The sequence below is a fragment of the Scomber scombrus genome, chromosome 1, assembly GCF_963691925.1.
Source record: "Scomber scombrus chromosome 1, fScoSco1.1, whole genome shotgun sequence".
Classification (NCBI taxonomy): domain Eukaryota; kingdom Metazoa; phylum Chordata; class Actinopteri; order Scombriformes; family Scombridae; genus Scomber; species Scomber scombrus.
Window position 1 is genome coordinate 36423087 of NC_084970.1, and position 65462 is coordinate 36488548.

Consider the following 65462-nt stretch of genomic DNA (forward strand, 5'->3'; position numbering starts at 1 on the left):
TCATTTCCAGCTCTATATTTCTATTCTGGGACTCCTCCTTCTCTCTAAATGGAGTCCAGTTATTGTTGTTGTCAGTCAGAAATCCCTCAGGCTCTCCTCTGGATCTCCCAGCACCAGCAGGATTGCTCCTTCCCAATCCCCCGACAGTTTTAGGCTTTGTAGCCGGCCTAGGAGAGAACTAAGCTGGTTCCTTTAACTGTGTGAATACCACAGGAGGAAGCAGAGACAACTCAGGGATCTTCAGCACCTTAACGAATCCCAACAGGAGGAAGACTTTTGAGACATGTTGCAGAGAACAGGTACACAGGTTGGCAGTTCGGGTATATTAACTTGCTCTGTATGTTTTAATCCACCAGACTACTTTCAACTTCAGTGCCATCTTTGCATAAATATATGTGGAGGTAAAACCTTCAATTCTGTCTTAACCTTTTTGTCGTCATCCCTCTGTTTTGACTGTTCCTTCCTTCCTTCCTTCCTTCCTTCTGTCCTTCTTTCTTTCCTTCCTTCCTTTCCATCCTTCCTTTCCTCCCTTCCTTTCCTCCATCCCTACTTCTGTTCCTTTCCTTCCCCCTACCTTCCACCCTCCTTTCCTTCCTTCCTTCCCTCCTTCCTCTGTCCATCCTTCCTTCCTTCCATCCTTCCTTCCTTCTTCCTCCCTTCTTTCCTTCCTTCCTTCCTTCCTACCTTCCTCCCTTCTTTCCTTTCCTTTCCTCCCTCCCTCCTTCTGTTTCTTTCCTCCCCCCTACCTACCTATCTTCCTTCCTTCCACCCCCCTTTCCTTCCTTCCCTCCTTCCTCTCTCCCTCCTTTCTACTCGTAGCCTTACAGAGGTACCAGGACACCCCACATGTCTTTGGCTGTGGGAACGTAGGGCCTAAATTTTAATAATCTCTTGAAATTGTGGGAACATAGACACGTTCCCACCGGAAGAAGTGCACAGCAGCAAATATACAAAGTTGTTGTAACAACACACATTGCAAATTTTACATTTTGACCCTGACGTGACTTGAACATGCAACCTTCTGATCTGAAGTCAGAGGTTGTCACATCCTACAATAGTCACGTAATTAACCGACTAAAGGTCTCAGCTGTCCAAGTGTGATCAGACCACCTGAGACTCATGGTGATGCCAGGTGCAAACAGGGCCACAGACATAGCTGTTGCTTGTAAGTGTGACAACACATTTAGTATAAATGTTGACCCTGACGTGATTTGAACACGCAACCTTCTGATCTGGAGTCAGACGCGCTACCGTTGCGCCACAGAGTCTGATGTAGATTGCAATAATGGGGTCAGCCCTATCTTCCCACAGCTCAATGTTCCCACAGGGTTAGGGTTATATTTTACAAAAAGACAGCCCAATCAGGACGGCGTTGTGCCCGCCCCAGTGCTTAATTTGTAAAGTATTGCTCATGAGGGACTTTCAGTCGTAGCCTTACAGAGGTACCAGGACACCACACATGACTGTGGCTGTGGGAACATACCACGCTCCCACCAGAAGAAGTGCACAGCAGCAAACACAAAGATATACACGTTGCAAATGTTACATATTGACCCTGACGTGATTTGAACACGCAACCTTCTGATCTGGAGTCAGACGCGCTACCATTGCGCCACAGAGTCTGATGTAGACTGTAATAATCATGTGATTAGATGACAAGTCGAAAACCAGAGGCTAGGATAAAACATTTCTGTAAAGAATAGTTGTTGTTTTTTGCAGAGGATGTCTTGGTGGAAGAGTTTGAAGGTAGATTGTTATAGTTTTTAAGAGCACTGAATGTATCAGTAAGACAGCAGGTTGTTACAAGAATAGCTGCACAACAGCATATGTACAAATTTGTTGTATCAACACACATTGCAAATTTCACAATTTGACCCTGATGTGATTTGAACACACAACCTTCTGACCTGGAGTCAGACGCGCTACCGTTGCGCCACAGAGTCTGATGTCAATCACAATAATGGGGTCATCCATATGTTTCCACAGAGTTAGAGTTAGGGTTATATTTTACAAAAAGGCGGCCCAATCAGGACGGCGTTGTGCCCGCCCCAGTGCTTAATTTGTAAATTATTGCTCATGAGGGACTTTCACTTGTAGCCTCACAGAGGTACCAGGACACCACACATGTCTGTGGCTGTGGGAACATAGAGCTGTGGGAACATACCAGGCTCCCACCAGAAGAAGTGCACAGCAGCAAACATACAAAGATATATACGTTGCAAATGTTACATATTGACCCTGACGTGATTTGAACACGCAACCTTCTGATCTGGAGTCAGACGCGCTACCGTTGCGCCACAGAGTCTGATGTAGACTGCAATAATCATGTAATTATGTGACAAGTTGAAAACCAGAAGGCAGAGGATGTCTTGGTTGAAGGTATATTGTTAAAGCCTGTAAGAGCACTGTGCTATGAATGTATCTTGAAACAGAAAGGTTTGAGGTTTCCATCCACAACCGTCACTGATACATGTGCTGCCCTTTGCAAGACCATCAGACAACCATCAGGCCCCTTAATGTATTTAACATGAGCCTCAGGACAAACTGTTCTATAGGGTCAAGCAGTGGTCATATGTCTTAAAACTCATCTATCATCAATCTCAGTCAGACATGGACCAAGGGAAGAAAGTAGCAGTAAACCTCTCCTTGTTGCTTCTTTACCTTTACCTTTAACACTCAAACTACAAACAGTTCTCAGGTGCATGTAGGACAGATGAAGGGCTCCTCCTTGCAGATGTTGTACACTGAGATCGTCACAAAACATGTAAATCAAAGGTAATGATGTGCAACAAACAGATTTTAAACCCTCAGTACAAAGAGACAAACAATGCTGCAGGATAAATACCTTCATATGGCCAAACTGGACTTCCAGCATTATTAGAGATGAACCTGTGAAGCTCATTCCCAGCTCTATATTTCTATTCTGGGACTCCTCCTTCTCTGTAAATGGAGTCCAGTTATTGTTGTTGTCAGTCAGAAATCCCTCAGGCTCTCCTCTGGATCTCCCAGCACCAGCAGGATTGCTCCTTCCCAATCCCCCCGACAGTTTTAGGCTTTGTAGCCGGCCTAGGAGAGAACTAAGCTGGTTCCTTTAACTGTGTGAATACCACAGGAGGAAGCAGAAACACCTCAGGGATCTTCAGCACCTTAACGAATCCCAACAGGAGGAAGACTTTTGAGACATGTTGCAGAGAACAGGTACACAGGTTGGCAGTTCGGGTATATTAACTTGCTCTGTATGTTTTAATCCACCACACTACTTTCAACTTCAGTGCTATCTTTACATAAATATATGTGGAGGTAAAACCTTCAATTCGGTCTTAACCTTCATGTCGTCCTCCCGGGTCAAATTGACCCTGTCTCTTTTGACTGTTCCTTCCTTCCTTCCTTCCTTCCTTCCTTCCTTCTGTCCTTCTCTCCTTCCTTCCTTCCTTTCCTCCCTCCCTCCTTCTGTTTCTTTCCTCCCCCCTACCTTCCTCCCTTCCTCCTTTCCTTCCTTCTTCCTCCCTTCCATCCTTCCTTCTTCCTCCCTTCCTTCCTTCCTCCTTTCCTTCCTGCCTTCAACAGGAGGGTTAAATATGCATTTTATTTGATCTGATACATGCAAGATATGATTAATATATTGAGCTGTGTGATGATGCAAAAACACCAGAAGCTTACAGCTTACATTAAAGCAAGAAGAAAGTATCCTCACCAGCTGATGATCTTAACCTGTCCTCACAAGAAAAACACCAGAAGCTTACAGGTCTAAATATCCAGGCTGACAAATATGATGTATAGTCACGTTTCCACCTTCTAATGTGTTAACGTGGTCACATGACGGCAGCATAGAGTAATTTAATAAGATGGTTTAACCTTGTTAAGAGGAGGCGGGTTGGGTGGATGGCTCGATAGATAGTGGAACAATAACTCAACATCAGCTTTTGCTTCATAAAACTGTGATTTTTCACAGTTTTCTGATGTTTTACAGAACGAACAATAATAGCTGCAGCTCTGGTGAATATGCAGCTTTTCATTTAATTTCAGCAGCATCTCTGAAACAACAAAACATTTTAATTTAATCAAGTTGTATGAAAAAGTGTCACGTTTCACTAACAGATTTCTGCTCAATCAGGAGCCAGTATCATCGTCTCCCAGCAGCTGTTCAATGAAAAGCCGAGCACATTCCCAATGAGCTTTATTGTTTATTCCTTCCCTCCTTCCTTCCTTCCTTCCTTCCTTCCTTCCTTCCTTCCTTCCTCCCTCCTTTTCTCTGTCTTTCCTCCCCCTCCCTTCCTTCTTTCCTCTGACCTTATTTCCTTCCTTCCTCCCTTCCTCTTCTCCTTTCTCCCTCCCTTTCCTCCCTCCCTCCTACCTTCCTTCCTTATTTCCTGTCCTTCATTCCTTCCCTCCTTTCCTTCCTCCCTTCCTTTTTTCCTTTCCTCCCTTCCTTCCTTCCTCCCTCCTTTCCCTCTTTCCTTCCTTACATCCTTTCCTTCCTTCCTCCCTCCCTCCTTTCCCTCCTTCTTCCTCCTTTCCTTCCTCCCTTCCTTCCTTCTTCCCCCTCCCTTCCTTCCTTCCTCCCTCCCTCCCTCCCTCCTTTCCTTCCTTCTTCCTCCTTTCCTTCACAAACAGATGACAATAATAGTGCAGCTCTGGTGAACATGCAGCTTTTCATTTAATTTCAGCAGCGACTCTGAAACAACAAAACATTTTAATTTAATCAAGTTGTATGAAAAAGTGTCACGTTTCACTAACAGATTTCTGCTCAATCAGGAGCCAGTATCATCGTCTCCCAGCAGCTGTTCAATGAAAAGCCGAGCACATTCCCAATGAGCTTTATTGTTTATTCCTTCCCTCCTTCCTTCCTTCCTTCCTTCCTTCTTTCCTTCCTTCCTCCCTCCTTTTCTCTTTCTTTCCTCCCCCTCCCTTCCTTCTTTCCTCTGACCTTCTTTCCTTCCTTCCTCCCTTCCTCTTCTCCTTTCTCCCTCCCTTTCCTCCCTCCCTCCTACCTTCCTTCCTTATTTCCTGTCCTTCCTTCCTTCCCTCCTTTCCTTCCTCCCTTCCTTTTTTCCTTTCCTCCCTTCCTTCCTTCCTCCCTCCTTTCCCTCTTTCCTTCCTTCCATCCTTTCCTTCCTTCGTCCTTCTTTCCTTCCTTCCTCCCTCCCTCCTTTCTCTCCTTCCTCCTTTCCTTCCTCCATTCCTTCCTTCTTCCTCCCTCCCTTCCTTCCTTCCTCCCTCCCTCCCTCCCTCCTTTCCTTCCTTCTTCCTCCTTTCCTTCACAAACAGATGACAATAATAGTGCAGCTCTGGTGAATATGCAGCTTTTCATTTAATTTCAGCAGCGACTCTGAAACAACAAAACATTTTAATTTAATCAAGTTGTATGAAAAAGTGTCACGTTTCACTAACAGATTTCTGCTCAATCAGGTGCCGGTATCATCGTCTCCCAGCAGCTGTTCAATGAAAAGCCGAGCACATTCCCAATGAGCTTTATTGTTTATTCCTTCCCTCCTTCCTTCCCTCCTTCCTTCCTTCCTTCCTTCCTCCCTCCTGTTCTCTTTCTTTCTTCCCCCTCCCTTCCTTCTTTCCTCTGACCTTCTTTCCTTCCTTCCTCCCTTCCTCTTCTCCTTTCTCCCTCCCTTTCCTCCCTCCCTCCTACCTTCCTTCCTTATTTCCTGTCCTTCCTTCCTTCCTCCCTTCCTTTTTTCCTTTCCTCCCTTCCTTCCTTCCTCCCTCCTTTCCCTCTTTCCTTCCTTCCATCCTTTCCTTCCTTCGTCCTTCTTTCCTTCATTCTTCCGTCTTTCCTTCCTTCCTCCCTCCCTCCTTTCCCTCCTTCTTCCTCCTTTCCTTCCTTCTTCCTCCCTCCCTTCCTTCCTTCCTCCCTCCCTCCCTCCCTCCCTCTTTTCCTTCCTTCTTCCTCCTTTCCTTCACAAACAGATGACAATAATAGCTGCAGCTCTGGTGAATATGCAGCTTTTCATTTAATTTCAGCAGCGACTCTGAAACAACAAAACATTTTAATTTAATCAAGTTGTATGAAAAAGTGTCACGTTTCACTAACAGATTTCTGCTCAATCAGGAGCCAGTATCATCGTCTCCCAGCAGCTGTTCAATGAAAAGCCGAGCACATTCCCAATGAGCTTTATTGTTTATTCCTTCCCTCCTTCCTTCCTTCCTTCCTTCCTTCCTTCCTTCCTCCCTCCTTTTCTCTGTCTTTCCTCCCCCTCCCTTCCTTCTTTCCTCTGACCTTCTTTCCTTCCTTCCTCCCTTCCTCTTCTCCTTTCTCCCTCCCTTTCCTCCCTCCCTCCTACCTTCCTTCCTTATTTCCTGTCCTTCCTTCCTTCCTTCCCTCCTTTCCTTCCTCCCTTCTTTTTTTCCTTTCCTCCCTTCCTTCCTTCCTCCCTCCTTTCCCTCTTTCCTTCCTTCCATCCTTTCCTTCCTTCTTCCTCCCTTCCTTCCTTCCTCCCTCCCTCCCTCCCTCCTTTCCTTCCTTCTTCCTCCTTTCCTTCACAAACAGATGACAATAATAGCTGCAGCTCTGGTGAACATGCAGCTTTTCATTTAATTTCAGCAGCATCTCCGAAACAACAATACATTTTAATTTAATCAAGTTGTATGAAAAAGTGTCACGTTTCACTAACAGATTTCTGCTCAATCAGGTGCCGGTATCATCGTCTCCCAGCAGCTGTTCAATGAAAAGCCGAGCACGTTCCCAATGAGCTTTATTGTTTACACCTCGCTGCCTCCAGCTTTTGGCACCGGCTCACACATCTTGGGGAGCGAGGGAGGAGTTGGCGTGGAATATTGAACTCCCTCCTGAGCCCAGAATGAAGCAGTGATTATGGTGGAAGTTGGAAGCTACGCAGAGCATGAAGAGCAAACGGTTCCCCTCGGTTACCGTTTCCTCAGCCGGCACAGACGCTGCGGTCGCACCAATCAAACCTCAGCCAGGTAGACGCCTCTACCTCGCTGCTGCCTTAATGTGTTTATTTACACTTCACATCACGGCTCATTACAGGTCAGAGTTCTGTTGATTTGTTAGTTTGCACGTTCGGTCACGTGTGACGGATCGCAGCAGATGAAACACTCAATGCAAACAGAGCGGTGTGAAAGTGAGTGTGTGTGTGTGTGTGTGTGTGTGTGTTTCCTCAGGCAAATGGCTGAAGGGGATGTTGATGCAACCTGTGTGTGTGTATTAATGTGTGAATATGTGTGTGTGTGTGTGTATTAATGTGTGAATATGTGTGTATATATGTGTGTGTGTGTATGTATGTGTGTGTGTGTGAATATGTGTGTGTGTATATATATGTGTTTGTATTAATGTGTATATATGTGTGTGTATTAATGAGTGAATATGTGTGCGTGTGTGTGTATCTGTGTGTGTGTGAATATATGTGTGTATATTATTGTGTATATATATGTGTGTATATTAATGTGTGTGTGTGTGTGTATTAATGTGTGTATATATGTGTGTGTATTAATGTGTGTATATGTGTGTGTGTGAATATGTGTGTGTGTGTGTGTGTGTGTATATATATGTGTGTGTGTGTATTAATGTGTGTATATTAGTGTGTGTGTATGTGTGTGTGTCTGTGTGTGTATTAATGTGTGTGTGTGTGTGCTTTGGGATCACTGGCGAGGAGGTTCTGCCTGTTTGATTATTGAGTGACAGGAAGCTCAGGAGAGACGCTGCCTTGCTAGTTCAGCTGGCGCCTCAGGGCTTCAAGGTTGACAGGATTAGCATCTTAAAAAAAAAAAAAAAGAAAAGACTCCAGCGCTCCTCAGATCTGTGAGAGGAGAGAGTCAGCGGAGTGGCAGCTAAAAAACTAGATCTTCCTCCTTCTTTTTCAGCTCCTCCTCATCTCTCTTTGAAATCTGCCGTGGTGTCGATGGGAAGTGGAAGTTTACCTGTCTCATTACGACACATCAGAGGCTTCAAGGCTCAGACTAACAGGAAGTGTCTTGTTACACATTTGATCTACACATATTTTTAGTTTGTCAGATTGCTCAAAAACATTCCTGCATTAACCACCCCCCCCCCCCCCCCCCCCCACACCCCACCCCATATAACCCTTTAAACCCCTCGGCTTCTATTGATTGGTTCTCAATCCCTTTTTAATTACAGGCTCTCAGCAGCAGCTTTTACACGTCTTAGTCTTATTTATAAGCTTCAGAATAAGACGGACTCATTAGAAATGCATTGATTTGCATGTGAGTTGTACTATACGTGTTTGATTCTGCTTGTATGTCAACATGTTTTCTGCACGGGGTGGAAATATGAACTCTGTGTGGATGCATGCAGACGCACATACACACACACAAACACACACACATGCAAAGGCGCAAAGGTTGCATCAACATCCCCTGCAGCCATCAGCCTGGGGAAATACAGCAGGATGCAAACACACTCTAACCTGCACACACACACACACACACACACGTAGACCGCTCTGTTTGTATTGAGTGTGTTTACATCCGTTGCATTAGAGATGAGTGTCAGTGATAAAGGAATATAAGAAGCATGTTGATAGTTCAGGATATTCTGAGCCTTAGAGTGAAGAATCCATTCATTTGTTCTGATTCTTTGTCTTTTATTGGGGAATGTCTTTTAAATTTGGTACTACAGTTCCCATAATGCTTTGGGGGATAAAGACAAGTCCTGTCTGCAATGTGACAACAATCACTGGATCAATGAGACACTGAAGAAAAATCTAGACCTGATTATTAGCAACAACAACAAAATAACTTTTATGACAGCTTGTAGGGTTTGAGGCTCTGGTTTTATTGGCTTCAGTTGAATCAAGCAACAGGCTGTCTTTCCTCCCTCCCTCCTTCTCTCTTTCTTTCCTTCCTCTCTTTCCTCCTTTCCTCCCTTCCTCCTTCTCTCTTTTCTTTCCTTCCTCTCTTTCCTCCCTTCCTCCCTCCCTCCTTCTCTCTTTCTTTCTTCCCCCTACTTTCTTTCCTCTGTCCTTCTTTCCTCTGTCCTCCCTTCCCTCTTTCCTTTCCTCCCTCCTTTCCTTCCTTCCTTCTTTCCTCCATCCTCCCTTCCTTATTTCCCTTCCTTCCTTCCCTCCTCCTTTCCTTCCTTCTTCCTCCCTTTCATCATTCCTTCCTTCCGTCCATCCTTCCTTATTTCCTTCCTTCCGTCCATCCTTCCTTCCTTACTTCTTTCCTTCCTCCCTTCCTTCCTTGACTTGAGGACAACAGGAGGGTAAAGTAGGGCATCTGTGGCTCAGGAGGTAAAGCGGGTCGTCCAGTAATCGCTAGATCGGAGGTTTGATTCCCAACTCCTCCCGTCCACATGTCGATGTGTCATTAGGCAAATAAACTAAACCCCAAACTGCTCCTGATGCCTCGATGTATGTGAAAGGTTAGTTTGGTAGCTCCTGTCATCAGTGTGTGAATGGATGAATGGGTGAATGTGACATGTAGTGTAAAAGAGCTTTTAGTGGTACAGTCCATTTCCCGTTTTAATATATTTGTGTTAGTTTTAATCATTGTAATATATGTTAGTCACTGTTTTAACCTTGTTACTATGCTGTGTTGTGTAATATGCTGTTTGCTGTTATTATTTCATCTTTGTGTTTTTTAGTATTTTCAGATCAAAGTGTTTCTCTGTTTTTATTATATTATAGATAATGACTCGAATATGTTAGTACATCTGCACTCAGATGCTGCACGGTGTATATTTTCCATTTAAATTGATTTATTGGTAAATGTGAAAACAAATAGACTGTAATTCTGTATTTTATTAGAAACCATGACTCTTTGTTGAATGATAACATCTAAAATACATATTGCATATTAGCGCTGTCGTTTCTTTCTCGTTCCTTCACCACTGATCTGTTCGGTCTCTGATTGAACATGAAACAACTTACTAAGGAAAGAAGGAAGGAAAGAAGGAAGGAAGGAGGGAGGGAGGGAGGTAGGGGGAGGACAGAAAGTAGGAGGGAGGGAGGAAAGTAAGGAAGGAAGGAGGGAAGGAAAGAAGGAGGGAGGGAGGAAGGAAGGAAGGGGTGGAGGAAAGGAAGGAAGGAAAGTAGGAGGGAAGGGAGGACGGAAGGAGGGAGGGTGGAAGGTAGGGGGAGGAAAGAAAGCGAGAAGGAGGGAGGAAGGAAAGGACGGATGGAGGGAAGGATAGAAGTAGGGATGGAGGAAGGAAAGAAGGAAGGAAGAGAGGAAGGAATGGAGACGGAAGGAGGGAGGAAGGAAGGAGGGAGAAAGGAAGGAAGGATACTAATACCATAGTGCTGCCTTATTGAACACCCTGCTGTATGAACTCATTTCTAAATCAAAACCATATTTGCAAAAAGGAAAATATGAATAAAACAATTCATTAATTTCAGGTTGAACCTCAGCTAATGTAAACTTTAGTGTTTTAATATTATTATTTAAAATCAATCAAAATGCTCGAGGAGATTCGGCAACATACAGTAGTGAGAAGAAAAACAGGAGCTAATTAAAGAACCGCCTGTGGTCAGATGTATTGATTATGAGCGATCTCGCTGAGGCGGCTGAAACATTCAGCAGCTGTTAATGATTCAACACCGAGAATCTCAAACGACCCATTAACTGATGACAAGCGAACGCACCACGAGGAGAAGTAAACGTCTCTTAGAGCCAGTAAGCGTTGATCATAAGACAGGTCTGTGTGAGTTAAATATGACTAGAAACATACAGGAAAGAGACTTTAGTTTATATAAAGACATTATTAAAGATCATTAACCTTCCTGTCGTCCTCCCTGTCTGTTTTGACTGTTCCTTCTTTCCTCCCTTCCTCTTTTCCTTTCTCCTCCGTCCCTCCTACCTTCCTTCCTTCCTTCTTTCCTCTCCTCCCTTCCTTCCTCCCTCCTTTCATTCCTTCCTTCCTTCCTTCCTTCCTCCCTCCCTTCCTCCCTTCTCTCTTTCTTTCCTCTGTCCTTCTTTCCTTCCTTCCTTCCAGCAATTAGATGAAATAAATCCATAATTCTGATTATAAAAACAGTCAAATTTGACACAAGGACGACAGGAGGTTTAATTGTTCGAAATATTACTTTTAATCTGGGGAATCATGTCAATCAGGAACCATTTAAATTTTTTAAAATGAAGTCATTATTAGTATAAGTCCACTTACATACACTGTAGGTGATAAAATATGTAATATTTATCATTCTTTTGTGGTTACACCACCACTTAACCCTCCTGTTGTCCTTGAGTCAAGGAAGGAAGGGAGCAAGAGGGAAGGAAAGGAGGGAGGGAGGGAGAAAGGAAGGAAGGAAGGAAGGAAAGAAGGAGGGAAGGAAGGAAAGGAAAGAAGGAAGGGAGGAAGGAAAGACAGAGGAAAGAAGGAAGGGAGGAAGGAAGGAGGGAAGGAAGGAAGGAAAGGAAAGAAGGTAGGGTGGAGGAAAGAGAGAGAAGGAGGAAGGGAAGAAGGAAAGGAAGGAAGGAGGGAAGGAAAGAAGGAAGGGAGGAAAGAGAGAGGAAGGAAAGAAAGAGCGAAGGAGGGAGGAAGGACAGGCAGAAGGAAGGGAGGAAAGAAGGAACAGTCAAAACAGACGGGGTCAATTTGACCCGGGAGGACGACAGGAAGGAGAAATACACTGTAGGTGGATAAAATCATCTTGCCAACCCTTATTTGTTACTAACCTCAAATATTCCTTTAAGAAACATTAATTATTATTCATGTTTATTGGAATTTAAATGAAGTACATTGAGCTGCACATCATGTATCAGTGGTGAAATATAAATACAGTATATTATTATTTATTGAACACATTCCTCTCTCATTTGCATTTTAACGCAGCGTCTCTCAACATTTCATCAGAAGCGTTCAATGTCATTAATGCAGCTGCTGCTCGACCCGAGCATGTCCTCTTCCCTCCCTCCTTCCATCTTTCCTTCCTCCCTTCTTTCCTTCCCTCCTTCCTTCCTTCCTTCTTTCCATCCTTCCTTCCTTCCCTTCCTTCCTCCCTTCCTTCTTTCCTTCCTTCTTTCCTTCTTTCCTTCCTTCCTCTTTTCCTTTCTCCCTTCTTCCTTCCGTCCTTCTTCCTTCCTTCCTTCCTTCCTCCCTTCCTTCTTTCCTTCCTTCTTTCCTTCCTTCCTCTTTTCCTTTCTCCCTTCTTCCTTCTGTCCTTCTTTCCTCCGTCCTTCCTTCCTTTCTTTCTTATTATTTATTGAACACATTCCTCTCTCATTTGCATTTTAACGCAGCGTCTCTCAACATTTCATCAGCAGCGTTCGATGTCATTAATGCAGCTGCTGCTTGACCCGAGCATGTCCTCTCCTCCCGGGCTGAACTCACCTCACACACATGTATCTCCTTCCCATTATCGTAATTAATGAGACCGCGAATGCTTATCGTGTCTGTCGTGGAGGGCCATCCCCGTCTGTTTTGACTGTTCCTTCTTTCCCCCCTTCCTTCTTTCCTCTGTCCTTCTTTCCTTCCTTCCTCCCTTCCTCTTTTCTTTCTCCCTCCCTCCCTCCTACCTTCCTTCCTTACTTCTTTCCATTCCTCCCTTCCTTCCTCCCGTCTGTCCTTCCTCCCTCATTCTCTCTTTCTTTCCTCCCCCTACCTTCCTTCTTTTCTCTGTCCTTCTTTCCTTCCTTCCTTCCTCCCTTCCTTCCTTCCTCCCTTCCTCTTTTCCTTTCTCCCTCCCTCCTTCCTTTTTTCTTCCCTCCCTCCTTCCATCTTTCCTTGCTCCCTCCTTCTCTCTTTCTTCCCTTCCTTCTTTCCTTCCCTCCTTCCTTCCTTCCTTCTTTCCATCCTTCCTTCCTTCCTTCCTTCCCTTCCTTCCTCCCTTCCTTCTTTCCTTCCTTCTTTCCTTCCTTCTTTCCTTCTTTCCTTCCTTCCTCTTTTCCTTTCTCCCTTCTTCCTTCCGTCCTTCTTTCCTCCGTCCTTCCTTCCTTTCTTTCTTATTATTTATTGAACACATTCCTCTCTCATTTGCATTTTAACGCAGCGTCTCTCAACATTTCATCAGCAGCTTTCGATGTCATTAATGCAGCTGCTGCTTGACCCGAGCATGTCCTCTCCTCCCGGGGCTGAACTCACCTCACACACATGTATCTCCTTCCCATTATCGTAATTAATGAGACCGCGAATGCTTATCGTGTCTGTCGTGGAGGGCCATCCCCGTCTGTTTTGACTGTTCCTTCTTTCCCCCCTTCCTTCTTTCCTCTGTCCTTCTTTCCTTCCTTCCTCCCTTCCTCTTTTCCTTTCTCCCTCCCTCCCTCCTACCTTCCTTCCTTACTTCTTTCCATTCCTCCCTTCCTTCCTCCCGTCTGTCCTTCCTCCCTCATTCTCTCTTTCTTTCCTCCCCCTACCTTCCTTCTTTTCTCTGTCCTTCTTTCCTTCCTTCTTTCCTCCCTTCCTCTTTTCCTTTCTCCCTCCCTCCCTCCTTCCTTTTTTCTTCCCTCCCTCCTTCCATCTTTCCTTCCTCCCTCCTTCTCTCTTTCTTCCCTTCCTTCTTTCCTTCCCTCCTTCCTTCCTTCCTTCTTTCCTTCCTTCCTTCCTTCCTTCTTTCCATCCTTCCTTCCTTCCCTTCCTTCCTTCTTTCCTTCCTTCTTTCCTTCCTTCCTCTTTTCCTTTCTCCCTTCCTCCTTCCGTCCTTCTTTCCTCCGTCCTTCCTTCCTTTCTTTCTTATTATTTATTGAACACATTCCTCTCACATTTGCATTTTAAACGCAGCGTCTCTCAACATTTCATCAGCAGCGTTCGATGTCATTAATGCAGCTGCTGCTTGACCCGAGCATGTCCTCTTCCCTCCCTCCTTCCATCTTTCCTTCCTCCCTTCTTTCCTTCCCTCCTTCCTTCCTTCCTTCTTTCCATCCTTCCTTCCTTCCTTCCTTCCTTCCTTCCTTCCTTCCTTCCCTTCCTTCCTCCCTTCCTTCTTTCCTTCCTTCTTTCCTTCTTTCCTTCCTTCCTCTTTTCCTTTCTCCCTTCTTCCTTCCGTCCTTCTTTCCTCCGTCCTTCCTTCCTTTCTTTCTTATTATTTATTGAACACATTCCTCTCACATTTGCATTTTAACGCAGCGTCTCTCAACATTTCATCAGCAGCTTTCGATGTCATTAATGCAGCTGCTGCTTGACCCGAGCATGTCCTCTCCTCCCGGGGCTGAACTCACCTCACACACATGTATCTCCTTCCCATTATCGTAATTAATGAGACCGCGAATGCTTATCGTGTCTGTCGTGGAGGGCCATTAGCGGGCTCGGCCCCTCCGGCTTCCTCTCAGAGAGCGGGGAGGAAGGGAAGCGATAAAAGCAGACTGTACATCAGAGGAGAGGAGGAATATTAGAACAATTAAACGGTCAGGATGACATCATGATGCTGCTGTTGCTCGGTTACGTAACTCAGACCAAAGATCAGAATAAAGCTTTTAAATCCAAAAACAGGTTCAAGGGTCAATGTGAGAGCAAGACTGAGGTCACAAAGAGCTGAGTGAAGGGAAACCAATCAACCGATTTAAAGGCAAAAATGTTAAAATGTAAATTAATTCAGCTCAGAAATATTATTATTAATTATTATTATATTATACGTCAGATCTCAAATATTTCAAGTTTTGAATGTGAACAACAGTATCATTATTTCTCCTTCTCTTCCTTCTCCTCCTCTACCTCCTCCTCTACCTCCTCCTCCTCTTCTACATCCTCCTCCTCCTCCTCACCTCCTCTTCTACATCCTCCTCCTCCTCCTCTACCTCCTCCTCTACCTCCTCCTCCTCTTCTACATCCTCCTCCTCCTCCTCACCTCCTCCTCTACCTCCTCCTCCCCCTTTACCTCCTCCTCCTCTACCTCTACCTCTTCCACATCCTCCTCCTCTTCCACATCCTCCTCCACCTCCTCTTCTATATCCTCCTCCTCGTCCTCTACATCCTCCTCTTCCTCCTCCACCTCCTCCTCTACCTCCTCCTCCTCCTCCTCCATGTCCACCTCTTCCTCCTTCTCCTCCTCTACCTCCTCTTCCTCGTCCTCCTCCACCTCCTCTTCTATATCCTCCTCCTCGTCCTCTACATCCTCCTTTTCCTCCTCCACCACCTCCTCTACCTCCACCTCCACCACTACGACGCACTGACAGCTTATAAAGTGAAGTTATGAAACATACTGATTATATTATATATATATATGTCACTTAAACATAAAAAACATAAGCTTTTCTATTCAGCTTCGTTTATTCATACCATCCTCTCCTCTTCCTCCATCTCTCCTTCCTTCCTTCCTCCTTTCCTCCTTCCTTCCTTCGTTTATTCATCCCATCCTCTCTTCTTCCTCCATCCCTCCTTCCTTCCTCCATCTCTCCTTCCTTCCTTCCTTCCTCCTTTCCTCCTTCCTTCCTTCGTTTATTCATCCCATCCTCTCCTCTTCCTCCATCTCTCCTTCCTTCCTTCCTCCTTTCCTCCTTCCTTCCTTCGTGTATTCATCCCATCCTCTCCTCTTCCTCCATCCCTCCTTCGTTTATTCATCCCATCCTCTCCTCTTCCTCCCTCCTTCCTTCCTTCCTTCGTTTATTCCTCCCATCCTCTCCTCTTCCTCCATCTCTCCATCCTTCCTTCGTTTATTCATCCCATCCTCTCCTCTTCCTCCATCTCTCCTTCCTTCCTTCGTTTATTCCTCCCATCCTCTCCTCTTCCTCCCTCCCTCCTTCCTTCCTTCATTTATTCCTCCCATCCTCTCCTCTTCCTCCATCTCTCCACTGCAGACTAACAAATACAACACAGGCGAGTTTTTACCAGACACACAAACACAGCGCTGACAGCTGAGCCTGCAGACAAACATCACTGAGTCATTTGCATCTTAACCCTATTTATTTCTGTATTTGTTCTGCTTACGTTGGACAAAATGTCTTTCCCTTCCCGCAAACACTTTTTTTTGTTTCTTTTTCAATTTGAAGCGAGCGCTGTCCCCCCCCCCCCCCCCCCCCCCGAAAGCTTTGATTGGAGATAATAAAAAGCTGTGTGATTCAACTGATATTTATCTCTGCGAGGGTAATTTCCCTTTCAGTGTCAAAGAAGTGACATTTTTAAGCCTCTCTCTTTTTTCTTTTTTTTCCATTGCAGCTGGGTTTTTACTGTCTGGAGTGGTTATAGCCAGACAGGAAGCGGGTGTGTGAAATTATCCCATCATGCCCCGTTAGACTGACAGTCCATTAAACAAAAACAACAATCTGTGAGAGCTGCAGCACATTTAAACACAGCGCTGAGCAGATTATTGCAGACAGCTGAACAAAAAAAAAATTATTTGAAATCAATTATTTATTTTTTTCCAACAGGAGAATAAAAACAGATAAAGAAGAAAAAACAAACATAACAGTGTTGGAAAAAGGAGCAGGACGAAGTTTCTCACCAATCCTCCGTTAACTCAAATAAATAAATAAGATAAACCCATTAACACAGGCCCTTCTCATCCATATACCTCTTTAAAAATCGGGTTTTTGAACAGATTGAGATACACATACTCTTCATTTACAATGTTTTTTTAGAATAAACTCGCCTCTGAAATTATAACCCAACCCTCTTTCAACCGTAAGTGAATTATTTCTTGTTTTAACCCTCCTGTTGTCCTCGAGTCAAGGTAGGAAGGAAGGGAGGGAGGAAGGGAGGAAAAAGGAAGGAAAGGAGGGAGGAAGGAAGGAAGGGAAGAAGAAGGAAGGTAGGGAGGAAATAAGGAAGGAAAGGAGGAAGGAAGGGAGGAAGAAGGAAGGAAATAAGGAAGGAAAGGAGGGAAGGAAGGAAAGAAGGAAGGAGGGAGGGAGGGAAAAAGGAAAAGAGGTAGGGAGGAATAAAATGTAAAACACATTTATGGTAGAACTTCAATGCTGCAGCACAGGAAACAGCACAAAAACGATGCAAACTGTTTTTTTTTAATGACAAATATCTTAATATGACAAAGTTTTTGACCATGAGAATCAGGCTGAGTAACAGACATTTCAGATATAAATGAACTTGAGTGGAGGGCTGAAGCATCAACCAGCTGCAGTGTTTAGCATGAAGTGAACAGGCCTGAAAGATGGATCCAGTAATGCACTTTGGTTTGTACTCAAATGAAGGTAAAGTGCTATTATAAAACATGCCTGCTTTATATTTTATGTGCTGTAGGTGCCATTAATTCTGCAGCAGTAAATAGATAAAATATATTTGAAATGTCTTCTCTAAAAGCAGCCATGGGGATAAAACAACAGACCCTAATGACACAAACCACAAAACTGAGTGGTAACATTTTTCTATCAAAGAAATATCTGTAAGAAAATTTACTTTAGATACTGATGATGAAAGGAGTCTCTTAAGTCTGGCTGACATCACCAATATGGATCTGACTTACGATTAAATAGACTTTGGTTTGATGATGTAATATCTCATGAAATAAATCAGGTTGTGTAAATGTCTGCTTATGTCCTCCAAAACAAGAAGTACAACTCTGACAAAACACAGAGCTTTAACTAAAGACGATGATACAATTCTCCATTAAATCATATCAAGATTTCTCCTTGAGTGAGACTTTATTAGACACATTAACAATCAGATCAGATCGAGCTCAGGGAAAGAGACATGTTTTATTTCTCTGTGTGTTTCTTTTCATAATGTTGTCAGACACTTATAAACACAATCTGAGCCTCTCAGTGGAAAAACCAGCCCTGAAAGTGGACGTATACTGATGAGGCTGCAGCTTGTTTCATGGCTCTCGCTCAAAACTAGTTTCAAAAATTGCAGTCCTCATTATTCACTTAGATGTAAAATGATGGATCTAGGGTCCAGGTTGAAAGTAGTTTTCCCTTTAATGCATTAAAACCACCACAAAGAGCTTTAAAACTTCTAAGTGTCAAGTTTCCTCCTGTTGGATCCTCATCACAATATGTGTGTACAGGACCAAAAAACTTGGACACACTTTCTCATTGAAGTGAAATCATGTGTCTTTGTCTCTCAGCTTAAGACACAGGCTCCTACTGAAGACACAAATCTTTAAAAACACCTCACAGATATGAAGTTTCACTTTTAAAACAAAACTCTCAAACATTTCCTTACACAGCTGCTTGTTTTTAATAGACAAACAGGAGAAAATAGAGCATTTGTTGGGGACTATTTTCAGCGGTGGATGAATTCACGATTCAGTGTTTTTAATAGATTTTGGAAATCTACAGTACTTATTTACGATGGCTGGGAAGTGCAAAACAACATTTTAGAATTTTTCATTAATATCATTAAACACTTTTACGAGTCCTGAAACAAATTCACAAATGACACAAACTGCAAAGAGAAAGTAGCGGCGACAGTCTGTCCCAGTACACCAGTATGTTTACTCAGCTGTTTAATAAACCATAGACATATATACGTATATCTATGAAATGAACTAGCTGCTACTGTCATATTGTGTACAAACATAGACTGTATATAAGAAATGGACGTAACATCCATGACGTCACCCATTGGTTTGTGGACTGCTGCTCGGAGGCCAATAGTATCGGATCTGAGCAGCGCCATCTTGAAAATTCCAGGTGCATGCTGGGAAAAATAAAAACAGGGATTCTACTTATATGGGCATCAGGAGGAGCATGAGGCGCCCTCCTGAACCTGTGAACCAATCAACCTGTCAATCACCACGTAGCCACGCCCTAATGCATACCCTGCTTTATCGTCACATATAAAATCAGGGAGGCCAAAATGTCCCAAATGAACATCATACTGCATTGAAGAAGGCTTTAAACTAGCGATTGAGACCATAAACACATTTTGAAAACGTTTACTGAGGTTAGAAATCAAGTGAGAAGTTGGTGAATTCTCCATTGACTTGTATAGAGACGGAAGTCCTTTTGAAACCAAAACGGTCGCCCCCTGGTGGCCTTTTGATAGAATGCAGTTTTAAGTTACTTCCGCGTTGGCCTCATTTCAGAGGACCTGAACTCCCCACCTGTGTACAACACTGAACTGAGTTTTCTTCTTCTCTTGAGACTTTCACAACTCGTTTCTTACCGACTGTACAGCACCATCTGGTGGCAGAATTTATACAACGCTTAACTCACGAATGAACCTACTGCAATGCAAATTAATCCATTGACATGATATATAGGCTTTATTAGTACTTATTAGACTTTGGATTAACACACAATACTTGTTAGTAAATCAATAATGAATGAGATTTAGTGACAATAAGAATAATAAAGGATAGTGCCAGTCTCATTCTTCAACACCTTTTGAAATCTAGATCAAATCTGAGACACATTTTAGGCAGGAAGTAGTTCTAACAAGTCCACTTTCTTTCTTTCATCCTATTCTCTCCTGTATTTACTCTTTCATGAGCCAGCTGAGGAGATGAGAGAGATCCAGACCCAGCAGGGGGTCCTTGGCAGGTATTTTATCCCAGGTTAGAAATGTTTGGTTTCAGAGGTTTTAAACAAGCTGCAGTTTCTCTTTGACTGTTTGTCTTTGTTTCACAGCAGCAGGAGACGACTGAGAGAGAGAGAAAACACTGCAGTGAACTAACAGAGCTGACAGGGAAGGTTTGAGCTGCAGTTTCTCCTGTTAAATATATATATTTAATATCTATATGACTTCTTCTCTTGACACACTAAATGCTTAAAATAACGACAAATAGACTCATGAAAAAGTACCTAGTGTTATTGCTTTATTGTTGCTGCTAAATTAACATAATAAACCTACTGATGGCTTATATATGACAACAGTATAGTGATGCTTAGTGTAAAAAACACATGTATAATTTAAATTTGTATAATGTGGCAATGTTAATCATAGTTACAACGTCCTACATGTGTCCATAGTTCCTTACTCAACTTTTTGACTGTTTTGATTGAAACCATCCATGTTCTCATAGTGCTGCATGTTTCCATACTTCTCAGTGTGAACGCACTTATGACGTATAAATACAGAAGAAGAGATTTGAGACACAGCAGCAGTAGTTAAAGTGCATTATTTTTCTATATTGGAACACTTTGCTGTGTGTTATCATGTTTAGACCATGGCAGGTTTAAGTTTTTGTGTTTTCAGTTTAAGCGGTGAGTTCAGCAGAGAGTTAAAGTGTGTTTTTGACTCTATAGTTTACTTATATAAATATATCCTTAAAAACTTTTAACATCAGTAAGTATTAACATCTTAGACGTATATTGTCTACTGTTAATATGAAATATAGACATCACGCTAGCACAAGCAAATTGAAGAGCGAGTACTTTACTCTGTCTACTTTTGTCGTAGGAAACATGAAATCCTGCTGATTACTGTTAAGACTGACAACAAATGAGGACTCAATAGAAAGACTCAACTCAGGAACAGTTCCAATCCAACAAGTTTTAATGCTAAATCAGGTTTTGTATACGGAAAACACAAGGGCAGAGGTATCCAAATCACAAAAGACAGAAGGCAGGGTCAAAAAACTAAAATGGGTCATGTACTCGAGAAGCTTCCACTGGAAAAACGCTGGGTCGCTCGCAGAAAACTGAAGAGACGAAGTGGCAGAGACAAAGGGGAGCACACACACTAAACACACATGGGAAGGTGGGATAATTAGACACAGGTGACACTAATCAGGGAGGTGCAGGTAATTACAAAATACAAGAAGACGTATCCAAGAATGCACAAAGAGGAAAGCATAACCAAACTCAGGGAGTAGATGTTACAGATTACTGCACTTGTTATGGACAGTTAACATGAAAGTAAGATTAAAACATGTAGTGTGTAGGTCATGTTGAATGATTCATGATGTTTTTTCTCATATCTTTGTTTCTGAGTAAAAGTAGCAAACACCAGCATACAAATACTCCCTGCATCACCTCACACACAGACACAGTATCGGGGTCCATTTTTACGCAGACGACACTCAGATTTATCTGAGCTGTAATCCTTCTGACATCAGCCTGATAAACTGAGGACACAACTGAGTATTTATTTACACATTTATTTAAATGAAACCATTTGAGAAGTTTAGAGGGAAAAAAATCACTATTTGGTGGAGCTGTTTTTATTGATAATTGTGAGATAAAATAAAGGTGAGTAACACAAAAACACTCTTTCACATCTGGACAGATGTTATTTGATTACAACCTGAATAGAGCTGCACGCTGCTCATTGGATCCTGACAGTAACAACAGCAGAGTCAACTGAGACTAATCAATGAATCATGTAGAAGGAAAAATAACTGAGTGTTTGAGTCTGAGACAGATCTGCTTCACAGTGCAGAGTGTGTGTGATGTTTGATTTCAGCAGCTGATCTTCAGTCAGCAGAGTTTCTGTCCACAGAGAGACTCTCCCTCCTACAGAGACACAGAGAGACTCTCCCTCCTAAAGAGGACACAGAGAGACTCTCCCTCCTACAGAGGACACAGAGAGACTCTCCCTCCTGCAGAGGACACAGAGAGACTCTCCCTCCTACAGAGGACACAGAGAGACTCTCCCTCCTACAGAGACACAGAGAGACTCTCCCTCCTACAGAGGACACAGAGAGACTCTCCCTCCTACAGAGGACACAGAGAGACTCTCCCTCCTACAGAGACACAGAGAGACTCTCCCTCCTACAGAGGACACAGAGACACTGAACCAGACCAGACTGCAAACCCAGCATACAGAGGTTCAGTGAATGTGGTTTTGAAGGTGTGGAGGTGGATCAGTGTGTCAGAGGAGACTCTGTAGAAGGACAGAGTGCCAGCAGGACAGTCCACATACACTGCTACTCTGTCAGGGACAGAGGAGGAGGAGGAGGAGTATGTTTTTCTCTTATTGTGACAGACAGAGTAACGGCCATCATCAGAGCAGTCCAGACTCCAGGACTGATCATTCCCTCCAAACCAACAGTCATCACTGTCTCCTTTCCTTCCAAATCCTCTGTATGTCACTGATATATAAACTCTTCCTCTCCACTCAACTTCCCAGTAACAGCGACCAGTCAGAACATTTCTACACAGCAGCTGAGGACAGGAGTCAAATTTGTCTGGATGATCAGGATATGACTGATCCTTCTTCACATGTGTCACCTTCCTGTTGTTGTCAGACAGTTTGAGGAGTCTGTTCATTGTGTTTGGATCCAGTTCCAGTTCACAGGCATCTGATGGAGAGAACGAGACACAATACAGCTGCAGTTTATCATCTTTTGATTTATTAACTACTTTACTGACAATCACTGAAATGAAACCATTTAAACTTAAACCATCTCCATGACAACTGAGACACTCCATCACTGAGGAAGACCATGAGATATGACTGAAAGCTTTGGCGATACAGAGTAAGTGGACCTTTAGATGAGACTTTTTTTCAATTTTTTCTAAGTCAACCTTCATTCCAGCTGTGTCTGATGTTTGTCTGAATGTAAATTCAACAGTAAAGTTTGAACATGAACAGTCAACTTGACAGTGATATTTAGTAAAAGTAATACTATGAAGTTTGATGTAAAGTGAAAGTCTTTGCACATTGAGTCTGTTATTTTCATCTCAAACTGTCTTTTGTTACCAACAGATTTCTATTTTAACTCCTGAACTGTGATGAACAAAAGGAAAACATTTTTTCATGGATACATTGGTTCAAGATAAATGTTAGTTTAGGCCACGCCCATTTCTGCTAAATCCGAATTGCCATCATTTTGAACTTTTTTCACTTCTTTTACATATTTCCTCCAGTTTTTCTCAAAGTTCTCATGAATCAAACTGAAAACACACTCACACTTCCTCACACCAGGTTTCAGTCTCTGCAGTCCACCATGGTCCATCCTGGAGGAAGAGACAAATACACAATCAGCTTCATACACTTTCACTCATATCCACCATTAAACATGAACCAGAGTCCCTCAGTTAGTCAGAGTGTCTGTCCATCTGTCCATACCTGAGAGTGTCCACCTGTCTGTCCATACCTGAGAGTGTCCACCTGTCTGTCCATACCTGAGAGTGTCCAGTCTCCAGTGTGGATCCTCCAGTCCAGCGGACAGGATCATCTCTCCTGAGTCTCCTGGATGATTGTAGCTCAGGTCCAGCTTTCTCAGATGGGAGGGGTTGGAGCTCAGAGCTGAGGCTAGAGAAGCACAGCCTTCCTCTGTGATCAGACATCCTGACAGACTGAACACACACAAAAGTCGATATATCGAGCTTAAAAAGGTGCTCAGCTCAATAAACAGTGCTTTGTCCTTAAGGCCTTCATTTTTACTCTCAGAGCCCCCTGCTGTATGTTGATGTCATGCAAACACATTTTAGGTTAGTAGTAGGAGACAAAGTACATGTTCCTGCTGGAAGCTGCAGCTCAGAGTTTAATCAGATGCCATTCTGTTTTTACTTTGACAGAAGAAATGCCTTTAAAGTTAAATATTGTTTAAAAGCATTTCTAAAGACAGTAATGTTATTCTTTTCATTATACAAGATTTTCATGAATTAATGCACCTTGAGTCTTCATTGAAGATTACATGACAGACATACACTACTCAAAAAAACTTTAGGGAACACTTAAATCACACATCAGATCTTGATGAATGAATGATTCCAGTGTAAAATCTTCACTGATGTAAATTGTATAATTAGTTGAGCAAAATGAAATCTGTGGAAACCAAAAATCATCAACCTATTGAGAGCTGGATTCAAAATCATATCGAAAATAAATCACAGCTGATCCAATAACAGCAGCTCATCATGTGACTCAGTAGTGTGTTTGCCCCCCCCCTATCTTTATACACTCCCAACAACATCTGGGCATGCTCTCCTGGGGGGGTTTCCTCCCAGACCTGGATAAGTCAGGGGAACGTAAGGTCCACTCAATGGCTTCATCATCCAGGAACTGCGTACACACTCTGGACAGATGGACAGATTGAAAAAGTTTAACTGACTTTTCAATTCAATTGAATTCAAAACACTTTATTTGTCCTCGAGGGGCAATTTAAAAGGCATGAGGAGCAGCATCATTAAAAAAGGACAAACAGAACTTCAAACAACATAAAATCATACACAAAGTGCTACAGTCAGAGTGTTTCCAGCGACCGTCACAGTTCTAGAATAGAACTTGGTGTAATACTGTGATAATTAAGGCTGCGTTCACACTGCAGGCAAATCTGATTCAAATCTAATTCCTTCTCAAATCCGATTTTTAGGCCTGACTGTCCACATTGTTTTAGCAAGTGTCCAAATCGGATTTGGCTCTGTTCAGACTGGGCCACATTAATGACCAATCTGGTAGGTTGCTGTGGCAACACTGTCGGAGCGGAGGCGTCATCTAGCGTGTATTGTGTGATGTCATATGATTGCAACAGCAACAACAAACCCTCGAGCTTCGCTTGAACGGAGCCATCTCCCCAAAGATTCATTAATTAATTTTTGTTGCCTCCATTGATATCAGCTAGCAACAACAACTGGAATGAGCACGGGTCTGGTGTCGCATAGAGTGACATAGCGTAGAGACGTAGAGAAACGTCAAGGACAGTCAAATCCGATGTGAGTGTTTGGAACTGTTCAGACTCAGACACATCTGTCCAACTGAGATTTGAAACTACCTCTCAAAGGTGGTTTCCATCTGGTTTGCAAAAAATTGGATTTCATGTGATTTATGACTGTTCAGACTTCATAAGAGCCATCTGGTTCCAATTTAGATTGGCTAAAAATAGGATTTTGACTTGCAGTGTGAACGCAGCCTAAGTGTTCCCTTATTTTTTTGAGCAATGTATATCCTGATTCATGTTGGTGTGAGAGGAGTTTTACTTGCTATATACTTCATATTACAACACTTCAGCTCAGACAGTACACAAAAACCTTTTGGTAACAAAAACGTTTCAAGTAAACTAAAAACTGGGGGAGGACAAAATATTACTTAAAATACACAGTAATAATAATGACCTGAGAGTTTCCAGTCCACAGTGGGGACGCTCCAGTCCAACAGACAGCTGCTTCACTCCTGAATCCTGCAGGTCGTTGTTACTCAGGTCCAGATCTCTCAGACTGGAGGACTGGGAGCTGAGAACTGAGGACAGAGCTGCACAGCTTCTCTCTGAGAGGTTACAGCCACTCAGTCTGAAGAAGAATCAACAGAACAAAAGAAAACAGTTCCATCATTACTTTTCTTCACTGAGCAAAGATTAAACAACATTAAACTTTATAGTTCTTTGTGCACCTACAGAGCTTTGCTGGAGGCTTTGACCACTGGCAGCAGCCTCAGAAGAGCCTCCTCTGAAGCAGAGTATTTCTTCAGGTCAAACACGTCCAGATCTTTTTCTGATGACAGTAAGATGAAGACCAGAGCTGACCACTGAGCAGGAGACAGTTTATCTGTGGAGAGACTTCCTGATCTAAGGTACCATTGGATCTTCTCCACTAGAGAATGATCATTCAGTTCATTCAGACAGTGGAACAGATTGATGATTCTCTCTGCAGACAGATTCTCACTGATCTTCTTCTTGATGTACTTAACTGTTTTCTGATTGGTCTGTGAGCTATTTCTTGTCTGTGTTAGCAGACCTCGTAGGAGAGTCTGATTGGTCTGCAGTGAAAGACCCAGGAGGAAGCGGAGGAACAAGTCCAGGTGTCCATTTGGACTCTTTAAGGCCTCGTCCACAGCACTCTGGTAGAAACGTGTTGATTTGTCTTTAAAGACTTTAGACCACCTGGATGTTGTTTGTTCTTCTTCCAGCAGATTGACTCCAGACATGATGAATGTCAGATGGACATGAAGAGCAGCCAGAAACTCCTGAAGGCTCAGATGGACAAAGCAGAACACCTTGTCCTGGTACAGCCCTCTCTCCTCTTTAAAGACCTGTGTGACCACTCCTGAGTACACTGAGGCTGCTCTGATATCGATGCCACACTCTGTCAGGTCTGATTCATAGAAGATCAGGTTGCCTTTCTGCAGCTGCTCAAAAGCCAGTTTTCCCAGAGACTCAATCATCTTCCTGCTCTCTGGACTCCAGTGTGGATCTGTCTCAGCTCCTCCATAATACTTGATGTTCTTCAGTTTGGACTGAACCACCAGGAAGTGGATGTACATCTCAGTCAGGGTCTTGGGCAGCTCTCCTCTCTCTCTGCTTTTCAACACATTCTCCAGAACTGTAGCAGTGATCCAGCAGAAGACTGGGATGTGGCACATGATGTGGAGGCTTCGTGATGTCTTGATGTGGGAGATGATGGTGCTGGTCTGCTCCTCATCTCTGAATCTCTTCCTGAAGTACTCCTCCTTCTGTGGGTCAGTGAACCCTCTGACCTCTGTCACCATGCCGACACACTCAGGAGGGATCTGATTGGCTGCTGCAGGTCGTGTGGTTATCCAGAGGCGAGCAGAGGGAAGCAGTTTCCCCCTGATGAGGTTTGTCAGCAGCACATCCACTGAGGTGGACTCTGTAACATCAGTCAGGATCTCATTATTGTGGAAGTCCAGAGGAAGTCGACACTCATCCAGACCGTCAAAGATGAACACAACCTGGAACTCTTCAAACCTGCAGATTCCTGCTTCTTTGGTTTCAGTAAAGAAGTGATGAACAAGTTCCACCAAGCTGTACTTCTTCTCTTTCACCACATTCAGCTCTCTGAATGTGAATGGAAATGTGAAGTGTATGTCCTGGTTGGCTTTGTCTTCAGCCCAGTCCAGAGTGAACTTCTGTGTTAAGACTGTTTTCCCAATGCCAGCCACTCCCTTTGTCATCACTGTTCTGATTGGTTCATCTCTTCCAGGTGAGGCTTTAAAGATGTCTTCTTGTCTGATTGTTGTTTCTGGTCTGTCTGGTTTCCTGGATGCTGATTCAATCTGTCTCACTTCATGTTCATCACTGACCTCTGTAGTCCCTCCCTCTATGATGTAGAGCGGTGTGTAGATCTGATTCAGAAGGGTTGGGTTTCCCGCTTTCATGATCCCCTCAAACAGACACTGGAACTTCTTCTCCAGGTTAGACTTGAGTTTACGTTGACACTCTGTAGCACAAGTTCCTGAATGAACAAACAACAAATGAAATCAGTGAGTGGATCCTACAGAAAGTCTAGAAATCTGACCATGTAAGTGTATCTGTGTAGTTTTTCCTCCTCCATCAGTTTTATTCAGCTCATCAGTGGAAACTGAGTGGAAACAGCCTCTGATCTGATGCAGATGTGTGCAGCATATTTACAGCAGAGTTTGAAATATAAACCTTTCCCATGTTGCCTCCATTTCCTCTCCATCATGTTAAATCTGTTAAAATCCCCATACTGCTCTGCAGACGCTCAGCCAGCTCCTCCTGCTTCATTCTCCTCAGGAAGTGCACAGTGATCTTCAGAGATGCCTCTCTGCAGCTTCTCCTCTGCTCTTCCTCCTCACCATCCAACACCTCCTCATCCTCACTCTGACTCTCTAAGCATTCTGGGTCATCTGGACTCAGACCTCTCTGGACTCTCTTCAGCTCGTTCTTCACAAAAGTGACGATGTTCTCCTCCAGCAGCTGGAACAGAAAGATAAAGTGAACATTTCATTTGAACTGGTAGAACACAACATGTGATTCATGTGTCAGTCTGAAGGCCTGCTGGTCTAAACAGAGCAGCATGGACACTGTTAGGACCTGAATGCTACTTTAGTAAATCATCTGTGGTTGATGGAGTTAATAGTAAAAGGTGTGTTTGTACATGTACACACCATAAATATGGAGTCCAGGTGTGTTTGATGCTGCTGTGCAGACTGATCACTGGGAACCTCTGAGCTCTGCTGCTGAACTCTGTGGAGAAAACATCACGTTTAAGTACAATCTGCACACAGCTTGTTAAAATGTTCTGTCATGATGACAAAATGAACTCCAGTAAATGCTGCTCTGATTACTGGATGTAAAATTCTTACGTTCCATCAGCAGGTTGTCCATCTTTAAACCTAATAGAAAGCTCCATAGACCAGTCACTCTTCATGGACACACAGCTGGGTTCAGGAGAGTCTGCTCTCTGCTGCTGCATCCTGATACAAATAAAGTGACAAAAAGCATGTAGTTAACACCAAAGATATTAAGGTTTGAATCCCAGAATTGAACAGAAATCTTTCAGAACAGAGTGACTGATTAGTCAACTTCATGAGTCAACAGAAGAAGAAGGAAGTGAGGATGTTCAACAGGAGTTCTATGGCTCAGTAACAATCTGTGTTAACCTCAATAACTAAAGATGGAAATATAAACATCCCAGTTCTCGTTCAGATGGATGAACACAACATCAAGTGGCTGTAACTCTGTTAAAGTACGCAAGAAATCCTGTTAATTATGAGAATATTTTCCTGTCCATTTCCACATTTGATCCACACAGATCCTGATAATAACTTTAAAACATTTTTGATTAGAATGGAATCATTTATGTTTTATTTGTTTGTTTAGAAGAGATGAGGAGGAAGAACCAGCCAGCACCTGAAATGTTGGTCGCCCTTTCCGAGGTCTTCCTGCCTCTTGGCCACCGTTCTACGTGACTTTGTTGACTCCTTGGTCTCCAAGGTTTCTACCCTGAGCAGGTCTTTCAACCTCCAGAGCAGTCCTGCCCATCTGTTCTACCTTCTTTCTCCTCTTAGTTTTCTCTCTCCTGACCAGCCTGGAGGGACATTTGGGAGCTGTCCATTGAGGGGTCGACTGTCAGGATTCCTGTTTAAGCTCTGTTTGTGTTGTCTTGTCTGTTTCTTTCCCTGCCTTCAGTTTTAAGATTCTGATGCTGTTCCTGTTCCTCTTCTTACCTGTTCCTGCTGGTTTAAAACGTATTTTAACTGCTTTCCCTTTATGGTCTGTGAGCCTGTCTGTTGGTTTTGTGCATTAAAGCTGTTTCAATTTTACTTGTCTGTGGTGTTTGTGCCTGGTTCACCTGCTCTGCCCCACATAACACATGAGGTTTATTCCCAATCAGCCAATCAACAAGTTTGAAATTATTACCTTTCATCAGCAGGTTGTCCATCTTTAAACATAATAGGATGACACATAGACGCGTCACTCTTCATGGACACACAGCTGGGTTCAGGAGAGTCTGCTCTCTGCTGCTGCATCCTGATACAAACAATTAACAAATCAAAGAGTTTAAAAGATGAATTTTGAGCAGACTGTCAGCAGCTGAAGTGTTAGAAGCAGAATGAAAATCAGTAAGAAGACAGTGGATGAGAAACGTTCTCCTGTTCATCAAAATGTCATCTGATGAAAGATGCTGTCTCATCTTAGTTGATTAGTTGACTAATCAGTGGTTGAGCTCTTTGTTAACTCACAAAGTTAGTAGTTCATTCTGAGTTATTGTGACTTATTATTCAGTAGTAGAGTGTCAGATGTGACAGTGAGTGTGAATAATGATGGTGGAGTGATGTGAGTGGAGAACAGTGATGGACAGTTAGAGATCCTCATCTCACCTCTGAGCTTTGGTCTGGCTGTCATGTTCCCCACACAGAGAGCTTTTAGAGGGAGGGACTCCCTCCTCTCTGTCCTCACACTGATCCATAGCAGAGAAACACCTTCACACAAACACAACAACATGCTCATTCATTACAACAAGGTGATTAAAAAGCTGAATATCATTAATGAAAAGATGTTTTTCAACACTGTTTCTGTGACTTTCTTTTAACAGATTGTATAGTGTTATATGTTTTGGAGATTTTTCAGTGGAGAGAGTAGACAGGAGTCCAGGATGTCTTGCATTGAAAACATGTATTAGCTTAATCAAGGAGAAGTGAAAGAATAATCATAATACTTTCTGTTCTGATGCTCCCTTCAATTTTGAAGTTTCTGTCCTCCAGGGAAAGTCTTAAACCACACACATAATGCCACAGGTTTAGCCAGCCAAATATGGGCAGATCAAACACATTTACAGCATATAGGAATTAGCCTACTGGTTTACAGATAAGAACAGTGCCTCGGCGCAACTCAGGTCCTTTGTCCTCCATCCCACAGGCTTCACCATATCCAACCTCTGACCACAGTTACCTCTACTACCTCTCTGGAGACAGGAAAACACACATCTGAACTCCGCTGCTATATCAACACTATCAGAATGCCTCCATTTTTCCCCAGGAGGAGCAGCCTCACAGCCTACTACTATGTCAAGAGGAAACAGTCATGATTTAATGTGGCCTCGCAATGACCACACAGCTTAGTTTGACCCAGTACATGATGGGAAATTCCCTCACTAGATGGTTTTTATTACCTGTAAATCATTAACCATCCCACCTATGAAACAAGCTCTTTTTTGTTATAACTGTGAATTTGTTAATATAATAGCTGTCATAATGTTTATTAGGTATAAGATGACTGAATGAGACAACCTTTTATATGGACACGACCAATTAAACGGATCAAACGCACAAATACTGAACAGTTTTACAAAAATCAAAGTTAATCACTTTAGCCTGTTTATCTAAAATATAGTACAATGAATGTCATTGTACCCAAACCCTTTAATACCCAATTCCGGTTGTTTACTAAAGCCGCTGTATAAGTCTCAGTCTACTTTGGGGGGTGTCATGCTGGGAAAACACTTTTCTATTAAAGACTAGTTTATTTGAATGCACAAGTAGTTATTTATTTATAAACACATGTTTATACTCCAAAACTCTCTTTACTTTTATTTAAAACACACATATTACACTTGAAACAGTGTGTTGGGTTAATGGTTAATGGTCCAGTAATGATTTAACTGAACTGGACCAATATATTAACTCAGACTGGGTTCAGTTAGGCTGAGTTTCAATCAAACCTTTTAAAAGAACACAGTAACTTTACATATTTAATATAGTTTGTAGCTGTGTCGTTCTTAGTGTGGAGCCTTTTACAGACCTATAATAATATCCAGATCCAACCTCACTCTGTATTTTACTAGTGAATAAATGGAAAAATACTGCGTTAAAGGTGCGTCTTTTTACGGTATTTGAAAGTGACCCAAAAGATTAATCTTTATATAATATTGAGTTTATACTGTTTATTAAATGTTCATACTCATAACTAATTTTATAGTATAAGCAGTCAGTGAAAGTTTACATAGTTCTAGCATATTGGAACAATGTGCAGTACAGTAGTAATAATGATATAAATTATTATTTCTTAAGCTGTAACATAACATCACTATAACTACCATTTCTATTGTTATCAGATCAGTTTAACACCTGCTGACACAAACATGATGAAAACTGTCGGCTACGTTACATTTAGATGCTGAAAATTAATGAATGAAGCCGATAAGTGAAGGTTAAATATATCAGCATCTTCAGCCAGCTAGCGACATTTAAACAACCATAAAAAGAGGAAACATGTAACTCACAGCAGCAGGTTTCTAGGTCTGTTGGTTCATAGACAACCTGGAAATCTGATAACAGAAAAACAGCTCTGAACTTTGGAACAACTGAAGTCAAACATTAATAGAAAGTATGACTCTGTATCAGCTATAATGCAGGGCTCTCAGGTTTCATGAAAAGTTTGAGTGAGATTGTATCTGTTTGGACCGGAGCGACTTGAAATTCTGTGCGTTTTGGCCTCAGCAGCCCCTCGGGCCCAACCAGTTCTCCCAATTATTATTGCTACTTAAAAAACTGTTCAATTTTACACACTGTTCATAACTGACCAGCACAAATAAAATGAAAATAATGAGTTAATCAATAAAAGATCAATTTAGCTAAATAAAATAAATTGTTTTATGATATTAATCCCAAATGGATCAATACGAAAAAGACATTTGGCCCCAAATGAGGCTCTTAACCTTCACACACTGTTCATATTGAGACTCTTCACAGTATCCTGGTATAATAAGTCTCTAACAGATTTGCTGCACAACAAACCATTCATGAATACCTCATCATCAGTCACATATAACAGATTAATCCTTAATGAAGCTTTCAGAGAGCAGAGTTTATTATCCAGTTTTTTACACTTTGTATTTATGGGGAAAAAAACTGTATTAAATGTGAAGAATGTAACACTATTCTTTTTTAAATAGTTTAAATTTACCCGTCCCTAACTCGGGACAGCTGTGAATCAGCAGAGAAATCTGGCTGTTCATTTCTGTATATTATAGCCTATATGGATGTCTGCAGAGGAGTGCCTCGTGGCAAACGTGCGGCTCGATCGGGAAAGAGGTGCTGTGACTTTTGGTGTTGAAATTCCAATTTTTCCCAAAGTTATTCCCAAAAAACGGGAATAATTCTCCATTGGAAATGAATAGGAATTTTTTTTAAACCCACAAAATTTCACCTTTTTTCAGAGTCACCTAGCTCTCTCGTACCTACACATAGAAATGTGATTCAAACTTTAAGACGGGGGAAAACTTGTGCTCTCTCCAAAACACCCAACTGTTTTTACATAACATGTAAACTTTTCAAACTATGAGCAGTCAAACGAGGAGTGGAAATCACTTTTTCTTCAAAGTTAGAGTGGAAGCGTCAGTTAGCTTGAGTGCGGGAACAAGTAAAAAATAACATTAATTTTTATTTTTAACATGAGCTCACGGCCCAACCGTGAAAAGGAGACAAATATTTTTTTGTCAAAATGTTGACATAGGTGTAAGGATTCATAAAATGTGATGGTGACAGGCGGGGTCTGCACACAATTTAAACGGGGGGACCGAGACCGGCGGCAATACCGGTCTTGCTCCCCATTGACTGTAATGTAATCGTCCTTTTTTATTCAAAAGAATCTTACTTTGTCTTCGCACTGAGCTTACGCGCTCATTTTAAGGAGTATCTGAATAAAATAAACACTGTCAGAATCTGCCGGCTTCTGTGTCTCTCACAGTGTTTTCGGTTTTTGGACAGGAGTTACGGTTTTCTCACAATTTGCAATTGTTCGGGACCTTGTCAGAAGCCAAATTCTGGGGCATTTTGAGAATTTTTTCCTAGCAGATTCTCACATCGCCGTAGCAACCGTAGGGCCCTAGCTGCCCTTAGCAACCTGTTGCTGGGCAGAAACTGAGCTACTTTTTTGTGATTGGCTAATTCCTGTGTGTCTGTTTTGCCAGTTGACTGAGCTAATTCATTTGAATGGAGTGATTAATTCATGTTTACTGTGGACAAAATAAATAGTTTTATTGTATTGTATTGTTTTGTATTGTAGTTGTATGATTTGTGGTTTATAAAAAGATTCAACATTTATCAATAGAAGATGAACAAATGGTACATAAGTATAATGAGTAATATCATTTCATACAACTAAGTAATTTAAAATCAAAAAGTATAATTTACTTAATAATTTCATAACAGTGATGTTCCTGTCTGTGGAAAAAAATAAGTAGACTTTACTTAATAAGTTTAAATAAATATTATTTATGCTTAAATATGAATAACATTTACTTGATATTTTTAGGGATGTTAAATTGAGAATAAAGTACATTCATAATGTACTGGTTTCAACCTGGTGCTCCATATGATCAATGATCATTATTTACACAGTGCAGTTAGATGCTGTAGTAAGAAAAGTATTCACTAAGTTTCCTGGCAAGACCTGATGCACTTAATGTGCCATACATCTTCAAGGTAAAATTGAACTTTGTAAATGTTGTACATACACTCACAATACACAAGTGTGTCGTATTTGAGAAAAAAATTAAATCATGTACTCATCCCGGCAGCAGCCCTGTGGCACTCAAAATTTCCCTGGAGTTTTCTAGTTACATTTATTCTCTATAATAAAACAGCATCAGATTGTCTGAAGTTATTCTGCATCAGGACAACAAACATGCAGCCATAGTCATAAAGAAGAAGAAGGAGTCCTGCAGCAGAATCAGAGAGTCAGTCTGGGTTTACATGAAGAGACAGAAGCAGCTGAGACAACCAAAACCACAGAAGAAGAACTATGGTAACTTCTCAGAGATGGAGGAACAACAACCAACCTGCAGAGTACATGAAACACTGTGAGAAGGTGAACTGGCACACAGACACAGTATCAGGGTCAAATTTGTACGTAGACGACACTCAGATGTATGTGATCCTGCTGACATCAAGCTGATAAACTGAGGAAATCCACAACTGAACATTTATTTACACATTTATCGAAATGAAACCATGCGAGAAGTTTAGAGGGAAAAATCACTATTTGGTGAAGCTGTTAACAACTCATAGACATCTGAAATGTGAGCCGACTACACACTGCTTTTTGTAAGACGTCAAAAGACATAAAGGTTGGAAACCACTGGTTTCATCTTTAACAATGTGTTGTATTTTAAAAGCTTGTTATATAATCCATTGTGTCAGTAAAGTGAGGCTGCTTTCAACAATAATGCCATGAGTAGTTTTTATTGATGATTGTGTGATAAAATACATGTAAGAACCATGAAAACACTCCAAAAGCTGATCTTCAGTCAGCAGGGGAGGAGTTGGATGTTATTGTACATCTCAAATTTATGCACTTATCAGATATCATGATGATGATTATACAGATATACTTATGATTAACATAGACTATTGTAATTGAAGCATGGAAAACATCTCTTATTAACACTTCCATGTACTTTGCAGTTGTGTGTAATTAAAAACATGAAATAAAAAATACACATCAAGACTACTTTGAACATGTCGAAAAATATTGTGTACAAATCAGAACTATTACTCGTACCATTCAAAACAACATCAAAATTATAAGTAGAAAATATGAGTCAGAACTTAAACTCAAAAATAAATGTAAGAAATATAACCATTGATTACTTAGCATGTTAAGGAGTAATTAGAATATAAAAATACATCAGAAATATTCAAGATACACGTCTATAAGTAATATTGGAGCCTTTACATCCATTCATTAAAATACACTTTGAGTGCTGCTGTAGGAGTTTATACTCAGTTGTGTGTCATCCTTACACATAGCAAGTCGTCCTCAAACAATCAATCAAAAACTAGGACTTATGATGCGTGGTAATATGGATCATCAGCCAATCATCTACTAGGGCTGGAAGTCAATCCACTAATTGCCTTCTATATACACACATTAACAGAACATACTTTAAAACAGAAATTACATTTAAACACAATTTACGCTGACATTCATAACATCAATGAATCATGAAGAAGGAAAAATCATATTTGGGTGTTTGAGCCTGAGACAGATCTGCTTCACAGTGCAGAGTGTGTGTGATGTTTGATTTCAGCAGCTGATCTTCAGTCAGCAGAGTTTCTGTCCACAGGAGAGACTCTCCCTCCTACAGAGACACAGAGAGACTCTCCCTCCTACAGAGGACACAGAGAGACTCTCCCTCCTACAGAGGACACAGAGAGACTCTCCCTCCTACAGAGGACACAGAGAGACTCTCCCTCCTACAGAGACACAGAGAGACTCTCCCTCCTACAGAGGACACAGAGAGACTCTCCCTCCTACAGAGGACACAGAGAGACTCTCCCTCCTACAGAGGACACAGAAAGACTCTCCCTCCTACAGAGGACACAGAGACACTGAACCAGACCAGACTGCAAACCCAGCACACAGAGGTTCAGTGATTGTGGTTTTGAAGGTGTGGAGGTGGATCAGTGTGTCAGAGGAGACTCTGTAGAAGGACAGAGTGCCAGCAGGACAGTCCACATACACTGCTACTCTGTCAGGGACAGAGGAGGAGATGGAGGAGTGGTATGTTTTTCTCTTATTGTGACAGACAGAGTAACGGCCATCATCAGAGCAGTCCAGACTCCAGGACTGATCATTCCCTCCAAACCAACAGTCGACACCGTCTCCTTTCCTGCTGATTCCTCTGTAACTCACTGATATATAAAATCTTCCTCTCCACTCGACCTCCCAATAACAGCGACCAGTCAGATCATTTCTACACAGCAGCTGAGGCCAGTAGTCAAATCTGTCTGGATGATCAGGATATGACTGATACTCCTCCACATGTGTCACCTTCCTGTTGTTGTCAGACAGTTTGAGGTTTCTGTTCATTGTGTTTGGATCCAGCTCCAGTTCACAGGCATCTGATGGAGAGAAAAAGACACAATACAGCTGCAGTTTATCATCTGTTGATTTATTAACTACTTTACTGACAATCACTGAAATGAAACCATTTAAATTTGAACCCTCTCCATGACAACAGAGACACTCCATCACTGAGGAAGACCATAAGATGTGACTGAAAGCTTTGGCGATACAGAGTGGACCTTTAGATGAGACTTTTTTCAATTTTTTCTAAGTTAACCTTCATTCCAGCTGTGTCTGATGTTTGTCTGAATGTAAATTCAACAGTAAAGTTTGAACATGAACAGTCAACTTGACAGTGATATTTAGTAAAAGTAATACTATGAAGTTTGGTGTAAAGTGAAGGTCTTTGCACATTGAGTCTGCACATTGAGTCTATTTTCATCTCAAACTGTCTTCTGTTACAAACAGATTTCTATTTTAACAGAAGGAAATTTTTTTTTGATGGATTCATTGGTTCAAGATAAATGTTAGTTTAGGCCACGCCCATTTCTGCTAAATCCGAATTGCCATCATTTTGAACTTTTTTCACTTCTTTTACATATTTAATCTAGTTTTTCTCAAAGTTCTCATGAATCAAACTGAAAACACACTCACACTTCCTCACACCAGGTTTCAGTCTCTGCAGTCCACCATGGTCCATCCTGGAGGAAGAGACAAAGACACAATCAGCTTAGTACACCTTCACTCATATTCACCATTAAACATGAACCAGAGTCCCTCAGTTAGTCAGAGTGTCTGTCCACCTGTCCATACCTGAGAGTGTCCATCTGTCTGTCCATACCTGAGAGTGTCCATCTGTCCATACATGAGTGTCCACCTGTCTGTCCATACCTGAGAGTGTCCACCTGTCTGTCCATACCTGAGAGTGACCACCTGTCTGTCCATACCTGAGAGTGTCCACCTGTCTGTCCATACCTGAGAGTGTCCACCTGTCTGTCCATACCTGAGAGTGACCACCTGTTTGTCCATACCTGAGAGTGTCCACCTGTCTGTCCATACCTGAGAGTGTCCATCTGTCCATACCTGAGTGTCCACCTGTCTGTCCATACCTGACAGTGTCCACCTGTTTGTCCATACCTGAGAGTGTCCATCTGTCTGTCCATACCTGAGAGTGTCCATCTGTCCATACATGAGTGTCCACCTGTCTGTCCATACCTGAGAGTGTCCACCTGTCTGTCCATACCTGAGAGTGACCACCTGTCTGTCCATACCTGAGAGTGTCCACCTGTCTGTCCATACCTGAGAGTGTCCACCTGTCTGTCCGTACCTGAGAGTGTCCCCCTGTCTGTCCATACCTGAGAGTGTCCATCTGTCTGTCCATACCTGAGAGTGTCAAGTCTCCAGTGTGGATCCTCCAGTCCAGCATACAGTAACTCCCCTCCTGAGTTTCCTGGATGATTGTAGCTCAGGTCCAGCTCTCTCAGATGGGAGGGGTTGGAGCTCAGAGCTGAGGCCAGAGAAGCACAGCCTTCCTCTGTGATCAGACATCCTGACAGACTGAACACACACAACAGTTCATCTAATGAACTTAAAAACATTCTCAACTCAATAAACAGTATTTTGTGCTTCAGGCCTTTCATATTTACACTAAGCGCCCCCTGCTGTATGTTGGTGTCATGCAGATACATGTTAGGTTAGTCATAGCAGGAAGCACATGTTCCTGCTGGAGGTTGCAACTGCTGAAGCTCAGATTTTAATCTGAGGCCATTCTGATTTTACTTTGGCAGAAGAAATGCCTTTAAAGTAATATATTATTGGACAGCATTTCTAAAGAGTAATTCTGTGTTGTATATTTTTGTTATTCTTTGTTATTCTTTCCATTATACTAGATTTTCATGGTTTTATGCACATTGAGTCTTGGCCTTTGTCACCTAGTAAGATGTCGACTTTATCTACTTGTTTTAATTTCTTATTTTCATTGCTTTTATTGCGTGGCTATTATTATTTTTAATAGTCTTTTAATTTATTTTTTGTATTTTATATGTAATTTTGTATTTTATATGTAATGTAATATGTAATTTTAATTAATGTAATATGTAATTAATGTAATATGTATGTATATGTAATTTTGGGCCTCATGTGAGCCTTTATGTTTCTTTTTTGTCCCTTCTGTACAGCACTTTGGTCAACTTTGGTTGTTTTAAAAGTGTGAAACAAATAAAGTTGGATTGGATTGGATTGGATTGAAGATTAAATGACAGAAACATACACTGCTCAAAAAAAACTTGACATCAGTGGAAACCAAAAATCATCAACCTATTGAGATCTGGATTCAAAATCACACCAAAAATAAAGTAAACATTAAAATCACAGCTGATCCAATCACAGCAGCTCATCATGTGACTTATTAGTGTTTGTCGTCGTTTGTCGTCGTCCCGTTTTCTCTTGTTAATTTTGTGTGCTTACACTATCGGCTACCACGCCCTCTCAAAAGAGGAGACTCCAGCAACAACAGTGGGAGAAAAAGCTGAGGGAGGGATTCAGACCAGCAGGCCACGAGGTAAAGAAAATATGTTCATGAAATCCTCAATGTAATTTCTGTATTATACTACATATTTGTACATGCACCCTCCACATATACCCTACTCCAGTCTAAGTCCTGGGCTTCACCAGCTATCATTAAGGGAAGCCAATGCCAGTGTTGATGAAAATTCAACACTGAGGTGTTCAATTGTCTTAGTTCATATGTTTGAAGTTTTAATATTGTGGTTTTCACTGTTTTGAAAATGTTTCCTCTAAGTTTGAATGCTTCACACAGGCTTCTGCTGATGATTAGTAGTGAAATGAAGGACCATGTTAGGACCATGGAAATGTTAAACTCAAGAAGAAAAAACACTAGTTACAAGAAACTGTATAAGCAATAATATGCTAGCTTGCAAAAACAGTATGCAGATTTTATTATTTCATTAATCTTCAGAATGTATTGATTTGTGATTACACCATTCAGATAAATGCTGACTGGTGATACCTAAAATCAGGATGGGCGGCCCCCCTTTTTTTTGTTTAGAGCAACAGCCCCTCAAAATGTCTGTGCACGTCCCTGCTTGGTGGCGTCAGATGCACCGATACATAATGTCCCATAGGTGCTCAGTTTTATTTTGATTTAGGGGAACGTGAGGGCCAGTCAATGGCTTCAAGGCTTCCACACACTCTGGACACATGGATCGATTGACATCCCTGAAGTTTAACTGACTTGGTGTTATACTGTGATGATGATTAAGTGTTCCCTTCTTCTTTTTTAGCAGTGTATATCCTGACTCATATTTGTGTGGAAGGAGTTGCGCAGACAGTACACAAAATGTTTTTGGTATCAAATTATTTCAAGTAAACTAAAAACTGGGGGAGGCCAAAATGTTACTTCATATACACAGTAATAAAAATGACCTGAGAGTTTCCAGTCCGCAGTGTGGACTCTCCAGTCCAACCGATATCACCTTCACTCCTGAATCCTGCAGGTTGTTGTTACTCAGGTCCAGATCTCTCAGACAGGAGGACTGGGAGCTGAGAACTGAGGACAGAGCTGCACAGCTTCTCTCTGAGAGGTTACAGTCACTCAACCTGAAGAAGAATCAGCAGAACAAAAGAAAACAGTTCCATCATTACTTTTCTTCACTGAGCAAAGACAAAACTCCATTGATCTGGATAGTTCTGTGTGCGCCTACAGAGCTTTGTTGGAGGCTTTGACCACTGGCAGCAGCCTCAGAAGAGCCTCCTCTGAAGCAGAGTATTTCTTCAGGTCAAACACGTCCAGATCTTTTTCTGATGACAGTAAGATGAAGACCAGAGCTGACCACTGAGCAGGAGACAGTTTATCTGTGGAGAGATTTCCTGATCTCAGGTACTGTTGGATCTCCTCCACTAGAGAACGATCATTGAGTTCATTCAGACAATGGAACAGATTGATGCTTCTCTCTGCAGACACATTCTCACTTATCTTCTTCTTGATGTACTCGACTGTTTCCTGATTGGTCTGTGAGCTACTTCCTGTCTGTGTCAGCAGGCCTCGTAGGAGAGTCTGATTGGTCTGCAGTGAAAGACCCAGGAGGAAGCGGAGGAACAAGTCCAGGTGTCCATTTGGACTCTTTAAGGCCTCGTCCACAGCACTCTGGTAGAAACATGTTGATTGGAACACTTCAAGCCACTTGGATTTGTTTGTTTGTTTTCCTGTCAGCAGATTGACTCCAGAGTTGATGAATTTCAGATGGACATGAAGAGCAGCCAGAAACTCCTGAACACTCAGATGGACGAAGCAGAACACCTTGTCCTGGTACAGCCCTCTCTCTTCTTTAAAGATCTGTGTGAACACTCCTGAGCACACTGAGGCTGCTCTGATATCGATGCCACACTCTGTCAGGTCTGATTCATAGAAGATCAGGTTGCCTTTCTGCAGCTGCTCAAAAGCCAGTTTTCCCAAAGACTTAATCATCTTCCTGCTCTCTGGACTCCAGTGTGGATCTGTCTCGGCTCTTCCATCATACTTGATGTTCTTCACTTTGGACTGAACCACCAGGAAGTGGATGTACATCTCAGTCAGGGTCTTGGGCAGCTCTCCTTTCTCTCTGCTTTTCAACACATTCTCCAGAACTGTAGCAGTGATCCAGCAGAAGACTGGGATGTGGCACATGATGTGGAGGCTTCGTGATGTCTTGATGTGGGAGATGATGTTTCTGGCCTGCTCCTCATCTCTGAATCTCTTCCTGAAGTACTCCTCCTTCTGTGGATCAGTGAACCCTCTGACCTCTGTCACCATGCCGACACACTCAGGAGGGATCTGATTGGCTGCTGCAGGTCGTGTGGTTATCCAGAGGCGAGCAGAGGGAAGCAGTTTCCCCCTGATGAGGTTTGTCAGCAGCACATCCACTGAGGTGGACTCTGTAACATCAGTCAGGATCTCAGTGTTGTGGAAGTCCAGAGGAAGTCGACACTCATCCAGACCGTCAAGGATGAACACAACCTGGAACTCTTCAAACCTGCAGATTCCTGCTTCTTTGGTTTCAGTAAAGAAGTGATGAACAAGTTCCACCAAGCTGTACTTTTTCTCTTTCAGCACATTCAGCTCTCTGAAACTGAATGGAAATGTGAAGTGTATGTCCTGGTTGGCTTTGTCTTCAGCCCAGTCCAGAGTGAACTTCTGTGTTAAGACTGTTTTCCCAATGCCAGCCACTCCCTTTGTCATCATTGTTCTGATTGGTTCATCTCTTCCAGGTGAGGCTTTAAAGATGTCTTCTTGTCTGATTGTTGTTTCTGGTCTGACTAGTTTCCTGGATGCTGTTTCAATCTGTCTGATCTCATGTTCATCATTGACCTCTGCAGTCCCTCCCTCTATGATGTAGAGCGGTGTGTAGATCTGATTCAGAAGGGTTGGGTTTCCTGCTTTAGCGATCCCCTCAAACAGACACTGGAACTTCTTCTCCAGGTTAGACTTGAGCTTACGTCGACACTTTGTAGCACGAGTTCCTGAATGAACAAACAACAAATGAAATCAGTGAGTGGATCCTACAGAAAGTCTAGAAATCTGAACATGTAAGTGTGTCTGTGTAGTTTTTCCTCCCCCATCAGTTTTATTCAGCTCATCAGTGGAGGACAAACAGCCTCTGATCTGATGCAGATGTGTGCAGCATATTAACAGCAGAGTTTGAAATATAAACCTCTCCCATGTTGTCTCCATTTCATTTCCATCATGTTAAATCTGTTAAAATCCTCTTACTGCTCTGCAGACGATCAGCCAGCTCCTCCTTCTTCATTCTCCTCAGGAAGTGCACTGTGATCTTCAGAAATGCGTCTCTGCTGCTCCTCCTCTGCTCTTCCTCCTCACCGTCCAACCCCTCCTCATCCTCACTCTGACTCTCTAAGCATTCTGGGTCATCTGGACTCAGACCCCTCTGGACTCTCTTCAGCTCGTTCTTCACAAAAGTGACGATGTTCTCCTCCAGCAGCTGGAACAGAAAGATAAAGTGAACATTTCATTTAAACTGGTAGAACACAACATGTGATTCATGTGTCAGTCTGAAGGCCTGCTGGTCTAAACAGAGCAGCATGGATACTGTTAGGACCTGAATGCTACTTTAGTAAATCATCTGTGGTTGATGGAGTTAATAGTAAAAGGTGTGTTTGTACATGTACACACCATAAATATGGAGTCCAGCTGTGTTTGATGCTGCTGTGCAGACTGATCACTGGGAACCTCTGAGCTCTGCTGCTGAACTCTGTGGAGAAAACATCACATTTAAGGACATTTAATGACTCAAATCTACAAACAGCTTATTCAAGATGTTCTGTCATAGTGACAAAATGAACTCCCGTAAATGCTGTTCTGTTTACTGGTAATCAAACTCTTACTTTCCATCAGCAGGTTGTCCATCTTTAAACCTAATAGGATTATCCATAGACCAGTCACTCTTCATGGACACACAGCTGGGTTCAGGAGAGTCTGCTCTCTGCTGCTGCATCCTGATACAAATAAAGTGACAAAAACATGCAGTTAACATCAAATAAATGAAGGTTTGAATCCCAGAATTAAACAGAAATCTTTCAGAACAGAGTGACTGATGAGTTAACATTCCTCCAGTGATGAAAAGAGGATGGCAGTGACTTGGTCATGAGTGAGCAGAAGAAGAAGGAAGTGATGATGTTCAACAGGAGTTCTATGGCTCAGTAACAATCTGTGCCAACATCAATAACTAAAGATAGAAATATAAACATCCCAGTTCTCCTTCAGATGGATGAACACAGCATCAAGTGGCTGTAACTCTGTAAAAGTAAGAGTTCCTGTAAATTATGAGAATGTTCTCCTGTCCTTTTCCACATGTGATCCACACAGATCCTGATAATACCTTAAAATCATTTTCTGAGTTGAATGGGATAATTTATTTTTATTTGCCTCTCGGCCACCATTCTACGTGGCTTTGTAGACACCTTGGTCTCCAAGGCACCTTGGTCTCCAAGGTTTCTAACCTGAGCAGGTCTTTCAGCCTCCAGAGCAGTCCTGCCCATCTTTCCTGTCTTCTTTCACCTCTTTGTTTTCTCCCTCCTGACCAGCCTGGAGGGTCATTTGGGAGCTCTCCCTTGAGGAGGCGACTGACATGGTTCCTGATTAAGCTCTGTTTGTGCCACCTGCTCACCTGCTGCCACTGTGTAATTTCCTCATCAGCTCCTCACTACATCTACTGCTCTCAGTCATTTTGTTTCATTCTAGACGACTAGATTCTGATGCTGTTCCTGTTCCTCTTGTTATCTGTTCCTGCTGGTGTAAAACCTTATTTGAACTGCTTTCCCTTTATGGTCTGTAAGTCTGTCTGTTGATTTTTAAGCATTAAAGCTGTTTCCGTTTAATCTGTCTGTGGTGTTTGTGCCTGGTTCACCTGCTCCGCCCCACATAACACATGAGGTTTATTCCCAAACAGCCAAGCAACCATATTTTAATTCTTACCTTCCATCAGCAGGTTGTCCATCTTTAAACCTAATAGGATTATCCATAGACCAGTCACTCTTCATGGACACACAGCTGGGTTCAGGAGAGTCTGCTCTCTGCTGCTGCATCCTGATATAAATAAACATTTAACAAATCAAAGAGTTTAAAAATATGAATTTTGATCATCAAAACATCATCTGATGAAACATCTGTTCTGAAGAACAGTGATGGACAGTTAGAGATCCTCATCTTACCTCTGAGCTTTGGTCAGTACACGTTCTGTTCTGATGGTCCCTTCAATTCTGAAGTTTCTGTCCTCCGGGGAAAGTCTTAAACCACACAAATGATGTCAAAGGTTGAGCCATGGCCAAATATGGGCAGATCAAACTCATTTACAGCATATAGAAATTAGTCTACTGGTCTACAGATAAGAACAGTACCTAGACCCAACCTCTGACTACAGTTAAACACATATCTGACCTTTTTTCCCCAAAAGGAGCAGACTCACTGCCTCCTACTATCTCAGAGGGGAGACAGTGTCTCCCAGTCAAGATTTACTGTGGTCTCGCAATGACAGCAAAGCCTAGTTTGACCCAGTACATGCCAATGATTGACGTAAATGATGGAAAAAAATTCCCTCACTATATGGTTTTATTACCTGTAAATCACTAACCGTCCCACCTATGAAACAAGCGTTTTTTGTTGGACTATGGATTATTGTAACTGTGGATTTGTTAATATAATAACTGTCATAATGTTTATCATGTTCAAGATGACTGAATGAGGTGACCTTTGATACGGACACGACCAATTAAACGTATCAAACACTCTTCAAAAAAGTTTTACAAAAATAAAAGTCAATCACTTTAGCCTATTTATCTGAAATCTGGTACAATGAATGTCATCATACCCAAACCCTTTAAACCCAGTTTCAGTTGTTGGGCAGGATGGTTTACTACAGTAAAAACCGGTGTATAAGTCTCAGTCTACTTTGGGGGGTGTCATGCTGGGAAAAACACTTTTCTATTAAAGACTGGTTTATTTGAATGCACCAGTAGTTATTAATTTATAAACACATATGTTTATACTCCAAAACGTTCTCAATTTACTTTTATTTAACACACAATCAAACATATTACACCTGAAACCTCACAGCTACTAGTGTCTGAAATACTTCTGATCAACACACTGAATCATTTTTCTGTACAGCATACAGCATTAACGGGTCATCAAAAGTCTATTTTCATTAGCTGCCGAAACAGCTGGGAGTGTGCAGCGCGTGCCTGACACTGTTGTTTATAGGACGTTATAGTTCATAAGTGTGGACTCTTACATCATTATCTTTAAAGTTATAGTTATTGTTCTTAGTGTGGACGGCCTTTACAGACCTAAAATCATATCCAGATCCAAATTCTCTCTGTATTTTACTGGTGTATAAGACGTACCCCACTTTAAATAAAAAACATATTGCATTAAATATTGCGTCTCATACACCTTTTTTTTATGGTATTTGAAAATGACCCAAAAGATGATTCTATTCTTTATATTATATCGAGTATATACTGTATATTACATGTTCATACTCATATAACTCATTTTATAGTATTAGCAGTCAGTGAAAGTTTACATAGTGCTAGCATATTGGAACAATGTGCAGTACACTGTAATATTAATGATCGTTTTAAAGAAGACAAACATTATGAAAACGGTTGGCTACGTTACCTTTAGATGCTGAAAATCATCTGAATGAAGCCGATGAGTGAAGGTGAAATAAATCAGCAGCTTCCACCGGCCAGCGACATTTAAACAAGCAGAAGAAGAACAAACTTGTAACTCACAGCAGGACAGTCTCATCTCTTTGTATTCATCTTTAATCTGAAGTCTTCTTTAAGGAAATCTGATCACATAAAAACAGCTCTGAACTTTGGAACTGTTAAAGTCAAACTTTAACAGACCGTATGAATCTTCATCATCTGTCATGTGTCATCATAAACATGCTGTCCTCAGAAATGCTGCAAAAACCACACTGTCATCAGACACACTGCAGATAAACACACACTGTCCTCATTGGTCGATCTACGGTGTGACTGAAGACATCAAACATTAGATCATTAGAATCATTATCTGCTAATAGACTTAAATGTGTAAAAACATGATGAAAAAAAGATATTGATACTATATGTGCTCACTCACTCTGTTTTTTGTCTCTAAACTTGTATTGAACTATTGCAGCCACTAACAGCTTCTAGATGTTGCTCCAAGAAAACTTTATGTAGGTGAATATCAGAGTTTTTACATATACATTCAGCCCAGAAATGATAATTTCACAACTTCTACTGGAATGGATGGTTACATGGTAACCCAGGTTCTCTGTTATAACTCACTATATTTACTTTTTTTAACCTCTTCCACTAGAACCTCTAATTCCATGAGATCAGCTTTCTGTTTGTCCAAACTCTCCATTAAGAGACAAAACCCTCATTTAAATACTTCTGTCTGCACCTGTTGTTATTTACACAATTATTTTCAGTAGATCACCCGCGAAAACACAAGCTAACCAAACGTGCAGTTTAGTTCTCTTTATTTGGGATCTTAGTATATCAGCCCATTGTGTGGAGTATTATCCAGTTACTTTGTGTTTTAGGGGAACTGGTCTATGGACCCCTCTCTGGTTAGCTGCAACTGTCTTTGCCACAGGAACTTTTATGGCAGTGGGTATTGACGGCAGCGCACACTGCCATAAAAGTTCCTCATAAAATCTGGCCTCATCAGAGATGATGGGTGTGTTTTGGCCAACTCCGGCCTGGCTGCTGAGGTGCTGCAGGTGTCCTCACTTCTGGCGTTGGCGGCCGGCAGGTGTCTTCACCTCTGGCTGTCTCATGGTGCTTTCACACCAACAGCAGTTGGTGCACACTAAACAGTCCATTCAGCCCAAAAGCTCTTAGTTCGGTTCGTTTTCGTTGGTGTGAAAGCATAAAGAGAATAAACAACTTTTTTATTCTACTTCCTTCATTTTTAAAGCTTTTATAGCTTTTATGGCATGATAAGAAACTGTGAATAAATTAAGAGTTTAGTGAACTGTGTGAAGACCTTTAATTAAGGTTTTCAGTAGCTGGGACAATTTTGGATCCCATAGCCAAGTTTTCTGTCAAAAAATGCACAAAAGTTTCAACCAGTTATTCAGTAAATAAGCAAAAAAACATGTCAAAACTTTTCTTTGAATGTCAATCTCTCTGTTTATAATTTTTTGTAACCTTTCAGTTTGAATACAATCTTTATTTATGAGAATGTTTTCTGCTGTTTGTATGAAGAGGTTTTCATGAATTGTGATTGACACATCGGCTGCACCTTTGAACCCAAACCTAGTACGTCTATCTGGTCCTCTATTAGATGAGAAACACAGTACAGAAGATGTGTTGTTCAGCCTTTTTAAATGAAACCAGCTGTGAGTAAAACATCAGCACATCTGGCCTGTTTGATCATTTCTTCTTTTACAGAATGAACCAGGATTTCAAAAGCTTCTTGTTGCTGTGTAGCTGTCTCTTTCTTTCTTAATTTTTGTGACGACCCTTCGACTCCACCATGTGTTCCTGTACCTCTTTTTTTGATTTCATTTTTAGTTTTCTAATTAGTTTTTCAGGATCTCATTTGGAGTGGTTTGATTAGTTCACCACATCTGCAAATTCATCTGCGTCATTTGACTCGTGCAGCACACACAACACATATGTTGCACCCACAGTTCATGCCAAGTTGTTGGTGAATATATTCTGAAATAAATAAATAAATAAATAAAACAAAAGATGATTTGTGCTGTATTCCTCATACTGATATAAAACACTTGCATACAGAGAGCCTGGACTCCAGAGTTTTCACCAGATCTTTAAAATCAATAAAGGGTACGAGGCTTTGAAGATGAAGTTCAGTTTGTAGATTGTTCCAACCAACTAAATGCTTTTCTTTTGGGAGTTGAACTTCATTCAGTCCAGATAGGTTTTGGTTCACAGCATCGATGAGTGCAGCCACTTTCATTCTGATTTGATCAAATCTTTTCGACTAATCTCCGTTTGAATTAAATCCACAGCTTCGACGAACTGACTCCTCAACTGTGCCTCTCCATAGTCAGACACAGCAGCCCCCTTCCATCACTAATGTATGTATTGACAATGGCGCTTGATCCTGTGCTGTTATCTCCTGTTGGCCCAGACATGAGTGTTTCTACATCAGGTAGTGTATCAGGTACATAGTGTATCAGGTTCAGTCATCTTGAACCTGATAAACATTATGACAGCTATGCTACCAAGAAAAAACTCATTTTCACACATACAACAAAGCCAACAACAACCACCAATAGTCACAACCCTCACAACCCCAAACAGTGTGTTGTAACAGTCCAAGTAGTCAAAATCATAAAAAAATAACAGCTTTAATCCACAGAGCTACATTATGCATATTCCCGCAAACAATGAAACAAAACACAAGACAAACATAAAAATAAATGAACTATTAAAAGTACAGTGGTGCTTTGGTGACTCACCTGAAATAAATACAACTAACAGTGATTTCCCCTGCATTATTCACTATTTTACTGTAACTGTTGACTGAATAACGCAGCGCAAACCTCAGCTTATGTATGCACAGCTGCTCAAATCTGCAATGTGCCAGAATTACATGGAGGGATAAATATATATAAATAATATTATAAGTGAGTGGACCAATATATATAAATACTTTAAATGACACACATGGGCTACATGAGCTGTTTTTCGTTTTTCATTCTCCAATTCAAGCTAAATATACAGTCTTTCTTCATCACAGTCTTCACTAATGTTACTTTTTTATTTATTTACTATGAGCTAAAATGAATTGACCTAAACCACTTCTAACTGCTGGACTATAGTCAGAAACACTAGGATACCCAGATTAGAGCAGTAAACACTTCAGTACAGGTTCCATAGTGTAATGGTCATCACGTCTGCTTTACACGCAGAAGGTCCTGGGTTCAATCCCCAGTGGAACCAGACTCCTTATTTCCAAATATTGTGGTAAATGATGTTATTTCTGTTCCATTAACTAATCAAGCTCACAGTCAGAAACACAGAAAACCTTTCCTCAGTGTCAGCATTAGTTCATCCTAATCAAGGCTTTCCTCTTAATAACTGAAAAACTACTTAATCACATGTTTAACTAACCAAAACTAAACTGTATCTTCTTCCTGTCCTGGATGAAGCCCCCTCCATGGTTCCTGAAGTCAAACCAAAATAGAGAGAACGTTAAAAAGGGTTTTGGGAAGGAGAGAGGATCAGATAAGGGAGGTATGAGGCGTTGTCTTTGTTCCTGAACTCAGTTATAAAACTTAATTTAAAGATACAAACAGTTATAGCTTTGAAACTCAACGCAAAAGGGTTTCAAAACTGTCTGAAACAACTCTTGGTTTTATGTTTCACGTCATTTAGATTGACACATTTTGCCAGAAGACTGTAAATCTACAGGTGTGCAATCCAAATATAATGATGACGTAGCTGAGAAGATGAATTTAGGTGAGTTTTCGTGCACTGAAACATTTTACAGCTGTTCTTCTTCCGCCACAAGATCTCCCCTATTTCATGACTCTCTGATGGGATTCTGCTACATCAAACCAGGTGGGGAGTTCTGGTCCTCTGAAATGAGGCCAACGCGGAAGTAACTTAAAACTGCATTCTATCAAAAGGCCACCAGGGGGTGACTGTTTTGGTGTCAAAAGGACTTCCGTCTCTATACAAGTCAATGGAGAATTCACCAACTTCTCACTTGATTTCTAACCTCAGTAAACGTTTTCAAAATGTGTTTATGGTCTCAATCGCTAGTTTAAAGCCTTCTTCAATGCAGTATGATGTTCATTTGGGACATTTTGGCCTCCCTGATTTTATATGTGACGATAAAGCAGGGTATGCATTAGGGCGTGGCTACGTGGTGATTGACAGGTTGATTGGTTCACAGGTTCAGGAGGGCGCCTCATGCTCCTCCTGATGTCCATATAAGTAGAATCCATGTTTTTATGTTTCCCAGCATGCACCTGAAATTTTCAAGATGGCGCTGCTCAGATACTAAACTATTGGCCTCCGAGCAAAAGGTCCACAAACCAATGGGTGACGTCACAGATGTTACGTCCATTTCTTACATACAGTCTATGCATCAGACTGTCCGAGCCTTCCTCCTCCTCTTCCTCTTCCTCATCAGTCTTCGATCTGATGCTGAGTGTTTCCAGAGAAGCAGATTAATGCTACAACATTCTCCTTCTCCCCCTCGGCTCTTCCTCGGAGGCCGCATCCAAATGGATCTGTTGCAGTTTTGTGGAGATTAGATTAAATTTGGTGGTAATGTGATGCCATTCTGTGAAGAGAGATAAACTACCATCTGCTCTTCTCTCCCAGTGTGTTTTATGTGTGTGTGTGTGTGTGTGTGTGTGTGTGTGTGTGTGTGTGTAGTTTTTTCCCTCTGCTGCCTCTCATCAACTTCACGCCTCCATAAAGGCTTCTTCCTCCTCTGTTCCCTCATCTTCCTCCCATGTCTTCCTCACTCACAATTGTTCTCTTATATCAACTTTATAATTAAATGTCTTTCTCTTTCAGACCTGCACTCACATCTGCATAACTTGTGTTTCCCTCTCTTCTTCTATCTCTTCCAGGGAGCGACGTCAGGCTGCTCCGCTCCGCTCTGCTGAACGCTGGTGGGCGGCTGCAGAGGCTCCGCTCTCACGCTGCACTTTCACTGTTTGTTTTACCTTTTCTTTTCTTTTTTTCTTTTTTTTATGGATTCATTTTCTAACCGTGAGGAAAAGCTGCTCGTTGCTGGAAGCAGAAAGTCAGTTTACTATTTTCCTGAGAGTCATCCTCGTTTTTTAATTAAATCCTGCAGAAATTTAACGAGTAAAACAGCAGAACAGAAATGTTATGAGGGGAAAACCATCATGCACCATGTGAATACACAACACTAAACATGTTCCTGCATTTTAACAATTAATTAAAGACTAAGAATAATGAAGACAATACTTTGATGAAGCTGTTTATATGATTACATCTATAGCCTTAATTCTACTCTCTCATGTTGCTGCAAGTTGACTGATTAAATGTTTATTTCAAAAGTAAAAAAACAATAACAAAACAAACAGTAACAGTAAGGTATTAAATGAAAATTAAACAAAAAGCATAAAACTCATTTAACCTTCGTGTTGTCCTCCCGGGTCAAACTGACCCCGTCTGTTATGACTGTTCCTTCTTTCCTTCCTTCCTTCCTTCCATCTGTCTTTCCTCCCTTCCTTCTTTCCTTCCTCCATCCCCCTTTCTTCCATCCTTCCTTCTTCCCTTCACTCCTTCCTTCCCTTTCCTTCCTCCCTTCCCCCATCCCCCTTTCATCCTTCCTTCTTTCCTTTCCTTCCTTCCCTCCTTTCCTCCCTCCTATTCTCTTTCTTTCCTTCCTCTCTCTTTCCTCCCTTCCTTCTTTCCTTCCTCCATCCCCTTGTCTTCCTTCCTTCTTCTCTCCCTCTTTCTTTCCTTCCTTCCTTCCTTCCTTCCTCCTTTCCTTCCTTCTTCCTTCCTCCTTCCTTTCGTTCCTTCTTCTTTCCTCCTTCCTTTTCTTCCTCCCTTCCTTCCTTCTTCCTCCCTTCATACCATCCTCATTTCTTTTCTTTCTTCCTCCCTTCCTTCCTTGACTCGAGGACAGCAGGAGGGTTAATACAATTTTCTTGTATATTTTTGCTTCTTTTTTAACTGTAAGGCTTTTTGTATATATTATTTGTTCTTATTTATTTGTGTGAGAATAAATTAAATCTATCTATCTATCTATCTATCTATCTATCTATCTATCTATCTATCTATCTATCTATCTATCTATCTATCTATCTATCTATCTATCATCTATATCTTATAAACACACTGATATTCACGCTTGAAAAGTACCTCATATTTGATGTTTTTAAAAAGTAGAAATTGTTAATTTTTCTTAACTACATTTAAGATCAGAGGGAAATATGTTGATGGATTATCACAGACAGGTTTATGTAAACATGTAAAAGTTTAGTCAGTCAACTTTTTAAATAAACACAGGTCAGACTTTTGCATTTACAAATATATAAAAATGTGCATCAGCTCTGCAAAAACTTTAAAAAAAATATGCTTTTTATTTCTATTGTTGTAAACTGTGGGTTATATTAGTAAAAGTCCACCTTAAATAAATGTGTATAAGGTGTTTTTACAGCTTTCAAATGTAAACAACAGGTTAAATGTGACCCTGAGCAGCATGTAAAGGGTTAAATATAGAATATATATATCTATATTATATATTAGAATATATCAACATGTTCTTCTTCAGGACTTTAGTGTGAGAGTGATGCAGCTTAGTAAACACATATAAACACCTCCACCCTCCACCCACCCACCACCTGTTAGTTCCTCTCCTCCCACCTGTGCTCCGTGTGTGTGTGTGTGTGTGTGTGTGTGTGTGTGTGTGTGTGTGTGTGTGTGTGTGTGTGTGGGTGTGTGTGTGTGTCTGTGTGTGTGTGTGTGTGTGTGTGTGTTTGCTGCTCTTGGCACCAAAATTCACAAAAACAAGACAAAACAGGAAGTGTTTGTAGAGCTGCTCGTGTTGGTCGTTAATAATCACAAACTGGTCGTTCTCACACACACGAAGCTGCTGATCTTTTTTTTTTGGGGATGTTTCGGCTCCTCCGCCTCGTCGTCTCTTATTAACTGCTGTTTTTGGACGAAGCTTTTATCGGCTCGTCTCAGCGGTTGTGATTCCACTCGATAAAAACTCACAGCATCACACGTGTGCTGAGGAGAAGGTGTGTGTGTGTGTGTGTGTGTGTGTGTGTGTGTGTGTGTGTGTGTGTGTGTTTGTGTGTGTGTGTGTGTGTGTGTGTGTGTGTGTGTGTGTGTGTGTGTGTGTGTGTGTGTGTGTGTGTGGCCGCAGCTTTCACACTGAAGCTTTTTTGGTGCGTTCAAGCAGCTGGTGTTAAAACTGTCAATCAAAGTGTTCGAGGTGTGAAAGAAAAGAAGAACAGCTGTGGAGATTTGAGTCAGAATAGAAAGTAGCTGAGTGCTTTTATTAAAGTACTGCAGCAGTTTTTAAGTATTTATACTTTAGTATTTTATATTTTATGATACTTCATACTTCTACTCTACTACATAAAGAACTATTTGAGTTTTTGCTCCACTAAGTTTATTTGACAGCTTTTTTACTTTTAAAGTCTTACATAGGTCTTTAATGTCATTTTACTTTGATTTGTCTTTTTTTAACCCTCCTGTTGTCCTCGAGTCAAGGAAGGAAGGGAGGAAGGAAGAAGGAAGGAAAGGAGGGAGGAAGGAAGGGGGGAAAGGAGGAAGGAAAGAAGGAGGGAAGGGAGGAAGGAAATAAGGAGGGAAGGGAGGAAGAAGGAAGAAAAGAGGAAGGGAGGAAGGAAGGACAGAGGGAAGAAGGAAGGGAAGAAGGAAAGGAAGTTGGGAAGGACAGAAGGAAGGAAGAAAGGGGGATGGAGGTAGGAAAGAAGGAAGGGAGGAAAGAAGGAACAGTCAAAACAGACGGGGTCAATTTGACCCGGGAGGACGACACAAAGGTTAAGCTAGTTTTTACTTTTAATAAACATTTTGTCTCATTTTTTTTATTTCCTCTTATCCGTTTTTATTTTAGATTTTTATTATAGATCCTAAATCTGTTTTTTATTACTTTTGTATCTCTTATTTTCTCTCATATGCTTTGGTCTCATTATCAGCTTGAACTACATTAATCCTTTATTAAAGCTGCTATAATAATAAAGTTTGATTAACTGATAACACTGCTGTGTTCTCATTGTAACACATTATTAAATAAATAAATGCAGACTCAGGTATTTAATATATGTGAGTAGAAATCTGTTTAACATGTCTGTTCACGATATGACACACAGATGTTTGTCACTTTATTTTAAGAGAAACATGCAGAGAAGATTCAGTCTCACTTTCATGCTGAACAGCTGTTAACGACGCCGCCGTCATCAGAAACCGACGTCGGTGAAAACACAAATGTAAGAGAAGTAAAGGCAGAGCTGCAGGAAATACAGATTCTTTATAAGAAATAGACGTTTGCACCTTTTATATTGCATATTGCACTTTGTTGCTCTTATAGATTGTTAATGTACCATAGACTGTATATAAGAAATGGACGTAACATCCGTGACGTCACCCATTGGTTTGTGGACTGCTGCTCGGAGGCCAATAGTATCGGATCTGAGCAGCGCCATCTTGAAAATTTCAGGTGCATGCTGGGAAAAATAAAAACAGGGATTCTACTTATATGGGCATCAGGAGGAGCATGAGGCGCCCTCCTGAACCTGTGAACCAATCAACCTGTCAATCACCACGTAGCCACGCCCTAATGCATACCCTGCTTTATCATCACATATAAAATCAGGGAGGCCAAAATGTCCCAAATGAACATCATACTGCATTGAAGAAGGCTTTAAACTAGCGATTGAGACCATAAACACATTTTGAAAACGTTTACTGAGGTTAGAAATCAAGTGAGAAGTTGGTGAATTCTCCATTGACTTGTATAGAGACGGAAGTCCTTTTGACACCAAAACGGTCGCCCCCTGGTGGCCTTTTGATAGAATGCAGTTTTAAGTTACTTCCGCGTTGGCCTCATTGCAGAGGACCGGAGATCCCCGCCTGCTTGGGGCAGACGACAGTATTCAAGAACAGCTGGATAAAACCCACAACAACTACTTCTTCTACAGTGTTTTACGGCACTTTGCATCCTAAATGTTGCGTCTGGAGTTAAGTGGCTCACGACGTAAGCGTGCTCAGGCCCAGATCTTTATGTACAGTGTGAGCGAAGGCCAGCGGGGGAGAGGGGAGGGTTCAAGGCAACCAGGCCTAGTGTGAGTGCGCCTTCAGTTTGTTATGTTTTTGTATGTAATTTTCTTATTTCTTACGTTTTTATGTCGTATGTCTCACAATAGAAGATCCATCCAACAAGCCCATATGGGTTTTATTATGTATTTTTTTCTTTTATGTGCAATAATAAATAAAAATATATATTAAAGAAAGCTCGTGTTTTCAAGTCATTCATTTCCTGTCAGCTGACGAAGTGCAGTGGAAGTTTCCTCAGCTTTAAAACTGTCTGCTCTGCAAACTGAACTTGTCTCAGCAGCTGTTCGGGTTATCACGAGTCACATCACAACGCTTTTAAACTCACTTATTGCCCCGTAACTCTTCACTCAGCTGCCCTTGTCCCAAACCTGCTGCTCCTGGTGACTTCTGGATCTGTACATTAAGCTGCTGACTCACTCCTCCTCTTCCTCCTCCTCCTCCTCTCCCTGCAGGTGTCTCCTGTCCTCTCCTCCCCCCTGCAGGTGTCTCCTGTTCTCTCCTCCTCCTCCTCCTCTTCTCCCCCCTGCAGGTGTCTCCTGTCCTCTCCTCCTCCTCCTCCTCTTCTCCCCCCTGCAGGTGTCTCCTGTCCTCTCCTCCTCCTCTCCTCCCCCCTGCAGGTGTCTCCTGTCCTCTCCTCCCTCTCCTCCTCCTCCTCTCTTCCCCCCTGCAGGTGTCTCCTCTCCTCCTCCCCCTACTCCTCCTCCTCCTCCTGTCCTCCCCCCTGCAGGTGTCTCCTCTCCTCCTCCTCCTCCTCCTCCTCTCCTCTCCTCCCCCCTGCAGGTGTCTCCTCTCCTGTCCAGATGGGCCGCCGACCCCGGCGCTCCGAACAAGAACTCAAAGAGGAAAGTTTGCACAAAGGCATCGAGACTGCAGGCGAAGAGAAGAGAAGATAATCTGAAACTCATCATCAGAAATATTCTCCTCTGTAACTGAACTCATGAATCTGCAGGGACGGCATTTAACCATGATGACAGGATCTGGTCTGAAGTAGAGGAAAGACTAAATCCTCTGCAGAGTGTCAGAGAGTTGGAGCTCCTCTTCTTCTCAGCTCAGGAGGAGACGGGGACTGTTTCTGTGGTGCTTTTATAATGACAGTTTGATCTGATTGGTCTGTTTATTGATGTGAAAGTTGTGTAGTTGACACTCGGACATCTGAAACATAAAAACCAGGTGCTGGACCAAAGAACAAAATCTGTAAAGGTGGAAGCAGGAGGCTCAAAACGTCACTCTTGATATCCCATTAAACTATACCTGCTTTATATAAACTATTGTACAAAGTATACCTGCATTGGGAGCTGCAGTGTACAGACCTTCTTCTACCTGTTTTTGATGTTATGCATTTGATTTGTTGTCTGGTCCAAGAAAGAGTTTTTTTCTAGCTTGTTTACTTCATTCAGACCAAACAAAAATACTCAAAAAACATAATGTAAGACCTTGTAATTCATTCGTTCCACCTCTGAGACGTTCTTAGAGTCATAACTCAGTCAAATCTGAACTCACAGACATGAAACACATGTTGATATCATTCAGTATGATTTACACTTCCTGATGAGATCATTATCTTTTGTCCATCAACAATAAACTCCATAAATCCAGTTAGAAACCAGAGAAACAAAGAAGCTGCTGAATCATCACATGTTGATGTTTTCTTCAGTATCTCAATAATTAGTGATGTTTGTCTGTTCATCATGTTACACTGCAGACAGGAGCTGCTAACAGCTGATTTACATCACTTTAACCAGAGACTGTTTGACTAAATGTGAACAAATCTGCTGTAAAACCGTATCTGACAGAGAACAGCAGCACATCTGAGGAGCTTCTATTTGTTTCTGTCATCATGTTGTTTCACAGATCAGCCTCTCGTACTCCTGTTCTTACACTTCTTAATATTCTGAGGTCATAAGTGTGTTCACAGTAAGAGGTATGGAAACATGCAGCACTATGAGAACCTGGATGGTGCAATTAAAAGTAGGGCTGAACAGTACATCGTTATTGTATCTATATCTAGATACGAACGTGCAAGATATTAATATCGCAAAAAGCAACAATATGGACGAGGCCAGCTGCCACGGTGGAGAAGATGTCAGTAGAAAAAGACCAAGTCAATGATTTGGTGGAGAAAAAGAGATCATCCTCAATCATATGGAAACATGTTTGGTTTAGGAAGGAGGACACATAAGAGAGCGATGTGTTGTGTAGGGCCTGCCTTGTGAAAGAAAGGTAGTACGACCAACATGTTTAATCACTTAAAACAACACTGCATAGCTCTGTATGAAGAGTGCATGGTGACACAGTCAGACTCAAGTACCTCTCCATCATCGTGGGTCCAATCAAGTATCGACTGATGATGCTTTCAGTGGCGTAACACCATACGAGTCGACTTCATGCAGGCACAAAGAAATGAAACATAATGCCATAATATTACACATCACTACAGACACGTGTGTGTGTGTCTGTGTGTATCTGTGTGTGTGTCTACCTGTGTGTGTGTGTATGTGTGTGTGTGTGTGTCTATCTGTGTGTGTGTGTGTGTGTGTCTATCTGTGTGTGTGTGTGTGTGTGTGTCTATCTGTCTGTATGTGTCTATCTGTGTGTGTACGTTATGCAAGAAGCTGCCAGTAGCTGTAAAATCCTGGAATGCAGTTCCATTGATTTGGTCCTTCTCCAGTATTATGTCAATAAGTCGACGTGTAGACGATAACCTACACTAAACATACTTCACTATTACTTTTGACAGCGTGATAAACAGCAGCGTAGCGTGAAAACAGTAATATGCATGACTCTCACTGACTGCATGAGAAGTGTGTGAAGTGTGTGATCTGAGACACAATGTTGAGTTTCTGTCTCTCAGGTTAGTAAAACATTCAGAGATCTTCTTTAAACACAAGAACATCACTCTGGACGGGATTTCAATGACAGGAAAGTGACTTAAAAAGCAGGAAAAAGTGCTGAAAATGAGCCTCAGACTGAATTAACCTCACTGATGTTAGAATGACTGCAGACAGAACAGATCTTTGTGTATTCGTGACATTAAAACCAAACAGCTCGATCTGTAGATGCTAATCATGCAGAGTTTAGACGGAGCTGCACAAACTGAAGGTTAAACCGAGGAACGAGCCGAGGCTGTAAAAACCGGAGCCACACACACACACAACGCTGAGCAAAGCAGAAAACGCTCAGCCAAGACACATAAACGTTAAACATTGATGCAGCCTGAATATCCGGCCTTATAAACACACCTCTGCAGATCCTACTCGGCTCTTTTTCTGCAGACTTATAGCGTAATGAAACTGCAGATTCCAGTCATTATTTGAATTATTCAGACTTGCATTAATCTAGTTCATGCTTGCATGTGTTCGGCTGCATCATTTATAAAGTCTGAAGTTTGTTCCAAGAAGAAACTCGAGAGTCGGGGTCACAGATTCATGTCGGTACATCGTGTTCAAACCTCCAGCTCACCTCTGAGTTTACACACTCAGGAAAAAAACAGGAAATTATCATCATTAGTATTATTATTTCGGTGGTTTTGACGCCGTTGAATGTTCTCTGTATTTTTAGGAAGTGATTACGTCTCAAATATGAACAAAGTCAGCTGAAAATAAAGTGATTGTTCTTCTGAGAGTGAAAATTAAAGCATATTTATTGGTAGTTATTTGTTTCTTTTAACCCTCCTGTTGTCCACAAGTCAAGGAAGGAAGGGAGGAAGAAGGAAGTAAGGGAGGGAGGAAGGAAGGATGGAAGGGAGGAAAGAAAGGAGGGAGGAAGGGAGGAAGAAGGAAGGAAAGGAGATAGACCATAGACTGTATATAAGAAATGGACGTAACATCCGTGACGTCACCCATTGGTTTGTGGACTGCTGCTCGGAGGACAATAGTATCGGATCTGAGCAGCGCCATCTTGAAAATTCCAGGTGCATGCTGGGAAAAATAAAAACAGGGATTCTACTTATATGGGCATCAGGAGGAGCATGAGGCGCCCTCCTGAACCTGTGAACCAATCAACCTGTCAATCACCACGTAGCCACGCCCTAATGCATACCCTGCTTTATCGTCACATATAAAATCAGGGAGGCCAAAATGTCCCAAATGAACATCATACTGCATTGAAGAAGGCTTTAAACTAGCGATTGAGACCATAAACACATTTTGAAAACGTTTACTGAGGTTAGAAATCAAGTGAGAAGTTGGTGAATTCTCCATTGACTTGTATAGAGACTGAAGACCTTTTGACACCAAAACAGTCGCCCCCTGGTGGCCTTTTGATAGAATGCAGTTTTAAGCTACTTCCACGTTGGCCTCATTTCAGAAGACCAGAACTCCCCACCTGGATATGAACAAGATCAGCTGAAAATAAAGTGATTTTTCTTCTCAGAGTTTATATTAAAGCAGATTTTCACACTAACACTAATGCTACGTGGCCAAAAGTATGTGAACACCGCAGCCATATGTGATACTTAAGTATAATATTTAAAAAGCAAACCTCTCCCCCTTCTACAGCTGCTCAGTTGAAAGTGTAAAAGTGAAGAAGAATCAACAATTGGTTTGATCATTTTAATCTAAGACTGTAAATGTAAGATCACTGTGTGTCTTATGGAATCTGTGTTGTTATCTTTTCTATCTTGGCTTATGTCCAAATAAGGTAGAAGATGTGGGAGATCCTAGTAAGGTGTCAAGAGATAATTTATGATGGGATGGTCTTGTTTTGGGGCTGCATGGCCAGTATAAGATGTGGATATGCAGGGATCCAACCCATCCTGCAAATGCACCTTTTGAACTGTTGCCCTCTGGAAGACGCTACAAGAACATTAAAAGCAAGAACAAATAGAATAAGAAACAGCTTGTATGCAGGAGCCATAATCGCATTTAATGCTGCTTGACTGTTGGACTACATACAAATGTGCAATCAATACAATACCACGTGCAATACATACATGCATTGAAACACAAGTGCAATAACAATAATAAGACTGGAATCATTCATTTTATTTTTAATGTTGCAGATATTGTTTTTTTCTTTTTTCTCCTTATTTATTTCATGTTGTATGTTTTATAATCTTTTTATTTGGCACCAGAAGAGGACTGCACTTTTTCAATTTCGTTGCATTTCTTCTTGCAATGACAATAAAGACATTCTGATTCTGATTCTTCTCTGATCTTCTAAACATTAAACATCATAAAGTCCTCTGACACAGAAACCTGGAGCACTGAACCTCCTCCTCTCTGCAGGTGAACCTCGTTGTGGACTGATTGAGGTGAAGATGACCGTGGCTGTGTTCGAAACCGCATACTTTCTCTACTCGTACTAACTGAGTATGTGAGAAGTTCCCGGATGGTTTACTAGATTCTCCAGAAATGCGGAGTATGCATCAAGAGCTGACTACTCACACTCAAATTACCCAAGATGCAACGTAACTTCTGGAAAATACACAAAATACAAACGTCACAGATCAAGTTAGCTACAGCGAGGATATGTTCGCTTCCTGTTTTCAAAATAAAAGCACCAATTCTATCGTTATTGTTTTCTTAATAATAAAAGGTAACGGTTGTTTTATTCTGTGAAAATGACCGGAAGTGCGTTACTCGCTACGGCTAACTCAGAATCCGCAGGAACAAAACTTTAAACAGGTGTTATTTGGACAGATTAGCGTCACATTGTGGATCTAAAGGGCTACTTTCCCGCCTAAAAAGGTTAGAAATGTGGATAAAGTGGTTTATTTACAGAGTTAGAGCTAAAATGAAATCAGCTTCAACCTGCTGATTTCAGCTCGGGTAGGGACGCAATGCATTGTGGGTTATCGTGTAGTTTACTACAGTGTAAACGGTCTGCTTACTATCTGGTCGTTTAGTGTGTAGGATGCGGTTTCGAACACAGACCTGGAGATTAAAAAGCACAGGGAACACATGCAGCTTTAACAATTACAAAGAAAAAATGAATCAGTTTAGTTTGAAACCTGCATTAACATCTAAGTTCCTCCAGGAGTTCAGTATCAGTGATGTTTCAGCCTCACTGGGATTATTTCTTCTTTATTCTAATAACCAATCAGAGCATCATCGTCCTCCTCCACGCAGAGCAGCATCTTCTCTTCCTGTTTTCTTTCCTCTCCTCCTTCAGGCCGTCGCTCCGCCACACAAACACAAACAGTCTGCTGAGTTTTAGCATCGTCAGCACATTTTAGAGCCGAGCCCGACGGCCTGCGGAGGAGGAAACGCAGCTCCGCCTCTCACAGCTGAGAACAAACCAAACTGAAGCTTTACAGGATGTTTGATGCAGAACATGAGAATCAATCTAAACCAAACATTACATTTTATTTAGAGACTTTAAATCTGACATTTAACGAGATATTTGCGGCTGGACTGACGCGATCGTCTCCAGAGTCCCATTCTGCTGCTGCTGGTTTAAACGCTCTGATGGAAAAGTGTGAATGTGTCTGAAAGTCTCGACAGACTTTGCAGGTTTTAAAAATAAATCTTTTTCTCTCTTTAACAGTTACAGGAAGTGTGAACCTCGCTGCCACTCTTCAACCAGAAACACGTCAAGATTAAAGAAGCAAAAGCTGTTTTAGTATTTTCATATATTTTTAAAGTGAACCTGATGATTTATTGTCTTTTTTAAATAGTTTTTACATGTTTCAGAGCTATGATTAGTTATTTATTGTGTTTCTTTTACACTCCGGTCCTGAGAAACACAATTTAACTCAACTGTATTTAATAGATAAATGGGTTGAAATGACAAATAAATAAATAAACGTGAAAAAAGTAGGAAGAAAATACAGCTTTAAGCTCCTAAAACATGATTTTATCGTCTTATCTTTGTCCTATTAGACATTAAACTCATTATCTTTGTAGTTTATGGGCAAAACGAGTCATTTGAAGACTTTTGACTCTTTATTATATTAAAGTATGTTACATTATAACATCACGTGACATTTTATAGATAAAAATATTGATCTACAAGCTCAGAGTGCCTCTAAGGTTTCTCTATATTCTATGATGTGTTTTTATATGATAAATAAATTAACTTGAACTTTAAATATGTAGAAGAAAAAGCTGCTTTCAGCTTCTAAAACATGATTTAAAGCTTTTCTTTATCCTATATGACAGAAAACTCATATTTTGTGTTTCATTTGAAGACTTTTGACTCTATATTATATTAAACTATATTACATTAATGTCTCATTTTTAAGCGTGAGATCTAGAAGCTTGGAGGACTGTACCTTTAATGTGTTTCTAGCATGAACTAAACATTTATAGCCTAAATCAGCACAAAAAACTCAATGAAAAAACACCATTTGAAGACTTATATAAAATATATCAGTATAATATAATGTCTGACATTTTATGATCAAAAATATTGATGTAGAAGCTCAGAGGACTTTACCTGTAATGTGTTTCTAGCTTTTATAGCCTGAGATGCTCGTGGATAGTAAGACATTTAAAATGCATTAAAACTAAACAATAAAATACAAACAGAGCAGCATAAAATACTCAATGAAAGAACACCTGATGATTCATGATTACCTGTCTAAACCCTTAAAGTTTAATGATAATGACACTTTAATTATTAGTGGACAGGATGAATTTAACACCTTCAACTCCACATTTCTATTTCAAAGCAAAATATAAAGTGACAACACACATGAAACTGTCCGCAGTGACATTAGCTGCGTACCTGAACACGATTACCCCTCCTTCCCCCTGCTGGCCTCACATTGCAATATAACTATCGGGGCCCGAGCATGCCGATGTCGTCACACTGTGATTTATTTGTGTTGAAAAAAGCACTCATTTTACTTTGTGGCTTATTTAGAGTCATTTTGGGCGCAGTGACATACGGCCCTCTCACTTGCCTTATAGAGCCTTTTCAGTTATCAATTATGCAACGCAGCGATTTAATGGGACAGTCGCATCTTTGACGTCACGGTTAGCATCACACTAGATGTGTACCGTGCCTGGTACAGATCACATGATGTGAGGACGACCTGAGGTGATTCAGACACTGAGCAAAACTATGTAAATGTTTCTTCGGAGCGTTTTGGTAGCTGATTGGTTACCGAGCATCCTGCATAATCACAGCGTCCCTGGTTCAGCAAAGGACCTCTCTCTGTCTCTCTCTCTCTCTGTCAGCTACTTTCAAATAAAAGCAAAAATGCTCAAAACGTAATATTTAAATAACGTTTCTTCGAGCTAAATATCTTCTTGTGTCTTTGCTCGTAAAGATGGAGGATGCAAACTGAAGACCTGCCTCACATTTGAAGAAAAGATTGCACACAAATTTTTAGGCGAACGTTCAAAAAAGACGTTAAAAAACACGATTTCTCTCTGATGAGTCTTAAAATAGTTAATGAGCTGAAAGAAAACGATGCAATCCAAATGTTGTCAGTAAATCTGTAAGAAAGAAACCCAAACATTCTGCTTTATATAGATTAGATGTCTTCCTTTTCAGATGAGTAAAAGAAGAGATCTCCTCCTCCTGAAGTCGTACTTGAACCTGCGACAGTAATTACAGTACAGCATCGACCTGACCCTGCCTTTATCTCTTCCTCCTCTTCCTCCTCCTTCTCTTCCGCCCTCAATCCTCGCTCAGATGGCGGCCGCGAGCGCGATAATCTGACAATCTCTGCGGACATTAGCGTCAGCGGCCGGAAGGCAGGTGCTTTAATTTCCAGTAACGGGAAGTTATTACCGAACAGATCTTACAATGGAGAAAAGGTAATGGCCCATGATGCTTTGGGTGGTCGTCTAAGCTGCCTATTACAGCTTAATGTGATTTACACTGAGGGGAGGGGAGGGGGAGAGAGATAGAGTGAGAGAGAGATAGAGTGAGAGAAAGAGAGGAAGGATAGGAGAGAGAGAGAGACAGGGAGTGTGAGAGAGAGGAGAGAGGAAAGAGAGAGAGAGGGAGTGAGAGAGATAGAGAGAGGAAGGAGAGGAGAGAGAGGGAGAGAGAGAGGAAGGATAGGAGAGAGAGAGAGAGAGAGAGAGAGACGAATGATAGGAGAGAGAGAGAGAGAGAGAGAGGAAGGATAGGAGAGATAAAGAGAGGAAGGATAGGAGAGAGAGAGAGAGAGAGAGAGAGAGACGAATGATAGGAGAGAGAGAGAGACAGAGAGAGAGAGAGAGAGAGAGAGAGGAAGGATAGGAGAGATAAAGAGAGGAAGGATAGGAGAGAGAGGGAGAGAGAGAGGAAGGATAGGAGAGAGAGAGAGAGAGAGACGAATGATAGGAGAGAGAGAGAGACAGAGAGAGAGGAAGGATAGGAGAGATAAAGAGAGGAAGGATAGGAGAGAGAGAGAGAGAGAGACGAATGATAGGAGAGAGAGAGAGACAGAGAGAGAGAGAGAGAGAGAGAGGAAGGATAGGAGAGATAAAGAGAGGAAGGATAGGAGAGAGAGAGAGAGAGAGAGAGAGAGAGAGGAAGGATAGGAGAGAGAGAGAGGGAGAAGCTGATGTTTGTGCATCAAAATGTTTGTTAAATGTGAGCGAGAAAGAATCCATGAAGGAATTTAAATTGAATGTGATCTGCTGTGTGTGTGTGTGTGTGTGTGTGTGTGTGTGTGTGTGTGTGTGTGTGTGTATTAATCCCCGAAGTCAATTTCACGACTTGCAGCAGCAGCAGCAGTAATAATAATAATGTTTCTCTGCATAATCTGAGGAAGAAGAAAGCAGGAAGTTGTGGAGAGTTTAACCTTCCAGAAGATGATGAAGAGATATTAAATAAAACACCACGTTAGTTTTGTGAATGTTGAATGAGGTCAGTCCTTCCTCTCCTCTGATAAACCTGCTCTGTTGGGGCGAGCGTTGTCATCTTGGAAGACAGAGTTCGGTCCCAGACTGTGCAGATATAAGGATTATCACTGGATGCAGAATCTCATCTCTATATCTCTCTGCATTGAGATTTCCTCCAATGATGACGAGCCTCACACCATCACACTGCCTCCACCAGGGAAGGAGGAGAAGACTCTGCTGCTCGTCCCATATAAATGCATGTTCCTTACTAATGTGGCTCCATTTAAAAGGGACATAAACAGGCTTTCTAACGGTATAAGATTTATTACCAAGAAGCAAAGAAATAATCCACCAAACACACATTTCCTTACTTTTTGTGCTAAGTTTAGTTTAAGTTTAGCCTTCCGATCATAACAACCTCCGGCTTTTCCTTCCTCTGAACATAGAGGTCCACACTGATGTTAGATATATTAATGGACACTTACTGTGCGTTCAGACCATGCAGGAGTCATTCACTTTCTATTGGGAGCCAGGCGGCAAAGTCGTAGCGTAGCAGAGCGGAGCGGATAAGGCAGGAAAAAACAGTGAAAGTAAACAGTGTGTAAAGTAAAAACAAATATGTGTTCTGAGTTTGAGATACCACAGAAAAGTGTGTTGTTAACTAACCCTACCTACAGCAGCAGGGGCGGGTTTATGCTCCGGTGTGTAACCGTGCTATTGGTCACCGGTTACGTAATCGCCGGGTTACATAACCAAGCAGAGATTTTAAGACCCGCCCATTAAATCCAGATACAGAAATGTTGAAACACAGTTTGTGAAGCCTAGCTCCACAATTCAAATCTAAATGGTTGAAATGCTTTTTACACCTTTTTTTAGAAAAGAAGAAAATGTCCTGAATTCACTTTACACAGTCTTTGAAAATGTTTTAACTTTTTATGACGTGCCAGAGCGCTCAAAGTGGATAGCCATGGCGTAACCAATGGGAATGTCTAGATCTGCTGACGTCCCTTGGTCAAGTGGGTCCCAGCGAAACAACCCGCGTAACTTAGGTTCCTACCAAACATTTGTTCCGAAATGGCGCTGGAGGTACTAATTGCTCCCTGTCAAGTCTGAAGTACGGCTGGAACCTTTCGCCATCCAGCCGCAGCTCCTTCGCCGTGCTGATCGTGTCCCTGAAGGATCCCGTGCACCCACATCCGACGACGAGGGCGGCGTCCTTCGCAGGTAGAGCAGGGCAGCACCACAAGCAACGCTCTCTCTCTCATCCAGGTCGATCCTGGTAAATGAACGAGCTGTTGTTGCACGGCGGGCTTTTTATGCGAGTGACGTGCAGCTCCTTTAAACTGAGAAGCAAGAACGAAAGGGCGACTTTAGCGGGGCGGACAGGGCAGCTTTGGCTTACTGTCCGCTTTTGACGCTTTTGGTCTGAACGTACACTTATTGAGCAGAATAATTATGCTTAGCTTTTTAAAGTTGCAACAATAAATCGATTATCTGCTGACCATTAAATAATCCCAACTAAGCCAACTATTTAGTCTTGGTTTTTAACAATAATTGTCCAAATTCTCTGATTCAGCTTCTTAGATGTGAATATTTTCTGGTGTTTTTCGTCCTTTTTGACAGTAAACTGAATATTTTTGTGTTGTGGAAAAAACAAAACAGGTGAAGACACAACTTGAACCAG

General features: G+C 41.6%; 1 protein-coding gene and 5 non-coding genes across 8 annotated transcripts; 1 reads left to right on the plus strand and 5 right to left on the minus strand.

Annotated features, from left to right (window-relative positions):
- Positions 1-1196: 1196 nt before the first annotated feature.
- trnaw-cca (transfer RNA tryptophan (anticodon CCA)) lies at positions 1197-1268 on the minus strand. Its single transcript has one exon. It is a non-coding gene; the product is annotated as a tRNA-Trp (tRNA).
- Positions 1269-1550: 282 nt separating this feature from the next.
- trnaw-cca (transfer RNA tryptophan (anticodon CCA)) lies at positions 1551-1622 on the minus strand. The gene has a single exon. It is a non-coding gene; the product is annotated as a tRNA-Trp (tRNA).
- Positions 1623-1871: 249 nt separating this feature from the next.
- Positions 1872-1943, minus strand: trnaw-cca (transfer RNA tryptophan (anticodon CCA)). Its single transcript has one exon. It is a non-coding gene; the product is annotated as a tRNA-Trp (tRNA).
- A 290-nt stretch (positions 1944-2233) lies between these two features.
- On the minus strand, positions 2234-2305 carry trnaw-cca (transfer RNA tryptophan (anticodon CCA)). Its single transcript has one exon. It is a non-coding gene; the product is annotated as a tRNA-Trp (tRNA).
- A 17934-nt stretch (positions 2306-20239) lies between these two features.
- LOC133979511 (NLR family CARD domain-containing protein 3-like) lies at positions 20240-29985 on the minus strand. Of its 3 annotated transcripts, XM_062418229.1 has the most exons (12): positions 29708-29985; positions 29231-29332; positions 28770-28880; positions 27515-27593; positions 27095-27323; positions 25041-26838; positions 24763-24936; positions 22831-23004; positions 22616-22662; positions 21459-22004; positions 21324-21408; positions 20240-21209 (listed from the first exon to the last, which is right to left on the minus strand). In XM_062418229.1, exons 1-10 carry the CDS (start codon positions 29776-29778, stop codon positions 21475-21477), a joined length of 3315 nt encoding a protein of 1104 aa, XP_062274213.1. In that variant the 5' UTR covers positions 29779-29985; the 3' UTR covers positions 20240-21209; positions 21324-21408; positions 21459-21474. The 3 variants fall into 3 exon arrangements, with proteins under 3 accessions (XP_062274213.1, XP_062274138.1, XP_062274065.1); XM_062418154.1 differs by lacking the exons at positions 27515-27593; positions 28770-28880; positions 29231-29332; positions 29708-29985 and having other exon boundaries at positions 21324-21443; positions 21501-22004; positions 27036-27189; XM_062418081.1 differs by lacking the exons at positions 27515-27593; positions 28770-28880; positions 29231-29332; positions 29708-29985 and having other exon boundaries at positions 27036-27189.
- Positions 29986-48115: 18130 nt separating this feature from the next.
- On the plus strand, positions 48116-48188 carry trnav-uac (transfer RNA valine (anticodon UAC)). Its single transcript has one exon. It is a non-coding gene; the product is annotated as a tRNA-Val (tRNA).
- Positions 48189-65462: the final 17274 nt, after the last annotated feature.

Coding starts and splice junctions, on each gene's coding strand:
- LOC133979511 (XM_062418229.1), bottom strand. CDS start 29,778: ATGGTGAAGCCTGTGGGATGGAGGACAAAGGACCTGAGTTGCGCCGAG. Junction 26,839..27,094: donor GGCTGAGCGTCTGCAGAGCA/GTATGGGGATTT, acceptor TTGTTCATTCAG/GAACTTGTGCTACAGAGTGT. Junction 24,937..25,040: donor AAAGCCTCCAGCAAAGCTCT/GTAGGTGCACAA, acceptor ATTCTTCTTCAG/ACTGAGTGGCTGTAACCTCT.